At 39.8% G+C, this 72,089-nt stretch overlaps 2 protein-coding genes across 4 annotated transcripts; both read right to left on the bottom strand.

The window, feature by feature from the left end:
• Nucleotides 1-15,506: 15,506 nt before the first annotated feature.
• BACH1 (BTB domain and CNC homolog 1) lies at nt 15,507-56,773 on the bottom strand. 3 transcript variants are annotated; one of them, XM_046002981.1, is made up of 6 exons: nt 56,122-56,209; nt 35,401-35,501; nt 32,392-32,685; nt 29,502-30,848; nt 27,678-27,884; nt 15,507-16,446 (listed from the first exon to the last, which is right to left on the bottom strand). In XM_046002981.1, the coding sequence occupies exons 3-6, from the start codon at nt 32,623-32,625 to the stop codon at nt 15,988-15,990; spliced, it is 2,247 nt and encodes a 748-aa protein (XP_045858937.1). In that variant the 5' UTR covers nt 32,626-32,685; nt 35,401-35,501; nt 56,122-56,209; the 3' UTR covers nt 15,507-15,987. The 3 variants fall into 3 exon arrangements, with proteins under 3 accessions (XP_045858937.1, XP_045858939.1, XP_045858940.1); XM_046002983.1 differs by lacking the exons at nt 35,401-35,501; nt 56,122-56,209 and adding an exon at nt 56,676-56,773; XM_046002984.1 differs by lacking the exons at nt 35,401-35,501; nt 56,122-56,209 and adding an exon at nt 45,057-45,148.
• On the bottom strand, nt 51,297-62,712 carry LOC123940801 (collagen alpha-2(I) chain-like). The gene is made up of 5 exons (XM_046003700.1): nt 62,594-62,712; nt 61,210-61,344; nt 56,966-57,241; nt 55,985-56,701; nt 51,297-51,380 (listed from the first exon to the last, which is right to left on the bottom strand). The coding sequence occupies exons 1-4, from the start codon at nt 62,710-62,712 to the stop codon at nt 55,987-55,989; spliced, it is 1,245 nt and encodes a 414-aa protein (XP_045859656.1). The 3' UTR covers nt 51,297-51,380; nt 55,985-55,986.
• Between the last annotated feature and the right edge of the window lie 9,377 nt (nt 62,713-72,089).

Here is a 72,089-nt window from a genome sequence, read left to right as displayed (position 1 = left end):
AAATGCATGAAAAGCACTGAACATAGTGCCTTAATAAATCTTAGTTTTCAGTCTATGTATAGGGATTTGCTTTTTTCTATTTCTAAAGGAAATTTCAAGTATTTACTAGACTAAATAATACTACAATGAACATCTTGATACATAAAGGAATTTTTAGGATTATACCTCAAAAATGGATTGCTAGGAGTAACATTACTGGGTCAAAGATTATGGCTAATTAAAAGTGTTTTAAATAATAATTGCTTTCCCAAAGCATGAAATGTATTTTATTTACTTTTATTTAAATTTTTTATATGGCTATAGTTGACGCATATTATTACATTCGTTTCAGGTGTACAACATTATAATTCAACTTCTTTATACCCTACGCTGTGTTCCCAAGTGTAGCTCCCATCTATCACCACACTACGACAATATCATTGTCGGTATTCCCTATGCTGTGTTTTTTATTCCCATGACTTCCTTATTCCATCACTGGAAGCCCATATTTCCCTCTCCCCCTTCACCTATTTTACTCACCCCCCACCCCCCTCCCCTCTGACAACCATCAGATTGTTCTCTGTATTTATAGGTCTGACTTGCTTGTTTATTCAAATTTTTTTTATTTTTAGATTCCACATGTGAGTGAAATCATATGGTATTTGTCTTCCTCAGTGTGGCTTGTTTCACTTAATATAATGCCCTCTAGGTCCACCCGTGTTGTTACAAATGGCAAGGTCTCATCTTTTTATGGCTGTGTACTATTGCATTGTGAGTCTTATGTGTGTGTGTGTGTGTGTGTGTGTGTGTGTATCCCTGCATACATATTCTCATGAAATCTATTTTAAATCCTACCCCTGTGTGAGAGTGCGAATTTTACTACCCCTCATTGTTCCTGTTTTTTCTATTTAATAGAAAATTTCAATCCATTGTTTTTCTACTTAGCATTTTTAACATTTCAAATGAGATAATCATCATCATCATCTATATCATTTAAATAGCGTATATCCTAGGAATAGTTTAAGAGCTTTACATTTATAAAATCATTTGGTACCTGAAACAACCATGTTAGGTAGTTGTTATTATTAATATTTTATTATTTGTACCATCATCACCCCCATTTTACAGATGAGGAAATTGAGAAATAAAAAGATTAACTGGGGCACCTGGGTGGCTCAGTGGGATAAGCCTCTGCCTTCGGCTCAGGTCATGATCCCATGGTCCTGGGATCAAGCCCCGCATCAGGCTCTCTGCTCAGCAGGGAGCCTGCTTTCCCCCTCTCTCTGCCTGCCTCTCTGCCTACTTGTGATCTCTCTCTCTCTCGCTCTCTGTCAAATAAATAAATAAATAAATATTAAAAAAAAAAAAAAAGATTAACTAACTTGCCCAAAGACACACAGGTAACAAGAGGAGGCGGAGGAATATTAACCCATGCTGTCTGGCCCCAAAGTCCTTGAATGGATTCTTGCTGGGTATTCCTGTTTTCTTTGGTACCTTGCTTGTTCATGTTTATTACCTGTCCATCCTTCAAATTTTGGTGTTCTTTTTACTGAATCTTACCATGTTTATATAGGAAGGATAGTAGCCCTTTGGGAGACTGCTTTAAACTTGCTACCAAAATAGTTTTCATTTTTATGCTTAATTGCCATCACCCCACAGCTCCCTTTGTGCCCCTATCCATGAAGAAAAGCACAGAAAAAGTGACATGATCGTAGTGGTTAGAGTCCACCCTCTTCCCTGGTCCAGGATAGAGGATCTGCTCATCTCTCAGGACCAGTCATTCCAGCAGGAAAGCATAAGAAAAGAACCGAGGTGAGGGGGCAGAGTTCAAAGAGCTCGAGGAGACAGTGGCAGTGAGATGATGGAACAGGAAAAACTTGTAGCAACATCAACAGATGTCATAGGAGAAAACAGACCTGGCCTTTGTGAGGTGGGCTCATACCCCACCCAGGTCCTGATCTTCCTAGCCTGACACTCCACAGTGTAGGTAAGACACGGTGGTCCTCAAAACAGTTTGGCAAGAGAAATAATATATGTGATCGTGCTGTTTAAAGAGCAGATTACACACACATGCATACACACACACACTCTCACGCAGCCACCATTGTACATATATGCACACACACACATACACACACATGCCCTTGAATCCATTTTTTTTTACATAATCAGGAAGAGAGTCAGTAACCACACGGCATCCAGCCAATGCAAAGGGACTGCCCTCACTATCAATTAAAATGTTTCTTCACTGGGGCACCTGGGTGGCTCAGTGGGTTAAGTCCTCTGCCTTCAGCTCAGGCCATGATCCCAGGGTCCTGGGATCGAGCCCCGCATCAGGCTCTCTGCTCAGTGGGGAGCTTGCTTCCTCCTCTCTCTACCTGCCTCTCTGCCTACTTGTGATCTCTGTCTGTCAAATGAATAAATAAAATCTTTAAAAAAAAAAATGTTTCTTCACATGCCGCCATGACATCGTTCATTCAGGCAACAAATGTTTTTGATTGTTTTTTATTTCTCCTTTTTAAACACATAGAATTTTTTACTTTTATCTACTAAAATGTATCTTCCATATACTTTTACTGCCATTACTTCTGAGTTTACAAAGTACTGGCATTGTCAAAGGTTGGATGAAGATTCACTTGCATTTAATCTTTCTATGATTTGGTTTATTGTTTAAGTATTATATATCTGGAATTTGTCTTGAGTACGATGTGAAGTAAGGAATTTTTCCTCAGTTGCCATTTTTTCCTCAGATGCCACACACACACACACACACACAAATATAAACTTCTTTCCTGAAGATTCATGTGTATATTTTATACTATATAAACACTGAAATATATATTTCATGTGTACAATATATGTTTGTATATAAGTTTATAAATATATAATACATACTTTATATATTATATTGTATTACATATAAATATTACATACAACATATAATTAATACACATTATATATAATATAATAATATATAACATATAAATATATTTATACATCTTTAAAAGTGGATATTCAGGGATAGCTATTCTGTTCTACTGAGATGCTAGCCTTAGCCCATTTCCACATTTTTAATTTACGAAACTGTATAATATTTTCAGTACATAGTGTGAATAATCTTCCCAACCTTGACCTACCCTCATTTATCTTCTTTATTCATTTGTGTTGAAGTATTCATCTTTTCAGTTAAAGGGAAGAGTAATTTTTTTTTGAAGTTCTACAACTCTGCCAACACACAAAAATGTTTTCAGTATTTTAATTGGAAATTCATGGATTTGGCCAGAGCCAACATCTGCACATTTTCCTTCTGCTTGGACTGAACTGTGGCCCCTCAAAATTCATATGTTGAAACCTTAAACCCAGTGGTACTGTGTTTGGACATAGGGCCTTTAGGGAGGTAATTAAGGTTAAATGAGTTCCTAAGAGTGGGGTTCTAATCCCGTAGCACTGCTGTTGCCGTCATATAAGGAGAAAAGACATGAGAAATCTCTCTCTGTGAGCATACAGAGGGAAATCCATGTGAAGGCACAGCTAGAAGATGGATGTCTATAAGCCAAGGAGAGAGGCTTCTCCAAAAACCAATCCTGTTGGCACCTTGGCCCAGGCCCTAGAACTTCGAGAAAATAAATTTCTGTTGTTTAAGCTAAGTTGTTTAAGTCTGTGGTGTTTTGTTATGGAAGCCCAAGCTGACTAATACACACTTCTCCCCACTCAGAAATGCAGTATCACTCTCCATTTATTTAAATTTTCCATGACATCTCTCAAAAATAGCTTTTCAACTTATTTGAAGTAAGTTTAGCAATTTCTCACCAAAATTACTTCTAGAAAAGGCTATTTTGTTTTTATCATTATATAAGGTAAACCTTTTATCTGGATATTTTCTAGCTATTATTGCTGATAAATAGAAAAGCTGTTCATTTCATATATCTTATATCTATCGACTTTATTGGACTATTATATAAGATAAATTCACATATAAGCTATAGATGAATTGAAAAATAAATAATTTAACAGAAATCATGTTAAAAAACACATTGCTTCTATAAAGTTCTATATAGTCAGAAGTGGGTTTCAAATTTTCTCTGTCTTCCAAACAAAAAAAAAGAAGCACAGGAAGAGACACAATTGGTTCTAAGTTACTATAACTAGATATCATTCACTTTTCCTACTTCTAAATTCTTCCTTACTACTGAAAAGCATGTTTATCATAAAGCCTCATAAAAAAGCACACAGCTTTCTCATAAAAGAAATTACTGTGTTTTTTAACAGGCTATGCTTTAAACAGGTTAACCTCTCAAAAGAAAGGACTGCAGTATTTTTGAAATTTCTACTTATCTTGGACTTCCAGGCAAAAATCTAGATTCAGAATCGTATTTCAAAAGGAAGTCACGGTTTTTGCACACACAACCCGGTTTTTCTGCAATAACTGGTTTTTCTGTGACTTGGGCTCACAAATATTCAACTTCCTCAGCTCCTACATGGGGAAGCTTCTAGAAGTTTTAGCTAATTACTAAACCAGACCAAATAGTTCATTTTTCAGTTCTTTCTCCAGAGATGATGCAATTGGTAGACATTCCATCAATTCCCCAAAACCACACCCAAGCTCCCTCAATCCCCCAAAATGGAAAGTCCAATCCTATGTACATCATGGTCATTGCCTGGAACCATTCAGCTGTATTCTTCCTTCCAATGTCATGATCTCATGATGAGGAGGTGTTTCCATGGAGATGGAGAAGCCCATCAGTGCAAGAAGTGTAGGAAAACCAGCAGTCTTCCTATAGAAACTTCTCTAGGTTTTCCTCAGTGGTAGTGCCTAAAAGTAGACATTAATGTCGCTCTTGAAAGTATGTAGGAGTTAATAGATGAGAACACATAGTCATACAAAGGTCAATGGAAAGACATGCATAACTTTTTCTCCTTATTTTAACTCAGTAACTCACCTTGCGTAGTCATTAAATTTAATATGTATTATATTATAAAATATATATAGTATACACATTTAATATATATTCATTTAATTGCATTCATTTGTATCTCACATTCCCCTTCCTAAAACAAATTAATTTTTATTTTATGCATAATTCCATATTAAAGACACACAAATGTGTTTGCTTGTTCTCTTTACTCATAATGGTTAATACAATACTCCATAATTTTTAAAGTAATTAATACTAGAACAACCATTGCTTTAAAACATCATTGAGAATATAGCTATTGATATTGTAATAGCCACATAATAGGACATATGGTAGCTATACTGTGGTGAATACAGCATAATGTATAAACTTGTCAAATTGCTGAGCTGTACACCTAAAACTAATGTAACACTGTGGGTCAGCTATACTCAAAACAAACAAAAAATATTGAAACAGATGAATGGATAAACAAAATGTAGCATATAGATACAGTAGAATATTAATTGGTCTTGAAAAGGAAGTTTTGAGACATGCTACAATGTGACACGGTAGTTCTGAGACGCGGTACAATGTGGATGTACCGTAAAAACATTATGCTAAGTGAAATAAACTTACACACAAACGGATAAATCTTACATGATACCACTTATATGAGAGGTTAAATCATAAAGACAAAAAGTAAAATAGTGGTTATGGTGGCTGGGCAGAGGGGAGAATTATTGTTACTCTTTAGTGGAGGAAAGTTTCAGTTTGGATAATGAAAATTTCTGGAAATAGACACTGGTGATTGTTGCATAAACATTTGAAATGCACTTAATGCCACTGAATTATACGCGTGAAAATGGTTAAAATTATAAATTTTATGTTATATTTATTTTACTACAATAAAAAAATAAATTGAGAAAAACAAACCCATTATAATATACAGGGAGTCCCCTACCCTAAGCCTTTGGCACCCTACCATTCTGTTCTAGCCACATTTCTCCAACTAAACCATAAAATCTGGAACAATCTTGTGAATAAATCTTTAGATGTTGTCAAACTGCCATTAGTTAGTTTGCACCAATTTACCTCTCAAAGGATAGTACTCATTCTTCACATACTTGTTGGCATTAAGTTCGGATCATCTTTAAATCTTTGACTGTAAAATCTTAGTTTTATTTCAGCTTCTTGATATTGTACTTGAAGATCTTTTCATGCATTTGTTGGTTACAGCAAAGCAAGTATTTCCTATAGATGCTGTTTTTGCTTTTCTGCCTCCCAATTATCAAGTTCCCCAGTCCCCCTAGACTTGCTCATGGTCAAGCTCAGCCTGAACACTCCATCACCAGTGGAAATGCCCTGAAGGAAAACGAAACCTGGCAGTGAGAGCCGTCACCACCGCGTGAAATGGGCCCAACTCTGAAGACACACGATTCAGTAACAGTTTGATTTTTTTCCTCCACCACTTCTGATACCCTGTCCATGTCTCTTCCCTACCTCCTGGTGGTGGCTGGCACACATCTCAGAATGTTATCATTGTTGTGGAGCATAAGAACAGTTTTGTTTTCAGGTATCCCAAAACCCGGGACAGAATCTGTTTGCAGTGTGGCTTCTTCTGTCCCCACAGATCTGGGAACCCTCAGCCTGTGGGGCCGCAAACGTCAGGAGCCCAGGAGCAATGCCCGCCATGGCAAAGGTGCGCACCCTGGGTCGGCTGCTCTGGCTCTGGGCGCTGGCTGACCCCCGCTCTGGGCCCCACCCCCGGGGGAAGGCACATAGCCTCTTCCTTCACCGCCAGCCTCTTCATTCCCCTCCTCAGCTGCTCCTGTTGACGCTTCCTGCTTGTCTGTTGCCCCTTTTGTCAAGGCAGGTAACCAATCGGGGGACCCAGCTGGCGCCTCCTCAGAGATCCTCCCCAGGGACATGGGTGAGGCTGCGTCAGACTGACAGATGACAACCACGGCTCCACCCAGACACTTGCCCCTCACTGCATATGGACTTCGTCCCTTGTCATAAAGTCTGTCCCTTATATGGTCGTAGCCTCCCAACCCCCTATGACACACATCTGGCCCCATTGCAGGCTCCGGTGTGGTGGCCACAGGTGACAGTGCAGGCTATTCCCCAGCTGCTGTCTCTCACCCCCTTCCCCTCTCAGATTCCTAAGAACTCACCTCAAATTCACCCAAGAACCCTCTCTTCACTTGCCTCTGAGAGCGGCAGAGAGGGAACCTACAAGTTTCTGCAGACTAGATGCACCCACCCAGGAGTGAGACGTCAGCCTCCCCTTCCGGCAGACAATCCCATCTCTAGGTGAGGCGTTCTTGGTGCCCCTCCTCTTGACTTGAGGAATAGAAGCTTCCCGTCTGCTCCCCCAGCACTCTCTACTGTCGTGAATTCACCTGAAAGAATCTTATCTCTCAATGAATCATAAACTTTCTCTTATCTAAGCTGGAAGCCAGAGGTGGTCTGGTTAAAGGGCAAATGGGGTGACCTTTAGTAAGTCCTGCGTGATGTGTCCATGCTGACGTCTCTCTAGTCTGTGGTCCTATTTGTCTCCTATTGTCCTGAGTCTAGAGGCTTGAGCCGAAATTCTAGGACAACAAAGTCCCATTACGGTCCTGTTATCTTTTCTTTGATTTATCAATGTCAGACCTTCTATTTAACACTATCCAAGAGAACTTTCTATAAGGATGGAAATGTTCTATGTCTGCACTGTGCAAAATGGCAGCCAGTAGCCACATGTGGCTATCGAGAACTCGAAATGTGGCTAGTGAGACAAAGAATTTTTAATATTATTTTATGTAATTTAAAAATAGCCTCCTGTGGCTAGGAGACACTTTATTGAATGGTACCGTTCTATATAAGAAGAAACCTAAAACTCACTACACGCTAGCTGTGTACTAACTGGTCTTCCAATAGCAACTTTTCCATACATGGTCTCATTTGATCCTACAACCATACAAGATTGGTACTTTTTCTCTTTCTGCTTACAACTTAAGCCAGGAATAATTCATAACTTGCTTCACCTCCTTTAGTTTTAACTCGTGTCCTTTTCCTCAGATGGCTTTCCCCTGTCACCCTAGTTAACACTTCCATCCCCTATCCTCCCATGCTTGTTTTTCTTGTGCCTTCTTTCATCATCAAATATACTAGATGCTTTGTAATTTTGTTTATTGCCCATTCACCCTAACTAGAATATAAGCTCAGTGAGGGCATAGCGAGGAGGTGAGGAGGTCCCTCTCCTTCCTTAATGGATCCCGGGAACCAGAACAGTGTTTAGTGGTTCCTCCTGGGGCTTAGTTTTGTTGAATGAATGGCTGGGCAGCCTTCTGGACAAACCAGGTCCTTCTCCATGAATGCCCTCTGTTCTGCTGAGCCCTTGCATGGGTTTGTAAGTGAAGATGGTAGAAAGCCATCCTCAGAGACCGAGGCTGGGGTCAACTGACCTGCTCCACAAGTTCAAGAGAGAAGAATGTGTGTCTCTCAGACAACCAAGGAGCAGAAGGGAAGAGAGGAGCCAGTGGGATGGCATGAGGCTGAGACATGACATGAGTTTGGGCAGTCTATGAAAATTTTCCAGTGGAGGGGAAGGTGTTAAAACAAGATATAGTGTTTTCTTTGCAGTCATTTGCATTACTGCTACATAAATACAATATTTCCCAAATTTTAATTAAATCCAACTCTATTCATAAAAGTCTAGAGCTGTAGGTATATTAATTAATTGACTTTGGTGGAACTAAAGGAAGTCATTGAGTTTAATGGCTCTATCAACAAGGTATCAAACCTAGCACACAAACGATAGTTTGAACTAATTTGATGGAAGTAGGCATCTCAGACTGTGTTTCTATGAAACTGACTCTAAGCCAGTCCTACCACTAATCCCCACACTCACACTCCAGAAATCCAGCTCCCTCTCCAATTTAAGGACAGCATTTAATAAATGTGTGTTGGAGAGGTGATTTGGATTCTCACAGAGGGTTAATGGAAGTTTGGGTCAATCTTACTTTGATCACAAGGGCCAGAAGACCCAATATGGAAGACTATACAGATAAGAAACTATGTCTAGAAGAAATCAATTTCCCATGGTTCTATGGTGATTAAGTGTCAAAGCCAGGCTTCAAAACTAGGTCTCTCTTAACTCCAGGTCTGTGCTCTATCTGTCCCCACAGCACTTTGTGAAAGGGCCTGGATTTGTGCCCTGAGTCATCGCCTACATTTGTGCAATTCCTTCAGTCCTTAAGTGCATACTTCATCTTTCCCCTATTCAAAGTATGTTTGCAGCTGTCTGCTCTCCCAGACCCTAGTGAACAGAAGAAGGTCAATTCTATTAAGTGCTGATATGAGCCAAATTCTCCCATCTTATCTTAGCAACTTGTTCTCCTTAATTCATATGTGCTCCACTCCTCATTCTTACAAATTCCACACCCCATCCTTGATTCCACCATAAGTTCCCTTCCCAGATGCTATCTTATCTGTCCAGCTGAAACAGAGCTGTCGGAACAGATACCCAAAGTTCTGGGATTAGTCTGGAAGACTTTCGGGAAGATCAGATTTTCCACAACAGACCCCTCAAATGTCAGATGCAGAGTGCTGTAGGTGAGGTCTTCTAAAAATGAGATATGGGTCTTCTAAAAATGAGATATGAAGCTCAAATGAGGTCCAAACAGGGCATTTAAAAATATTTTCTTCAGAAAAAAAATTTATTTTAAAGGTGCTCGTAGTGGTCCTGTTCATTAAGGATATCATTTAAATCAAAGCAAGCAAACATAAGTATAGTTATTTTACAAAGGACAATTCTTGGTGATTAACAGTCCAAAGCAAAAAGACAGTAAGTTTCCAAAGTGGACCAAAGAGGTGTTACTTTAGAAAGATTACGTTACAGTGGATATTTCCGTATTTACTAGTGCTCTGGGTATTAACGGGATCTCCTTGCAAGAGATTAATATCACATCAGAAATCTGCGTATCAAGATGGTATCTGGAAAATCATTTGGGTGCCGCCTCCTGAAAGAAGGAAATTGGCTCTTGGGGAAACAGCTGGCCTTCAGGGCAGTGATGAAGTGTGAACCCAGAAGGGAGGAGGAGGACCATGTCTGCTGAAAAGACAGCTATGTTTAAAGGAGAAAGGAATGTGCTGTGCTCAATTTTTTTAAATCTTTTCCATTGTCTTTTCATTTATACTTCAAGAGCAGGATAGAAAACACAGGTGAGGAGGGAGGAAAAAGAGGTATTTGGGGTTAAGCACCAGGTCACATTTTGTTTGTAAACCTGAACCTAGGTCCCCACAGAGGCCGAACGGGAGGGCAGGAAGACAGACGGCGGGTCCTGGATGTCCGGTGGGGCTGGTTTCTCTGTCCGGGTGTCTTGCCGCTTCTCTGTTTGTAAATTTTTCAAAATCCCCAGCCTCGCTGCTTCCACATGATTCCCCCCCCCCCCGCCCCACCCCCATGGTTCCCTTAACCTCTGATTTCTGGGAGGAGATCGACCCTTAACCTCTTTAGGCATCCCTCCCTGGAGAGGTGGTGACCTAGCTCAATGATAATTTTGGGAAGAATAACTGCTTGCTCTTGGCTCGGCATGGTCCTTCTTCTCAAAACCTCAGTGATTGCCATCCCCCCACCCCCCACCACACACACACACACACACACACACACACACACACACGGATGCTGATGAGTGAGGAGGTCTGTGGGTGGTGCGCTTGCTAACAACAGGAGACCAACTGACCTGGCAAACTGGCCCCATCCCGGACTACTCTCTAGGCCCTCTAAGCTTTTCCTTCAGCTATTCTTGAGCAGTACCCCGAGGTTTTATTTTGGATTTCCATCCACCGTGCCTTCATCTTATTTCTCTCATTGTTCATAATTCAGGAGGAGAATAAGAAATGCTCCTCTGGAGGCCTGTGGGCAGCAGCGTTAGAGACGTGGAGCCATCAACATCAGAATAGGATTATGTGATCCGGAATCATGCGGACGCGTGCTGTAGCGTGGAGGCCAGGGAATTTTAAATTTGGTGACAGGTGGAGTCTCATATCGGCCAGGTGGGTGTTCACGGTAGACCAGGTGGCCTGGCTGAGAGGTTTTAGACCAGCCTGTCAGCATTTTAGATCTGGAGGGTCCTGGAGCTTCTGGTGTTTTACTCACCAAATGGGACTTTCTGTGGAGTCCCAACGGTCTTCCTTGGGCCTTTGAAAAGGCTGAGTAAGCCTTTAAGCAACAGGCATGAAGACCTCAGTAGAGGAGTGGGTCACCCATCATACAAAGTGTCATTCCTTCAGGGACTCAGAAGTTCACTGGCCCAATGCCGAGAGTCTAAAGTGACTCAGAGTTAATGAGACACACAAGATCACCACAGCATTTGCACCACCTGTTTTGAAAGTCAGCCAATCTCCAGCCATTAGAGCAGTTATCCCAGGCAAAGTTCTACTCCCAGAACAGTGCGTAGCATGCCCAAAAGCCACGGTCCACACTCAGAGGTTTCTGAGATACGGAAAGCAGATGGAGAGATTCCTTGTATCAGTTTCCCCCCATGCCGGTCTGTCAATGTCCACTTCATAAATCTACTACCTGCGAACTTAAATTCAACTGGAAGGACTATCTTCAATAAGGCCCCCTTTGGTGGACTGCAGGGGCCTTAGAAAGTGAGTGCAATGTGGCATCAGTTAAATCAAGCTGCAAGCAGCAGGCCTGTGGATGTCCGAATACCAACAGCAAGCCCTCAGCCCAGCAGGCAACCGCCAAGCACCACTGCTGCGGTTTCCAAGGCAGAAAGCACTGTATGGAGGGCTTTTGGACAAACCTGGGAAGAGCTTCTTCCAGCTCTTAATGTGCTGCTTCCAGCTGTTTTCAAGGCAGCTAGATTCCAATGCAGCAGAGTGCTAGCGAGGTTCTAGCTCTTGACCAGTCGTGCCAGGCCAGGGTCACCAGCACGACACCCACGGCCCCAAGTGACATTTTGTGTTCGGGCCCAAGGAGGGAATGGTGGAGGGACTAGTGTTGGGTGCATGTGGCTTGTCTACAGTTGGCACTGCAGAGCTTAAATCCACATAAAGGAGAAACTATCCCTCGGAGGCAGCTTTCTCAGGCCTCAACACTGTTAAGTCTGCCTAATTCCAGAGTTTGCTTTTAGCAAATTCACTGGGCATAGTGGCTATAAAGCTGTCTTACAACCCGGCCTCCACCAGCAATGTGGACTTCACCTACCATCTTTTTATTTCTCAAATGGTCCAGACCATGCTCTAGACTGCCAATAGCTCTGAGCAGCTGCTCAAAGCTTGATTACAAGGCCGGATCAGAAGTTGAATGGAACCTAGCAGAGGTGCCTCAGCAGATAAATCTTTAAAAATTAAGAGGATCAGGCTCCTGGGTGCCTCGGTTGATTAAGCAAATGACTTTTGGTCTCAGCTCAGGTCTTGAGCTCAGGGTCATGAGTTCAAGCCCCACATTGGGATCCATGCTGGGCATGAAGCCTACTTAATAGGTGAGAGATAGATGGATGGATGATAGATAAAATTAAGGACTAATATAGTACCCCCTTAAAAGCCCTAACAACCCTTAAAAAAAAAAAAAAACCCTACAACTCTATCTGAAGATGGAGATTAAGGAAATCAGTAATCAGGCTAAAATCTGTGTTTTCTTAACTATCAGAGTGCTGGGAATATTTTTTTTTCAAGCATAATAAACAATGAAAGGTTATCTCATACAAATTCTGTAAGTCATACTGATTTGGACCAAAAGCGTAAAATTAGTAAATTCACACAAAAGGTGAGAAAATGGAAATGGAATGTACAACTGTATTCAATTAGAGGCAATTTTAGATAATTTTATTATCTGTCAATTTATCAACCAGTATCTAACATTTATGGTTTTGCTACATTTGGATAAGCACATTGAAGAAGAATGTAAATTAAATACTATAAAAGTTGCCTTTTAATGAATCATGACCTTAACAGGATATGGATATATAAATTCCATGGTTTTTATTGCATTATTAGAAAATTATATTGTGAAAGATACAAAAACAATAGATGTTATTATTTCCGTTTATTTCACCATCAGAACGCCAACTTTTACCATTATGGCTTTAAATTTTCAAACTGCCCAACAGATCTCAAAGAATAGTTTATTACATGCCTAATAAAACACTTAAAATATTTACAGATTCAAAATGTTTCAAAACTGAAAAAAGTTCACCTGAGAATTCATTATAGCATTGCCATTTGTTTGATTTGTTTTCCCCAAGTTGTTAATGTGGCTTAGTGTCCACATGCAACCTGTATCGTCTACTGCATCAAATATATTTAACTCCTTATTTAAAACTGGTTAAGCATTAAGCTACAGTAAATTATGTTATTAAATTTACAGATGAAGAACCAAGATTTAATTTATAACCGTATTTGATCTGGATGTAACAATTTAACAGATTATTTGCTATAGCTGTAGAATTCCAACAATGAAAGCAATTTTAAGGTAATGTTACTTTACTGAGTCAGAAATAACTGTCTTGAAAATCATCAAGCACTGAGAAGGCCAATTAATAAAATAAGGAACAATGATCACGCAAATATGCCATGTACAAACTGAAAACAACCTTTCCAAAATTCTGCATGAAGGAAAAGATATACACTGTATATACATAATCCTGTCATTTGTCCTCTTCGGCAGCCTTAAAAAAAAAAAAATCAAAACAAACTTTCTTAGAAAAAACTTCTTTAGAAGTTAATGTTAAAATAGGCATAAATGTATAATGCTATGCAATATATAGAAAACTTCCCCACCTTATGGCCGAAAAACAAAGATAAAATCTTTTTCTCTCTCTGTCCCTCTGTATTACAATTTGAAAATCATGTAGGTATGAGGTAGTGTAGTTACTTGTATTACATGCTAGCTATTAAAAGTAATGCTATGTTTTACAAAATATTACACTTGGCCAATAACCAGAATATCATTAAAATAAACCCCTAATGCTGAACTGTTTATATGCAGAGAGAAATTTAAACCGAGTGTCTTAAAAATCGTATTTAAATTCTGGAGACAACTGGGTTGTATCATAAAATACTAAGTAACCTTTCGAAGCAGTTATTTACAGCAGCAGTTAAAGCAAAAGGTTATGTGACTTTTGCACATACACAAACCGACGTGACGAACAGCTGAGTGTACACTGAGGTAGGAAATCAAGGAGTCCACTGGTTTGTATAAGATTTTACATTTTGTAAACCAGAAAAGTTTTTACATTATTTTATATTTTGAAGTTAAATTTAAAATTACAAGTATCAAAGAAATAGCTACCTGGGGATATTATATAGATCGGGTATACACGCACAAGTCTTTGTAGCATGGGATGCCTTATCATAGAATTACTCTCCCTGACAAGTTCTTAAGGGTAATTATAAAAGCCTCTAGAAAATAAGCAGGCCCAACTAGTTTTCTCTTACAACTAAGTCAGTAACAGAGATAACATACAACCACTGAAAATAAACTAGCAGTATCTCCCCCAACCACCCACCTCCCCACTGAAAAGGATAAACATTTGACAAAATTACTCGGAAGTATTAAGTCTGGTCCCCATAAGCTGTCAGGACAAAGGTCTACTTGCTTCAGACTCCCTCCCACGGGATGGACACTCATCTCCCAGGTCAGCTACCCAGGTCCTTCACTAGACTCAGGATGCAAGCGGTTAAAGCCTCTCGGGTATCTGATCTCGGTGAAATTCCGAACTTTCCAGTCCAACAGTCAATTATTCCTGTGTATCCTTTATAACTCGGCTCTGCAAATGCTTCTGCCTACGTGAATATATGCAATTTTTAGAAATAATTGTTGAGAAGGTTCATAATCTATAGGTCTATTTGACTCTCAAACAAGCCTGTAACATCAGAATGGCCAAGAACCACTGCAAAATGTTACGGGGTACGTGCTGAGATTATAAAAACTTTATTTTCAAACAGGACTGAATGAACACAAGGACCGATTACAAAATGCCCAAGTCAAAATGATTGGTGTGCCCTTATATACCAGATTTGGGGAAGAAAGATTAAATCTGGTTCCCAAATTCAACCCCACAATGGAACAAGATTGAGTTTCATCCTATTTCACAAACCTTTATGTTTGCAGATACATTTTTATCTACAATACTGCTTTATACAAGCAAACCATAGGACTTCAAAAATAGGAGGGAAAACAAACTGCTACTCCTGATCAACGTCAGCAGCTGTCTCTCCCCGTGGTGGAAAGACGCGCGGGTGACCTGTGCTGGGAAGACCAACAGCCTTGGATTCTGGAAAGCTCTCTGGGAGTCTAGGGAGGCTACGACAATGCTGTCAACGCATCCCTCACGCCACTGGATCCCAAGTCCCATTTCTTCCAAAAGGAGAACGTCAGGATGTTCGTCATGGACCTAGATGTGGTAGAGACTGCAGAGAAGCAGAAAGGAGGGAGCACAACACTTCTCCTGTTGACACAGTCAGAATGTCTGAAGCTGACACCGAGGAAGAGCAGGAGCCTCTGCCGCAGGCCACCTGCATGCTGCTGCCTCCTACCTACTCCCAGCGGAAGTTAGGAGTCGCGGTGTAGGCCAACCAATCCCTGGCTTCGGTGGGAGAAGAGCAGAGCTCCAGGATTCAGGCAAGACAGTGTCTTTCTCAGTTAGTTGACTTCGAGGCAGAACGGAGCTCCACCAGCATGACCCGGGAGGCATCTTCTGTTAAACCCAGTGTAGTGCAGAAAGGTCAGATTACAACACTTTTGTGGGCTCCTTCTTCAGTAGGAGCCCTGCAGACGTTTCAGGCTGTAAGACGGTTGTTTGATACGCTGCTTTCATTCTGAAATTTATTTTGCGTACTGGGAAGTTACTACTCACAGTTACTATTCTTAATAACGTGAGCTTTTAAAGCCTTACTGCTTTTTCACAGGTGGTTTTTCGGGATCCAGGAGGCATGTAATTTCTGCATCTCATGGAAATCAGAGAAAAATCAGGATTAACTGCAGAGGAATTCCCTTAACAGCAAACTACCAGGGGCAAAAAACAATATTGTTAAGAGACAGAAGCTGTATTATGCATTTAAGACATCGAAACTGCGGTAGAAAATGAGTGGTGTGAAGGACGTGAATGCAAGTTTACTCATCAGTAGTACATTTATCCGTCATCTGCTGGCAGAAATCAGAGATGCCTCCCCCCGGCTGGGACGGTTCTCCGAGCCCAGCCTGCTCAGGCGCAGTGCTGGCAGTGGCCCGGGCCTCCTGGGCGGGCGCGCAGCTCGCCGACCCGCCGCTCTGTGCACTGGGATGGCAAGTGCTTGGTTCGCAGGCGGGTGGCCCTGCTGGGGGCCCCTCGGGTAAACTCAAAAGGGACGGTAACACACGTTCACCATCAGGAGTACTTTTTTCTTTTTCGGAAATTAAAAGTGAGAGCGGGCAATCTGAAGCTGAGTACTTGGCAAGTATCTGGATCTGTTCTTGACTTAGCGCTGCTTCTTTACAGACTTGCTGGCACAGTCCAGTGAGGTTCTGCTTCGTCTCGCCCAGCGTGGACAAAATGTGATCTCTCTCTTTCAACAAGCTCTCCTTTTCGTTTTGCTGGGAGGGGGAAGGAGAAGACAATGACTCGGGTTTAGTAGCTCAATCAACATTTCTAAGGTAACCAAACATTTCGTATCTACTGTTGTCTTCTCATTAAATAAGATCACATAGAATTTTTACTTTCAACTCAATCCAAAAATCTCCTAAGTACCTCAGAGGCCCAGGATCCCTCATCCAAAACTCTGAGGCCTAGATGTATCACGGGATTCAGAATATTTCAGATTTTAGGAAGACAACGTGGATGCACACATAATCCCTCTAAGCAGGGTCTGGGGCAGTACCCCCACTGTCAAACATCTTCACATTTCTAAATAAAACACAGTGAAATATAAAATTATGCACAAAGTGGGAGAAAGAAGGACACAGCCCGGTGTCAGCCTACATCAGTTTTCTGATCAAATACTTTATGACAAACTTGCCAGGTCTTCAGAGCTTTCTGGATGTGCAGATTGTAAACAAATGTGGGCCTGACATTTGAGATGGAATACAACCAAAAGTACAAGTACAGTCATCATAACTACTGCAACTCAAATCATGGAGCATTTAGTTCATGCCAGATATTGTGCTAAATGCTTTCAGATATGCAATCTCAACTGTCATTCATGCAATGACTGTGTTGATTTAAGTACTAATGAACCCATTTCACAGATGGGACACCGAGTTTAATGTGCCCAGAGTCAGAAAGCTAGTGAGTGCATTACTCAAATGTGAGGAGTTTGGGGAGGAATTTTATGCTCTTTAATTATTATTTTGGTGCTGTTGTTATTACTACTTATTTTTTTTTTATCCCTATAGGAAAGATTCAACCACAGAATGTTTCAAGTTTTCCTGGTTCCTGCCTTCCTGTCCACCATCACTTGCTAATGCTACGTCTCTTTCCATCAAGGTCCCACCTTGTCCTTCCTATTCCACCAACCACTGCATTGCTTCTTACCTAGTATGAGTTAGGAAACCAAATAATCAAGTTATTTATAAATTAAGAGTAAATAAATGTTGATAGGTAAAAGGTTTCTCCTATACAACTTAATGACACTCTCTTGGCTTTCTGCTCACTGGCAGGCTCTGGAGAGCAGAGGTTGGAAGCTAACATCAGACCATTTATTTCAGAGTAATAATCAACAATGACCATCCTTTAAATAGATTCTATTCTGGAACAAAAACAGCCAAAAGGGTAAAAAGAAATTTACTTTATATAAAAGTACTGCTACGGTTTTACATTAAAGTTTTTCTTAAAAAATTATACATGAATCTAATTATTGATGGTTTTTAAATATTCCAAGGCCATCTAATGTTTTGAGAAAATGTACAGTGGATATAAAGTACTAAATTGTATTTTTAAAATTTATTTTATTTACTTAATAGAGAGAGAGCACAAGTGGAGGCATAGGGAGAGAGACAAGCCGACTCCCCACTAAGCAGAGAGCCTGATAGGGGGCTGGATCCCAAGACCCTGTTATCACGACCTGAGCCAAAGTGAGGTGCTTAACCAACTGAGCCACCCACCACCCCCAAAGTACTCAATTTTATATCATCAAGTATTCTCCAGTTTGTTCATATTTTTATAGAATTGTTCTGTTTTGAAGATAGGTACAGGTCAAGAATATATACATATTTTAAATATAAATGAATAAATAAATAAAACCAAAATCAGTGTTTGACAGTCTATTTTTGGTTACATAAAGTTTGTCAGTTGTAGGCTTCTGATAAAATGAATCCACAGGTACCGAGAGGGCAAGAACAGAGCCTACCACTACCTGCCCAAGAAGGAATGCATTTCATACAATCAGTACCCACTTCTTTTTATGGCCTCCTAAAAGCTAAACCAAATGAGGATGGAAACAAAGCTTCTTGAAGAAAATAAGACGCATTTTTCCTGAGTCACAATACTCAGCCATGGACTCCTCTATCAAAGTTGATGAGTCTCCGTTCTAAACAGAAACAGATGGAATGTTTCTTGTTTGTTGTTTTTTTAAAGATTTTATTTATTGGACAGAGAGAGAGTACAAGCAGGGAGAGTGGCAGGCAGAGAGAGAGGGAGAACCAGACCCCCACCAAGTAGGGAGCCTGATGTGGGGCTCAATCCCAGGACCCTGGGATCACAATCTGAGCTGAAGGCAGATGTTTAACTGATTGAGCCACCCAAGCGCCCCCAAAAGATGAAGTGTTAACTGCTGACTGGTCTTTTAAATTAAACATGGCTAAGCAAAATCATGAGTTCTAAGCTTTCTCCCAGAAATCAGAATGGCTACTTTAAACCTACAGATACTAGAAAGATGACAAATACTTTATAACTGCTATTATCTTTAGATAAACACTGATATGACCTTAAATATTCTCCCTGCTCCTACCCCATTAAATAAAAGGTGACATGATGACACTCTTGGTGTGTCCCATATGGAATGGCTTGCTTACAACTCAAACCAACAGGTACAACCCTGGAACTCTACCACGATTAAATGCTCTCAGATTTTCCCCTGCACTTAAACTCCCACACAGGTAAGTTTCCAGGCAGTTAGCTGATTTTTCCATTTCATGCTAATTCTAAAACACAAATTTACTTTGGTAATATTCATTAAATGAAAATAATTCAACTTAATTGCATCGTGGTATCTTATTAAAGCTACCTCCCAAACATACTCTACCAGCATCTATATTTTTTACCTATTCTACCTATTTCTACAATATATTTTAATTCTCCTATGTACACCTGTTATATTTCTATTTGTACAATACACCTATTTCTACAATATATTTTACCTATTTATACGATATATTTTAATTTTTCTACCTACTTCCACTATATATGTTTATTTTTCGACCTATTTATATATTTTAATTTTCCTGTAATCCAGTCATATAAAGCACAAGTCTGAGGTAGTGTGGCTTTAAACACAGATCTATAAGAAAAATAAAACCGGCATCCTGGTGCCATTCTGCATTTTATCACAACAAATTTACATTCAAATCCACATTTTCAATAGCTAGTATGCAATATTCACTCAAACATAGGAAGTTTAAAAAATATATTTTAAATATAACTCATCCAATAAAGATAAGGGACGAAAGACTTTGGCACCAAAAGGACTAGGTGACAGTGACAATATTTTAGGTTGAAGAGTACTCACTACTAGGAAATGGTGATTAATGGTTCCTTATGATGTGAAGCCTCTACATAAACAGGAGAAATATACAAGTGGCCCTTAAAAGTATAAATACAAATGCTCAATTTCACTTATAAGAGAACAAAAATAAAAGCCACCATGAGATACCAATTGTCACAATCAGATGAAAAAAACAAAGCTGATATGACAAACTCCTCGCTGAGGCTGTGGGCAGACAGATACACAGATACAGCTAGCTGGTGGGAAGGCAAAATGCTACAACCTCTACTGAGCAGAATTTATTCATATCTAACAAAATTACAGATGTATTTACCCTTGATCCAACAATCCTACTTCTAGGAATCTATCCCTAAGGACACATCTCCTTAAACACACACACACACACAAATGTACAAAGTTATTCATTGCAGTGTCCCAAATGTCCACCAATAAGAAACTGGTAAGGACACTGTGCTACAGTCACAGCTGAATATATGGAGCTGTAAAAGGAATGACAACCTCGGGGCACCTGGGGGCTCAGTCAGTTGGGTGTGTGACCCTTGACTTCAGGTCAGGTCATGGGATCGAGCCCGACAGTTGGCTCTAAGCTCAGTACAGAGTCTGCTTGAGATTCTCTCTCTCTCTCTCTCCCCCCCTTTGCCCCCTCCCCATTACACACTAAAGGGATAAACAAGTAAATAAATATATAAAATCTTTTAAAAAATGACCTTTTTGAACTAAAAAAAAATATTTCCTGTAAACCACTTCTTAAGTGAAAACAGTGAAATACAGAAAAGTACACATAGAATGTTTAGTAGCAGAAAGGGTACTAAGAATAAACATAAAATACTTACCTGTTTTTAGAAAAAAAACACAAGGAAAAAATTCAGAGACTAATAAAAAGTTACCCATAGGAAATAGCTATGAAGAGGGTATAGGGAGAGCATGGGATCAAGACTTTGGAGTACAGCCTTTTTTAAACATAGTTTTAACTTCTGAAACATATCAATGCCTTATATATTTGAAAATTACACAAAAACTGTGAAGAGCAAATCATAGTAATAAATACAAACAGAAACAAATTAATTTTATCATATATCAAATTGCTAGCACAGACAAAAAATTACTTCAAATAACTTTTAAATTTTAAATTTCAATAGTATGGAATATATTTAAGGACAAAAAAGGGCAAACAAATCTTAAATTTTACTCCATCTGCTTATTGTTAATAGTAATACTGATGCTGTAATTTTGTGACTATTACATATAATATGTAATTATATATTTTAACATAATTATAATATAGTTATGATACATTTACTATTTCCTTTATACTAACACATATAATTATATTACTATTACTTTAACAAAATATTTCCTGTTTGCTTTATACTTATATATATGTAGTCATTATATTATAAATATATTTGCATAAAGTAAAGAGAAAATATACTAATATAACCAGGAGCCACGATTTTCCCCGTAATGGAAAGAGATAAAAGACAAACATAGAAGCAAAGAGAAAAGCTCTATACTGCGAAATTTTTACTGAAAATATCTACATGAACTTGTGATTTCTTTTATATTTTTGACTTTTATTTATCAAAGCATGATAAACATACTGAACGTACACATGATTTTTTTTTAAAGATTCTATTTATTTATTTGACAGACAGAGATCACAAGCAGGCAGAGAGGCAGGCAGAGAGAGAGAGGAGGAAGCAGGCGCCCCGCTGAGCAGAGAGCCCGATGTGGAGCTCGATCCCAGAACCCTGGGATCATGACCTGAGTCGAAGGCAGAGGCTTTAACCCACTGAGCCACCTAGGAGCCCCTGTACACATGATTTTACACACAAGCACACACACACACACACACACATTTCCCAGATCAACACACTCCAGCAATAAGCATGCTTTCTTAAGTATAATACCTGCTAAAAGGAATCAGGGAATTTTGGAGAAATGATTCCAAATCTTGAGACACAGGAGATCCAAGGTGAGCCTGTGACATACTACTCCAGGGGGCAGAGAACCACTAAAGGGGTCATGTCAAAAGGACATAGCAGCTGGCTTCAGGGGGGGCTCTCTTTGGCCAAGTTTGAGAAAATATCAACATCAAAAAGGCTAATGACCACTATGGATTGTAAGAAATTAAATTAGGAAAAAATTAATCCCTGAGTCCTTAGTGATCCTAAAAGAGTGTGGTAGGAGGGAGGGAAAACAGGAGGAAAGAAAAGTTATTTTTAAAAGAAGAATACCAGAATGCCTGGGTGGCTCAGTCAGTTAAGCATCTACCTTTGGCTCCGGTCCTGATCGAGTCTCCACATCAGACTCTCTGCTCAGCAGGGAGCCTGCTTCTCCCTCTCACTCTCCCTCTGTGCTCTATCTCTCTAAAAGAAATGAGTAAAAATCCTTTCAAAAAATTAAAAATAAAAATAAATAAGAGGGATACCAAAATAAATAAATAAATGAAAAGAAAAGAGGAGTATCAATTAAGCATGAGTGTAAGTGGAACAAAGGACAGAACTGGAAAAGCCACTATTTTGCAACATCCATGGTAAAGGTCACCAACATATACTAGAAAACAAAAAATGTAGGAGTAGTGGGGAACAGGATGCTCCTAAACGGCCTAAGTAATACTTCACAGATTACTGAACAACTACAGAGGAAAAAACATAACCTGGAAAATCCCCACCTAGGCAGGTGGGCCACCCTGCCAGCGCGTGCCCCACCACACAATACAACAGAAAGGACACAACATCAATTCACATTTCACTTCGCTTCAACAACGTAAACTTTCGCAATTTATGTGGAAATGGAAGAATGAGTTAAAACTAATTGTTAAAAACAATCAATTATTAAAAGTGGGACATTTTAGAGAAATTTGGCCTGGACTCCTCAAAAAGTTATTGTGATTTTAAAAGGGGGATGAGGAGCGCTCTAGATTGAGAGACTAAAAGGCATAACCAAATGTGTTCTGTGATGACCGGACCCTAGTTTGGGGGGAAAAAGTGTGTATATGAAATATATCTGGGGAACAATGAGCGTAATCTGAATAGGGAGTAAATATAATATTGAGGATTTATTTTTTCTCAGGTGGGATAAAAATACTGGTAAAGATATGTAAGAATCTCTATTTTTTAGGAGATACATGTGTTAGCATTTAGGGGTGAAATGTCATAATGTGGTGGCTTTTAAATGATTCAGAAAAAGAAGAGCAACAGAGACCAAGAGAGAAAAGACAGTGAGACCAAGATCAACAAACTGTGCTTATTAGAAAGAGACCAAAACGGACTGACAGGGAGAGACACAGACAGACAGACAGACCAACCTAACCAGAGCAGGGACACACATCTGCCCAGAAAGACCAACAGAGAAGCAAATGTGACAAAATGTCAATAATTGTTGAATTGACATGAGGTTGTCTATTACACTATTCATTTCACTTTCCTGAAAGCTTGAAATTTACAGAAGGCAGGGGAGGAAGACAAAATCTAAAGAAGACAAGAGAACACATAAACCTGGCTCCCTCTGAGAATATACGCATTTTATTGGCAAGGACTACCTCTCATTTATCTTTGATTTCCTGGTACCCAGCACAACATTTAATACGCTTGGCAGATGCTCAGAGAAAGAAGAGAGAACTACTTTTATTTAAAAATACTACAAGATTTGTTGAGCCCTGGCCATGTGCTGAGTAATACAAAAAGCTTCCCAACCCTAATGGCATGTGATCTTTGCACGGATCCTGAGGGAGATGCTATCCTTATCCTCATATCACCAATGAGGGAATGTTGGTATTAGAGGTAAAATAATTTCCCCAAGCCATAAAGCTACCAAAGTAGTCAGACAAAATTTCCAGCTGTTTGACTCCATAGCCTCCATCTGAACTCTGTGTCCCAGTGCAACAGGCTCTCAAATTTTAATGGGCATAAAGATTTTCCCTGGAAACACTTATAAAATGCATACTTCTGGGCCCCTCTCACAGCTCTGGGGTGGGATTAAGGAACACGCATTTTATTTTCCTATTGATCATTTTTTTAGGAAAGTGCATTTTTGAAAGGGCATCCCCAGGTAAGTCTGATGCCAATGATTCACAAACCACATTTCAAGGTGTGCTGCTCAAACGTATCACAGAATGGCAATGGGCAAATCCAGAAGGGCCCAGTGGGTGTGTCTGGAGATGGCAGTGTGCATGTGGGTAGAGCAGCCAGTAGCATATGGTTTATTACTAACCTGTGCTAAAACAGGTTTATTTTTAATAAAATAATGTAATCTTCTCCATAAGACGCAAACATTAAGGACAGATGAGGTCTCTCTACTCCTATACCATCACAATGGACAATGGCAGTGAAACAAAATGATGTCTTAATTCAAGTGCTTTTGTGAAGATTCTGATTCTGCTATCAATCAATGTTTGATGCCATCTAAGAGAAACACACTTTGGTAATTTTCTTCTTTAAAAGCTAAGTTCCTTGGGGTGCCTAGGTGGCTCAGTGGGTTAAGCCTCTGCCTCCGGCTCAGGTCAAGATCTCAGGGTCCTGGGATGAGTCCCGCATCGGGCTCTTTGCTCAGCAGGGAGCCTGCTTCCCCCTCTCTCTGCCTGCCTCTCTGCCTACTTGTTATCTCTCTCTCTGTATGTCAAATAAATAAATAAAATCTTTAAAAGCTGAGTTCCTTTGATTTCAGGGTTACCTTTTCATTGAGGCCAAAATGGTATAGAAACATATTTGCTAACTTTGGAATTAATGTTCCAGAAAAAAAAAAGAAACATGGACCTTGTAAAGAATCCTATAAAGATAAGAGCTTTGTAAGCCAAATATATAAACAGAAGTTGAATGATTCTTGAACTCGGTATATTGGTTTAAAAAAAAAAAAAAAAAGCCATGTTATTGGTTGGTTTGTAGATTATACATATTCAAAATCCTTATTGTGAATGCAATGCTAAATCAACACCTAACCTCTAATACACTATCAAATTTTAAATAAATGTTAGAATTACCATCAATTTAAATAAATACACATCTTTCTTTTTCTTCAAAGGTTCCAGTTAGATTCTGACAGGACTTCTTGTTGAGAAATACAGCTTATTAATTTCCTGAATTCGAACTAACATCACCCTTTCGCTTTCCCAGCACACTCAGACTATTAAAGTCTGAGTTATTATTAAACTCTATTAAAGTGTTTTTTTACATCATCATTATTCCACGGACCCATCTTGAGGACTTTTTAGAATCACTATTCTTACTGTAATCAAAACACTTCTTTCATGTGTTGATCCATCCAGTCTATTATGCTATTACTCTTAGGACAAACCACAAAAAGTTTATAGCCAACAGCCGAAGACTGAAGCTTACTGAAATATGGGACCCTTCACAAGAATATTACCAGACAAGTTACTCTGCATTTATTTATATGTTAACCTAATCAGTTAGTGGCTACAGTAACATGGCTGTTTAGTTATTAAACAAGTATTTTCCCTTAAATAGGTTTGCTAAAATACCGCCCAGACTATAAATACTGGGAAATACTGCTTGTCTACTGGCCACGTTTCCAAAGAGTGTCATCTAAAAACAACAAACAGATCTGTCACAGTCCCCCACATTCTCAGCTCTCCATACTACTAAACACAACCTTGTGGTAGAAGTGTGGCTGTTAACTACTATAGGTCCTGCTCTCTTTACCAAAAAAACAAAACCCATAACATCACCCAATAACCAGGGTCTAAATTCCAAGTAAACTTCTTAATGTAATAAAATGCCTTAAGGCTCAAATTATTTTACTTCTAGGAAAAGGGTCAGCTTTCTTAGTCCTATAAGCTAATAAGCAGCACACTCTCTGCTTATTTTCACCAGAGAGAGATATCTGTGGCAAGACTGAACTTTACAAGTGCCCCTTACCCTTTGCAACCGGAGTGTGCCTGTATAAATTACTAGAACTGTGAGCAGTATGAAGGACTGGGCAGAGTTCAAGGAAGCTAAAGCACAAGGCAAGTCACTCTGCTCAAAAAAAAAAAAAGAAAAAGAAAAAGCTAGCATATCTTCTCTGGTGATACTGGGGAGAAGAACGAAACTGGGCTGAGCTCGGACCGGTGCACACCTGGGTGAGCAGATCCCTGGCAGACTATCTACTCTGCCTGCCCAAGGGGGGCTCTCAGCAGCCACGTTGCCGCTATCTGTTCCTGCTCTCTCATCACAGAAGAGGATACCTGAGCTGAAATAAGCCAATTAGATGCTCACCTCCTTGGGAATTTAGAACTAAAACTGTCATCTCCATCTGCACTAGAACCTGGAGAGAGTGAAACTATACAGAAGTCATGCGCACTTAGTAGCACAGAGAGCCACCCATGGAGTGCCACGTGAGCAGGTGCAGAGAGATGAGCTGAGAGAGAAGACTGTCTGGGTTCCTGGCACTTTTCCACTTCCTCGTTCTATGCTACTTACAAGGACTGCTCCATTCTTTGGTCTCTATATGAGACACACCTCTATCCTTACAACAAAGACATTCATTAAGTCATTCATTCATGCTTCAGATGGTTTGTTTCTTACAGCCAGTATCCAAATTAATGTAACAGATAAACAGGGTACTGACCACAATGTATGAGTAAGTTTTTATTTTTCCTCTCTTCTGAAGGTATATAAAGGCACAGACTGTTTTTTTTTTTAATTTTTTTTTATTTTGTTTTGTGTTGTTTTCTGTATTGAGGGCAAAGATGAATTCAGTGGAGGAAATCACAACATTATCATAATAATCAGATACAGCATAAAATAAGGATGCATCTCCTGGAGAGGCTGTTTCTTATTACTAAAATGTTGCTGCACTATTGTTATTCATAGCTAGAATGTTTGTGCTTGAACACTTGCTACAATCACAATTTTAAACTTTCACCAATAATTAACAAAGACTCAAAACCAAATATTCAAAGAATGTTTTTACTACTTCTAGGGGCTGGTTTCCCTGCTTTCTCCACCACAGTTATTTTCTTTCATACAATGCTCCCTTCTACCAACCATTAGAAGAACAGAGAAACTTGGGTGCAAATGAATCCATTTTTCAATTAATTTATTTTGATAGTGGAGTAAATAACAAGATTCAATAAAGTAAGCATTCTTCTACTTAGAGTCTCATTAGATCTTAAAATTTCTATCCATACCAGCATATGAGTTTTTTCCCTTAGATGAAAGATCCAAGTTGTTTTATTTTTCTGGTAGCAACCAAAACAGGTTATTCAAGTTTACAGTTCATTTAAATGAACAACAACTAGAACATTAGCTTTTATAGACACCAAACACCGCACAAAGAGATTAAAGTGTTTCATCATTTCTTTAATCTTTACTCAACCACTAAAAATTAGGTAGGCAGTGGGGCACCTGGGTGGCTCAGCTGGTTAATCATCTGCCTTCAGCTCAGGTCACAATCTGAGGGTTCTGGGATCAAGCAACACATCACTGAGCTTCTTGCTCTATGGGGAGCCTTCTTTTCCCTCTGCCTCTGTGGGCAGTCCCCCTCATGTTATCTTGTGCTCATGCATGCACTGTCTCTCAAATAAATAAACAAAATATTTTTAAAAAGAATTAAGCAGTCAGTAAAATTACCCTTCATTTGTATATCATTAAAAATCCACCCAGGGGCGCCTGGGTGGCTCAGTGGATTAAGCCGCTGCCTTCGGCTCAGGTCATGATCTCAGGGTCCTGGGATCGAGCCCCGCATCGGGCTCTCTGCTCCGCGGGGAGCCTGCTTCCTCCTCTCTCTCTGCCTGCCTCTCTGCCTACTTGTGATCTCTCTCTCTCTGTCAAATAAATAAATAAAAATCTTTAAAAAAAAAAAAAAAAAAAAAAATCCACCCAGAAATAGATCTCAATTTATATATTATAGCATAACACCCTAAAAATGCAGAATACTCACATAAGTAAAACAGTCTATGAAAACTCTCATTTTCTCATTTCTTAAACTTTCTGAAAATGTCATATAATTTATTTTCTTAAAACGGTAATTGGTAAATTTTGAAATTAATATATAACTGAGCATTATAGCTGACTTGGGAATTGAAACAGCGATTTCCTCTATAAAAAAGAAAGAATGAATAAATTTGGTAGAATTTAAGCAGCAAGAAACTTGTATCCTTACCAGCTTCTCAATTTCTGATTCAAGATTCTGTATGCAGTCAAGTTTCCTCTTGCGACAGCGCTGTGCAGCAATTCTGTTTTTACTTCTTCTTCGAATATCATGGATACATTCCAGTTGTTCTGGAGTCAGCTTGTGCATTTTCAACAAGGATTGAAAATCATTTCGAGAGAGTGAAATTATTCGTTGTGCATTAAATGGCAGTTTTACCTAGAATGTAAAATAAACATGAGTAATTGCTGCCATACTGTGGAGTTACACTTAAATCTAGGAAGAGGAAGATATACATCTATATTTTCCAGGGAATTTTATTTAAACTTAAAAAAAAATAGACCTCATTTCCAATTTCTATATAATCCCCTTATAAAAAATGACTGATAATTTGATATTTCTAGATTATTTAAGAGTATTCAGAAAAGAAAATTGAGAAGCATATTTTTTTAGCAAATAAAAATATTAACACAAATATTCATGTATTTAAAATAAAAAGGGTATTACTAGGGTATTTTAATAACACAAAAATATCTTTAAACTTCTTTTTAAAGCATTTTTAATGTGTTTAACCAAACAAAAAAAAATCTATTTTATACTTTGACTTATATTAACGGGTAGCACTGATTGAACACTGGTATAATTACACTAGTAATTTCTAAGGCATTTCAGAAAATTAAGTTTTCTGTCAAGAGAATAGTAGTTTCATATAACTCAATTTAAAAATCTACACATTTCACTTTCCAGTATAGAAATGGTTAGAAAAGCCTTATGAATATTTTAAAGTCATTTCAACATACTTAAATTTGGAAAAAGGAGAAAATTTTTTTAAATAAACTGTGTGACAATTTAATGATATTATCAAAAATGCTTACAAAACACTGATAAGTTTCTCTGGAAACCTACTTAATTTGTCTTTCAAACTTACAGAAACTAGTTATACAAAATGTTTTAGATTTCTTAAATGTTTTAATATTATTTTCATAGTTCCAAACACTGGGTTTATAAATGCCATAAATAGATCTACAGAAATACTTCATGCGTACATATTATTTCTTAAATTAAATCACCTATAACCTCCCTTCAAAGCCAAGCCAGCAGTGGGTGGAGGGGGAGAACATCTGTCCCTCTTTTAAACCCATGTCATCTAACAGCTAGAAACTAAAGAAAATGATAAAGAACCAACAAGCATTTGTTATCACTGGAATTATGGTACTGTTTTAAAAAAAAGCACCTATCAAATACAAAAATTTGTACACAAACTACACAGATCATGCTTGTTAAGGTCAATACCATATCAGCTACATGTAACTCGTGCCAAATTATTAAGACATTAAATTAATGGCTGAAATGGCTAAGGAAAATAAGAAAAAAATTAATGGCTCTGAAAAACTAAGGCAAAGAAAACTCAGCATTAGAAGCCACATTCCTACACCTCGTTAGTACTAAGTCACTGCTAAGTGACTAGTCCAGGGATCCTGTGGCAATGAATAAGATAGGAATATATGTTGCATTTTTCCCGGAGTTACCATGTAACAGTCACAGTATCTTTTTTTTCCCCCTCTTGGGACACGGTATTTGATTTAAACAATTGCACAGCCAATGTGTGAATCCACTCCAAGGCAAACATAAATACACCTGCTTGAAATACATGAACAGAGAAGTCCTTCAAACTTGGTCACACTCTTTTGGTACTGATCACATGGTCTCTGGATTTCCAGCCCCCTCCCTGAGCCTGCTCATATTTCCCTAGTGGCACAACAGGAGCTGACACAGAGTGAATCGGATTACCACTGGTAAAACAAGGACTTAACAACACACACGTTTTCCCCTCACCTCACATTCTTGTTCTCTGGCTGAACAGGGTTCGCTGTCGCCTTCAGTATCGGTCTCAGAGTCGTCTCCCAAGCTAATCACACAAGCATATGGGTAAGGCTCCTGCTGGGGTTCTGAAACATACTCAACATTTCCAATTTCCAAATTGCTTGAACAGCCTTCGGTACTCAGAGTACTTATAAAAGGGCAGTTGACAGAACTCAACGTTGTAAAAGTCCTCTGACCCGGCTCTGGGCTCTCACTAATCCTGATACCTAACCAGGGACACTCAGACCGTTTCTGTGAGTAGATCTGTTCTGAGCCATCTTTGGCCACAGCAGGTGATAACTGCATTTGGCAAGAAGAGTCTGTGCTGCAAATGTCACTCCAGAAGCCTTTTGCTAGGTGTTCTGCCACTTCTCGTTCCACGCTACTCCGATCACTAGAGGCAAGGCTACTGTCTTCCCTGGGGCCAGAGTCAGATTTCAAATGTAAATCCTGACTTTCACCAAATGTTTTCTCCTCTTTAACCTCTGTACCTGACAAAGGCTTTTCTGTTAACACTGCTGTGTTTTGCATTCCAGCAAAATTCAAGTCACCATATTGGTCGTATGTGTGTAAAAGAGACAGAGAATAGAGCCCATGAGGGTCTGCAGAAGAATTGTGGGGGAAAGGAGTCACTTCCGATTTTTCTGATGGGCAATGAGAAGCAGGATCTTCCTTCTTGGTTTCTTCATGTTCTGTTGCTAATTTACTTTCTTCACATTTTAAAATCACCTGCAGATCTGGACAGTCCTGGATTCTTCCCAGACACTCATTTTCAGGTGTCTCATTCGGCTGAACAGAAGAAGCATGAACGTCCTTGACACTGGATTCCACAGTACGGACTCGGTCAGTGCCGAAAGCTTTTTGGAATTTTCTGTATTTGGGGCATAAAGATGGCAAAGCCAGAGCAGCATCTTTTTCTAAGCACATGGATTCACAGGTTTGACTGGCACTGTCTTGTAGAGGAGATGATACTTTTGCATTTGCTTGATACCTATGCAGTTTCCACTGAGAAGTCTGGACATTTTTATTTTCCAAAAATTCCTCCACTTCGTCAATTTCTAAATCCCTCTGGTCCAAAAGTGAAAATTTAAGGTCTGCTTTTGGACAGGGTGATGGGATGCATTTTTTTCTTAGGCATTCTTGCTGGTCAGCAGTGGAGTCCAAAAATTTAAATTTGAGAAACTGAAAGCAGGACTCCTCAATGTCACGTACACCTAAAAATTCCACACACTTGCACACTTCCTCCACATTGTCCTTATTTAAAATCAGTTTGGCAGTGTAGGCAAACTGAATCAAAGGTTCAAATCCTTTAACTGTCACCTGTTAATATACAAAATAAAAACAAATACATCACCTGAAAGCAGTCTAGTAGATAAAGGAAAGTAGAAGAGAAATAGAGAGATGAATAACTTACTTGGATCATTATAAAACAGGTCTTTTAATTTGTAAGTAAAAATATTCTTCTAGAAAATATAAAGCTAATTAGGAGTCTGGAAAAGCATGCTTAACATACCCCATTCACCGGAACCATACCCTCCACTTTATAGCTTACACTCTTAAAGACACATGAATTACAGTTTTACTCATCTAAGGTAAAGACAATAAACACAGCCATTATGATATGTGTTGCTCCTTTCTAAAAACAAAGGCTAACCTATAGTTGGCCTTTATCATTTTCTTGGTATTGCCTTATTCACTGACCTCTGCCACAGAAGTGACAATCTGTTGAGTCCCCAAAAGGTAACGACAATTTCATGGAAGCATGGGTGACCAGCGTAAGCTAACCTGTATATAGGCTTAGTATCCATCAGAGAATTGCCCACACAGACCTGTCATAAACAAAAAAGTTCTATATACTTTCTCCAAACTCCTCTTAACAGCTGCTATTTTGTGTCCCAATGTCACAAGACTCAACATTCTTCTAGCTGCATTCAGTCACTAAATAAAAGCAAGCTATTCTATTCTAGTAAGAGTAAGTGTAACCAGCACTTCGCAGACCTGTGAGAGGTCTTTTGGAGACAGGACATAGCAAGGACAGAAACATTTACATGCTTGAGCTCCACAACAGGCTGCTGGACATGTGTAAAAGACATGTGTAAAACCAAGCTCTATAATTACGACACAAAATCACCTTTTGTTTACCAATGCATAGAAACAATTTCGAGAAAGAAGAAGGGAGGCAGTAGAACACTTATGGAGTACCTACTTTCCATGAGGCCATGTCAAAAATGATTTCTAGAACCCTAAACCCACTCAGTTTCCCATTACAGGAAAAGATCAAAGGGAGAGCATGTGAGACAGTGGGGTCCATGACTCTAAGCATGACCTCTCCCAATGTCTACAATCCACTGGCTGTGCCCTGCTTTGGTCACTATATCAGAAAATAACATAGGGCCACCTGGGTGGCTCAGTCAGTTAAGCAACCAACTCTTGATTTTGGCTCAGCTCATGATTTTAGGATTGTGAGATCAATCCCTGCCTCAGGCTCCACACTGTGCATGAAGCCTGCTTTAGATTCTCTTTCTTCTTCTCCTTTGCTCCACACTTACACATATGCTCTCTCTCTCTCTCTCTCTCAAAAAAAAAAAAAAAAAAAGGAATATAACAGTAGGTCAAATTATTCAACTGCTCAATAAATATTGTTAACTAATATCCAAAACTAACAATTCTACATGTAAAAATGTTGTAATTTCCATGAAAAAGTTAAAGAGATGAGTTGTTGCAGAACCTGGAAACTGTTCCTCAGCCTCATGACAAGAAGGACACTGTTTTATTTTTTAACTTTATAAACCGTAAAGAGATTTAATTAGGTTCAGTTAAAGTAAAATCAGGTAGCTTCCAGAACCAAGGACCTCTCTCCCACCTCTTCTGGTAGAGTAATGTTAAGCTCTGCATCCGCCTGTCCTACGATTCTCGAGTGGAGGTAACTGCTGCATGCCGCCAACACAGATCGGTGGGCACGGAACCGCTGGCCCTCCACAAGGACAGTGACATCACACAGCACATCCTTCTTCCGCTGGTCATTGAGGCTGAGCAAGACATTGGTGCTGTGCACCGAAGATTCATAGGCAAAAACCGCAATCTCACTCAGAGACATTCTGCGTAACAAATGGTGTCGGGAAGTTCAGTGAAAGCATGCTTCTAGTCGTCATCAAACCTGCAAAAACACATGCAAGATTTCACTTGAATAAAGTCTTATTAGAAGTATTTTTAAAAATGACAGTGTCAAGTATAAATTAAAATACTCATCACAAAAACAAAAATGAAAACAAAATCCCCTAGAGAACCTAGACATATTTATTATTTTATTTCATTTAAAATAGGTTCTTCACCACCATTTTTAGTTAGTTTTTCTAATTTTAGGGAAAAGGATCTCAGGATGAAGGAGGGAAGAACTTTTTGAACCAAGGATTTCACAGTTCTCTGAAAGTAAGTCATTTCACCCTGAGAAAATACCTCCAATGAGCAAACAGACTCATTGGTCCGGAAAGTTTCTGGGTGGTATCCCAAACCTGTTGCTTTATGACATAAATGGGCGTGTGTGCCTAGTTCCCCAGAGGTCACCCTTGGGATGGGACTGGCAGTAGAACAGGCATATGGCATTCCACTGTTCTCCATGCACCCTTCTCCAACATTTGACAGCTGGTAGGAAGCTTTGGTGCTTTGTAACAAGAGACACACTCTACATAAGGTAAAGTTCCTCCAACATAAGGAAGAAATGACTTGAGAAAAAGACTCAAATCTGTCAAGCCAGAGTCTTTTTATAGAACAAGTCATACTTTACACTACAAAATAGAGGAAACGAGTACAACTATTTCATCATTAAGAACATGATTTACCATACACAGAAACTCTTAGTTTTCTGAAAATGTTCAAAGATAAGTTATCAAAAATGTGTATTTTAAAATATACCATATTTTAAATATTATGACATATGATAACCACCATTTTTATCACATTCAAACTACTAGCAAAAAAGATAGCCACAATATATGTATGTCTACATAGTTCAATCATGTACTATTCTTATATATTATCTATTATATAACAGCGACTGAAAGTAAGAAATTAAAAGAGAGATTCTAGTATCTTCCTCCAGAGCCCAACGGCCAGTGGTGAGTACGCCCAAGGAGAGTACGCATACCTCTCTATGGCATGACTAGACTGAGAAACTCTTCACAGGTATCACCTGTCATTCACTTTTGTTCTTCTCAACTACTGCACTGCCTAAAAGAAGGTCCTCAAAAGTTCAGTGACTGAATAAACGTTATTGTTTCCAGATTCGTTATACTCCAAGCAAAACTGAGAGGAGACAAGAGGACTACTAAAGTTCAGGCACACCAGGTCCAGATCACGGGTGACTTCTGCCTCAAACACAGGCTGTTTTAGTCACAAACACGTGAAATGCATCTATAAATTCTACCCTACTTACGTGTTTATCTTTGAAGTACTCATTATAGCTAAAACATTAAGTTCTTCGGAAGTAGTCAATGAAAACAAAATGTCTCCTTATGTGGCTAAACTCTATCCTAGGTTAAGGCTTACAACCGCTCACTCACTGATTCAGCACACCACATAAAATCATGGCAACTTCAAAACAGGTATGAGAACTAACTTAACTTTTGGATTGTGCCAATTCAAAAGAGTAGTAAATTCCCTTTTGCAACTGGTCTTAATATTTCACTTACCAACACAAAGAATTAGAGTTAGGAATCGTAAGGAAGAACTATCAAAGAGATCACGTGCCCTGTGCGTGTGGTACCACACGGACCACTGCCCTCTACTTTCTCTAAGACTATGTATACCTTCCACAGCCAAGCCAGACTCCACAGCTTGCCTTTCTCTGTCCCTGCACCCAAGTCCCCAGCCTCTTTATTCTTTTCTGGCATCTGCCTTGCAAACCCTTGTAACTAGACTAATCTTACTTTTACATCTTGTCATTCTGCCAACCGCTGCACGGCCAGGCAAAACCATAAAAACACATAGGCTGGTGTCACTATAAATTCATGGTCTCAGCACTGTTATCAATTCTTTCATGTGCCCTGATATCCCGTTCTCCACAACAGCCTTCCAAGTAGACACTTTTGTCTTCAGTAAGTGTCTTTCCCAGTAGACAACCATAACTAGGATCCAACCTCAGAGATTATTATCCCCCACCACCACCTCTACAGGCCCCCTCTCCTACTGAAAACAGTCCTCAGTGTCCGCTCTTGACCTCAAAGCACTCTTGCTTCTTGAAGCCAGTACCTTCCCCTAACATTCTCTTCTCACGTATGTCCAAACTCTCTCTCTATGCCAGCTTTTTCCCATTAGACTTCGCTCATAAGTATGCGTAAGTCTCTCAAGAAACTATCCTAAAAACACTAACAGCAAATACTCATCGAGCTATCATTCTGTACCGGCACAGGTGTGAGGCTGACACAGCTTACCTTACCTACACTTCAACATAGCCCTATGACACCGATGCTCTCACAGCATCCCAACCTTACAGATAAGGAAACTGAAGCTCAGTGAGAAGCATCTTGGCTGTGGTCAAAAAACCAGTAAGACGAAGAATGAGGATTCATACCAAGCACCTGACTACTCCATATTTGTCTCCCCTTAGTAGCTGCTGAACATACAGTATAGAAAGTCACTGCAGTACTGGCTCCCCACAGTATTACTATAAGTTTGTAAATGAAAATAGGGAAATGGGCCTCCCAGAACACCAGGAGCAAACGAACTGGACCTGAATTTCAAAAAAGAGGACTCTGGACTCTTCAACACCGCAACCTAAAGGCACGCTGGTTCTCAAGGAAACCACAGCAAAAAGAGTTCCCACACCTTCACTTTAAAGCTGCTGTCAGCACACATATGTGCCCTCACTACTCACCCTCAAATCCCAGAAAGAATTTATTCTTGGCTCAGCCCTCCTGTTTAGGCAGTTTGGGGTGACAGATCACTTCAGAAGTTCTCAGCCAACTTAGAGATTCGCTGTGAGATACAGATTTGGGAGATAAGCCAAGGAGAGAGGAGCCAGAGACCCCAGTAGTACAACAAATAGCCTCTCAAAAGAACCCAAAGTGTCTCACTTAAAGTGGACTAAGCATATGCATGCCATGACTGATCTTGCTCCCCCCAGAACCCTGGGACTCATCCTGACACCTCCTTCAGCCCTGGTAGGCAATCTCTTATTGAGACCTGCTACCTCTGCTTCTAGACACTGAGACCCACTTCTCTCCATCTGCACTGCCACAATTCTAGTCCAAGCCATCACTGGCTCTAGTCTAGACAGCTTCTGCCTAGCCTTTTGTAATGGCTCACACATGTACAAATACATTAAATAAAAAGTGAAACTAAGTTTCACATATTAATATTTTATCCTTAGTAGTGCAAGGTATTCTAATTTCTACTCTGTTCTATTAAAAAAAAAAAAATAAATTCCAGTTGTGATCCACTCAATTTCAACAACCACCAAGGGACCACCATGGAAAACACAGTCCAGTGGCTAACTTCGCACACTAGGTTCAAATTCCAGCTCTGCTATTACCTAGCTGCATGACCTTTGGGCAAGCTACTTTAACCTTGCCAGGTCTTGGTTTCCTCACCTGTAAAATAAGGATAACAAGAGCACCTCACTGGATTGTCATGAGGTTTATATGGACAATAAGGGTAAATGGTTTAACATAGTGCCTGGCCTATAGCAAACAAATACGAAATATCAGCTGCTCTTAATGATATTAATAATAACAAAAGCTTCATCCCCCCTCAATCCCGTCTAGATCCCCTCCAATGTACTCTCCCACATCAAAGTGATTTCTCCCTTGCCAATACCAACGTTGTCTTCCAAATTTCTTATGATCAATTCTAAATCCTTAGCCTATCCTCCAGACCTGCAATCATCCAGCCTTATCTCAAGTTTTGTCTTTCTTGCTATTCTCTTGCCTCACCATCCCTTCTTCTTGCCCCAGCGAACCAAGCTCCTCTCGACCTCAGGGCCTTTGAACATACTGTGCCTGCAATCTGCACTTCTCCTACTCCTCAGCTGGCTAACTCCTCACCTTTTAGGTCTCAGTTAAATGTCAAAATCTTGTCTGACTTGTTTTCTGCCATAACTCAAGCACATAACATAACTGTACCTGATTCCATGAAGGAATTTGCTTCTGAATGAGTGATTTCACATATTTACTACAAATCCAAAATGCAGAGCATCTACATTTTCTTCCAAACACACTGCAATCAGCTATTCTGGTCTATATAGGAACAACGCCACTAAGCCAAGCACTCAAAGAAAAGTCCTTGGATACCAGCTTTCTCAGAGTCAGGAGCAGCAAAAGAGAACCCACCTCCGGGAGACAGAAACATATCTGCAAGCCAACTGGACAAAGAAGAACAAAACTTGGCAACTATAGACAAAGCCAGTACAGCTGACTTGCATGAACAAAGACACCAGGACCCTGGCCTCATCAATATGGGGTACTACAGAAAGTTAATCTGAAAATCAATTTTCCTAATTCTGAAAACCACCTAAGTGGTCAGTAATCTATCTTTTTACCCAATAACATGATGACTAAAGACTGGCACACATCCTTCTAGAATCTGTCAGTGTGACCTTGTAACATTTCTCAAACCTAAAAGGTAAAATATACCACCACCCAAGGAACCTTCCAGATTTATAATTCTGTTATTTATTAACACCAAATTTAGATTCCTACATTACACATGAATTTTTCTATATTCTTGGAAATTTATGCTGTTATAATTCAAAATAAAGGTTTGTTGACCTTTGTAGCTTGCTGATTCATTCAGTAATGCTGATAAAGGATGAACAAGCATTTTAAAGCTTCCTCTACTTCGATTTAGAAATAACTTCTGTTCTCTGCTCAACATATACAATTCGAGTTTTAAAAGTTACCAGTTGATGTTTTTGCTTTCAAAATGATAAACAAGATGCTATGATTTCATCCCATTTTCATAATTTAAAGGATTTAAAAAAAAAAAACTTTTAAAAAGCCTAAGGTGGTTATCTGATCATGGACCAAGTACAATGCTTCACAACAAAAATTCAGAAAGTAACTGTATGAGGATGAAGTCCCACACATAAAAGAGCTGGAATTTTGTTTCCCTCAAGTATCACAGAACTTTGGTTTCTTTTTGTTTTTTTTTTTTTTAAATTATCAGTGTGGAAGAGCACACAAAATAACACCAAGGAATCACTTAAAAGAAAAAAAAAACAAACAGAAAACTATCATCCAAACATCCTTTACCTTCACTGAACAATGATGAATGTCCTTTCTACAAATGTATACCGGAGCTACCCAACAGATTTAGTGCCATGAAAACAAAAGTAAAAGACAGACTCTACATTCAAGAACATAACCTACAGATGTTCAAAATAAAAATGATGCCTTGGGGCAAAAGCAATGACAATGATCATTATAATCAATTTACACAGGAATGTGAACATTCCGAAAGGTATTTATTTGCAATAACTCTTCAAACAAAAACTACTTCCTAGTCAATTCTCATTTACCCATAATATTCAATTAATGAGAATGATGATTTCCAAAACAGCTGTTAGCAGAGGGTGTGGGGGGGGGGTGTGGTTGGGCATCAGTTGGACATCCCATACAGCAAAATGGGTAACTGAGTTGGCCTTTATATAAAAACAATATTCTTCATCTGCATACATCTTCATCTAAGGAAGAATTCCTTAGAACTGCCTTCCCCTTCTCTCTAATGGCCATTTGTAATTTCTACCTCTTTCTCCTTATTGCTTCTGCCCACCACCAACTCCATCACACTCTGTCAATGACCTTTGCCTCACTCAGTTTCAGGTCAGGGTCTCCAAAGGCTCAGAAGACGGGAAAATTCCTCTTAGCACACCATCCTTCTCAGCTCCCTCCTAAGCTTCAAGCTCCCCTAAGCCAGTTTCTGTTACAACCTAGCGTTTGAGTGTTCTTCTGAAGTTAGGTGCACCTTGCCTTCTACTGTTCAAGTAGATGGCAAAGACCCAACAATATTGTGTGTGTACACCTTTAATTCTTTGTCTTTCCTTTTGAAGCCTTTACATATTTATGTATTAATGCATAAATAAATACATAAATAAGTTTGTTTTTAATGTAAGGTAGACATGCCAACAGAAAAGTGTCTTTAAAAAGAAGGGCTTTTTTCATTAATATTTCCAATCTTGAAAGAAGCTTAACATCATAAAGTCTGTGGGAAGACCTATACCCCTGGGGCAAAGAATGCATTATATGTTAATAAAAAAAAAAAAAAAAAAGTCTGTGGGAATTTAAATCTGAGAGAATAATTTAAGTCCACATTCTTTCCTATATTCTCAGAGCTGAGTCATCTGCCAAGAAGAGCCAGGAAGAGTAACTCAGTTTCCAAGATTTGCTATTTTCTTTGTTTTTGCAGATCTTAAATATCATACTTGCTTAAACATATCTGATAACCACATTTTCTAAATCCATTCCTCTTATGAAAAAATTCTAAGTATGACTAGATGAGATATATAAATGTGTAGATCAAAAAAAGCTGAGTGAAAATAGAAAAAAAAAATTTTTTTTTGAATAAGTAGCAGAAGACCTTATAAAAGCTCCAAAACAAGGATGTTGTTTTTAGAGGACTTTTACAATAACATATGGGAAAATGACCTGGAAATCGATGTTCACTATGTGACTAAAGATGCCACAGCTTTTTTAACCCACTGAGCTACCCAGGCACCCCTGCCACAGCTTTTTTAAAATGAGATGTGGAGAATGGAGAACGTGAGCAAATCACTACAATTTTTGCAGCTCATGGTTCAATCCCTGCTTCCCCAAAGGGAAAGTTGGACTTTTCTCCACTTACTCTTCCTTGTATTAAAAATTGTGTATTTAATCATGGATCTTTTATTGTATTTACTTGGTCTAATTCCACATCTGAAATGATAGAGCTAAAGTTAAACATAGAGGGGAGATGTCTGAACGGTTAGAGAAGTGTGAAGACCTTATTTACAGACTCACCAACTAAGAGGTCAGAAACAAAAGGTTTTTTACCTCCCAAGTCAACAAATTCAACTTTGATAATTCTGGATAGTACATTTAAAATAGCTTGGAAAGGAATAAAGGAAGAAAAAAAAAAAGAATTAAAATAGGAAACCTGAGCTCGAGAACCAAAACAAGAATAACAGATTCCACGATTATACCTTTTTAACTGAAAAGAACTTAAGAAAACAAAGCAGTCTTTTATTTGCTTAACATATTTGGTGGCTACTTGATCCTTAATAAGACTGTTATATCTCAAGTGAAATAGATCATCTTATGAAAATATGAACTAGCAATTAGAACTGGCCCACACCAATAAAGCTAATTCACTGAAAATACTCTTTATCATGTACTTGTCAGTCTCTACTTTCTGTACCAACATTGAGGTATGATTTACATAGAACTGCACTATTTAAAGTGTACGGTTCAGTGAGTTTTGACACGTGCATATGTGCATGGAACCACCACCAATAAAGATACAGAAATTTTAAAAAAAGATAAATTTCATCACTCCAAATTCCACATGCCCCATTTTGCTCTCTCCTTCCCTGTCCTCCTAGCTCCAGGTAACAAAAGATTTGATGTCACTGTAGATTAGCATGCATTTTCTATGATTTTTATATAAACAGAATCACACATTATGTCCTCTGCTTCAGGCTTCTTTCATTCAGCTTAATGACATTCATACTGCATACATCAGATGTTTCTCTATTGCTGAATAATATTCCATTGTATGACTGTATCACTCTTTGTGTATCTAGTTAACTACTGAGGGACTAGTCTAACAAAAATGGACATAACTACACTGCTTCCAGTTTGGGACTACTGTAATAAAGCTTCTGTGAACATCCAGATGGACATATACTTCATTTCTCTTGGGTAAATAAATACCTCAGGAGTAGAAGAGCTGAGTGATATAGTAGGTTTATGTTTAACTTTTCAGAAACTGCTGAGCAGTTTTCCAAAGCAACTGTATCATTTTGGACTGCTCCCAGCAGTGCACAAGTCCAGCCGCTCCACATTCTCAGCAAAGCCTTGGTATTCAGTCTTTTCCATCTTAGCTACCCTAAGTATCTCAGTGTGGTTTGAATTTGCCTTTCCTGATGGCCACCAATGTTGAGAATCTTTTTATGTGCTTATTGGCCATTTGTATATCTTCTTTTGTGAAAATCTGTTCAATTTATCTGCTCATGTTTAGTGGGCTGTTTTCTTACTGAACTGTTAAAGCCAGCAGAATTTTTATTAGGATTGCAGTGACTCTATATACCAATATGGGGAGAACCAAAATCTAAATTGAGTCTTCTCATGCACAAACCTGGTAAATCTCCCCATTTACTTAGATCTTCTTTCAGCATTATTCCAGTGTTTTTAGTAAAGAGGTCTTGCATATCTTTTGCTAAATTTATTCCTAACTAGTTTACGGGGCTTTTTTGTAATTGCCATAAATGAATTTGTTTATTAAACTTCATTTTCTGGTTTTCTGCTGCTACACTGTAAACATAAAATCAATTTTTTAAATATTAACGTTGAATTCTGCAATCCTACTTAATTCACTTATTAGGTCTTATAGTTGCTCTGACAATTCCTTACGAGTCTCTATGTACCATAATCACGTCATCTGCAAAGAGAGAGTTTTACTTCTTTCTCATCTTTATGGTTATTTTTCTTCCCTTATTGCAATGACTAAAGAGTGACAGCGCTGAGAGCTGGCATTCTTGCCTTATTCCCTCATAAGGTAAGTTTTTGATAATTCACCATTAAATATTATGTTAACTGTAGGTTTTCTAAGATGAGCAACTGATGGGCAGAAAAGGAGGTGTGGTAGTTACTATCCCAGTTAACTTCCGGCTCATATAAGAAACTCAAGGGGGAAAAAAAGTAAAGAGAAAAAATTCCCCAAAATTCCCCAGAAGAGTGAAATTCGCAAACTCACTCAGCCTCCTCCAAGGGCACCCTTCATTCCTACACCACTTTCTAAGTATTCACCCAAGACATCCAAGGATCCCAAAATCAGGGGCTGTAGATAAGAAAGGCACAGAGTGGTTATCAGAGGGCACACCCAAGACTGAAAGACTCTGTAGGAACCACACAAACATAGTGCCTTTCCGCTCTAGAGATCACTAGGGTGGATAGCATAGAAGAGCTTTCTGTAATTCGATGACAAACCCTGGCAGCTGGGCAAGGTACTTTACATCTCCTGTCCTGTACGTTTATAGCATTTCCTTTATTTTTAGGTAAAGTAGGGACAAGAATATTACTTTCTGTTGGAAAGATCAAATAAAATACACATAATGTTTTTAGAACAGTGCCTGGCACATAATGACTGCTCAATAATTAAATGTTAGCTATTATTTGAATTTGATGCTAGAAAGGTTTTTGAGTGGCATAAGGAGACACTGAAACTCTAGTTAAAGAAGTGTAATAGCATACTACTTAGCTTTCCAGGGCCCCTGCATGAGAATATGGACACTTAACTGGTTTCAACGTTCAGAATGACAAATAATGGAAGATTTAATTATGGTTATAAAATGGGATATAGACATTGTTAATCTCGACAAAATGAAAGTAAAATGAAAGGGCTGGGAGATGGAATCAGTGAGAACTGAAAGGAAAACTAGTATTTCTATATGACTTATAATGTTGAGTCAAAAGATACTTCAAAAAAAAAAAAAGGTACTTCCTTAGATGAGTGAGACCAAATTAAAAAATAAAACAAATTCTGGGGTTGTAGAGGTGACCAAGAACAGAAATGAAATAATAGATTATAAATACAGGTGGGGTGATGGTGGAAGCAACAAAATTAATATCCATAGTAAAAGGAAGTCAACAGATAATATATTAGGTTCATAAATAAACTGAAGTCTAAACATCTTGGAGACACACAGGTAACTACCAAAAATTGCATAGTGGAAATGGGTAAAGATGAATATTATCCACAAAGCAGAATTAGGGGTGGGATGGGGTATAACAGTTGGGGTTGCTTCATGATAAATCTTTCTGTATTTTTTAAACCAAAAACATGTATTACTTTGACTAAGAACATAAACTTAAAAGATATTTAAATAGTAAACAAAAATATTAAAACATAGTTAAGTCTAAATTGTTGATAACTTGGTTGTGAGCCTTAAATTTTTTGAAGATTTTCCAAACAGAAAAGAAATTTGACAAAGAGGAAAATCAACCTTTCATTAACATTTTGTATTATTTTGACTAAACTAGGAGGTGGGAGGGTAAAGAAATACAGTAAGATTTCTTACTTGGAACAATGTTATACATATGGTTTAATATTTTATACTGATAGCAATACCAATTGAAACAGATTCTTTAAAAATCTTCTAAAGAAATGAACTGTTGAACTACCAAACCACTAGAGCCTTAAAAATCTGATGAAACTTATTTCCACCAAGAAAACTACTCACATATTAAAATTTTGCATTTGCTTTTAGTTGAACTGATAAATGAAATCAAGAGCTGATGCTTTGAGAAGACAAGTAAAATTGACAAGTTTCTGCAGTCCCACCAAGGAAAAAAGATGAATACACACAATTCCCATTATCACACAGAGCATACTATCATGGTTCTTCTCCCAATGCCCTTCCATCTACAATAAAATTCTCTACTCCCCTTCATAGTAGTCCTCAAAAGAACCATTTACATCCTCACTATTTTCACTTCCCTCTCTTCCCAATTTCACTTGAGCCCATTAAAACCAGGCCTTTCCCCCTCCGTTCCATGGAAACCACTGCTAAATGGCAAATTTTCCATCTTCTTAGACAGCATCTCAGCAACATTCAACAGGTCGATCATCCTCTCCCTGAATTCCTTTCTTCTCTTGGCTTCCAGGATACACAATCCTGATTTCCCACCATGCTGGCAGCCACCTGTCAATTTTCACTGATGGATTATCCTCCTCTTCCCAATCTCTAAACACTGGAAAGCCCAGGGCTTAGTTCTCAGGTCTCTCCTCTTCTTTGCACACATTTCCTAGGTGAACTCATTCAGACCCAAAGTAAGGACAGGATCACTCATCGACTTACAGTATACTCTCATAATTATATTTGGTCTAATCTCAACAACTCTCTTGAACTTCACACTCGTGTACCTAACTGCATATTCAAATTACTACCTGTACATCTAACAGGCATTGCACATTTAACAGGTCCAGAAATCTTGGTTCCCCCACCTCTAGTTAGAATGTATGTCAAGATATTTACAATGGTTACATCTAGGTAATTTTTGTTTCTGCATTCAAATTCTTAACTATAAAGACATAATACTTTATAACCAGAAAAATGAATGGATAAAGAAGATGTGGTTCATATTTACAATGGAATATTACTCAGTCTTCAGAAAAGATGAATATCTACCATTTACATTGACAAGGATGGAATGGAGGGTATTATGCTAAGTGAAATAAGTCAATCAGAGAAAGAGAGTTATCATATGGTTTCACTCATATGTGGAACACAAGGAATAGTGCAGAGGACAATGGAAGGGAGGGAAGACTGAAGGAGAAGGAATAAGAGACGGAGACAAACCATATGAGACTCTTGACTCAGGCAACAAACTGAGGGCTGTGGAGGTAGGTGGGGAGGATAGGGTAACCTGGTGATGGGCAACAAGGAGGGAACAGGATGTGATAAGCACTGGGTATTACACGCAAGTAATGAATCATTGAATATTATATCAAAAACTAATGATGTACTGTATGCTGGTTAATTGAATTTAAATTAAAAAAAGAAAAATACTAAAATAAACTATAAACAAAACAATGTACTTTCATTAAAAAATGCAGTTGAGGGGCTCCTGGGTGGCTCAGTGAGTTAAAGCCTCTGCCTTCAGCTCAGGTCATGGTCCCAGGTCCTGGGATGAAGCCCCGCATCAGGCTCTCTGCTGGGCAGGGAGCCTGCTTCCCTCTCTCTCTCTGAATGCCTCTCTGCCTACTTGTGATCTCTCTCTGTCAAATAAATAAATAAAATCTTAAAAAAAAAAAAAATGCAGTTGACATTTATTTCATTCGCCTTGAAGGCTCCCAAAGAGGCAATTCCAAAGAATGCCAAATACTTTTTCCTCCTTTGTAATGGATATTTCCTCCAGTCATCAGTGGTACTGGTTTGTATTATGTGTGAAATTCATGGGCAACTCTACAACACAGGAGCCTCCGCTGGTATCTTCATAGTAATTATGAAAGAATAAAGGAAACTATATAGGCCTCTAAAATAAAGGATGATTTAATGTAGAAAAAGAGAACTCTGTACAGAAAATAAGGAGGAAGGATGCATCAAGTCAGGTGTAGCTATTTAAAGGGCAAATATGCATCCATTAGACTTAAGTAGGTAGCTCCTAACCTATTTTGTCTCACAAAGGCCTTTAAAAGGGATAAAGAGCTAAACAAACACACAGAATTATGAAACGCAGAAGTAAAGCCAGTTTAGGTTATTTTAACACTGCCAGCAGAGTAACACTGGAAAGAACAGCAGTACTAGAATACAATTAGAGCTTTGCCAGTATTACCTACCAGGTGTGTGATCTTCTGTGAGCCACCTGATTTCATGCTTCAGGTTTCCCATAAGAAAAACACTTACTGGGGCGCCTGGGTGGCTCAGTAGGTTAAGCCTCTGCCTTCAGCTCAGGTCATGATCTCAGGGTCCTGGGATCAAGCCCCGCATGGGGCTCTCTGCTCAGTGGGGAGCCCGCTTCCCCTTCTCTCTCTGCCTGCCTCTCTGCCCACTTGTGATCTCTCTCTCTGTCAAATAAATAAATAAAATCTTAAAAAAAAAAAAGAAAAACACTCTAAGGATCGGACGTTTGGTGCATTTAATAGCACAGTGTTTGGCACAAGATCATTATTATTTTTTTATTATTACTGCCATCATTATGCAAGTGATCAATAGAAAACTGTATTTTAAAAGATTCTGCAAACCCAAGAATTAAGTTACAAAAGGCAGAGACCTGTATCCTGGAAGAATAAAAATTTAGTAAACTTAAGATCTCAATAAGGTAAAAAGAAATCTTTAAAACTGGAAAGTTTGCTCAAGATAATTGTCAGTTGCACAGAACTAAAGCATTTGCAATTAAAAGAACACATTCATCCAGTATGACCTGCTTCCCCACTTCTGTTACAGATGCAGAAACTGAAACCCTGAGGGGGTCAGTAACTTAAAGGCTGTAGAGGTCTTCTATCCCCACATCCAAATAGTACATTCCAATTCACATGCATGACCTAAGTGGCACATGTGTGCAGGTTTTCTTTGGGGGGGGGGGACAGGGTGGGTGAAAGTGAAAAGGGATGGAAGAATAAGGAATAGAGGGAAATGCCTCAAGTATCCTGTGTGTGATGAGAACAGTGTTAGACTAAAAGGGCATTCAAGAAATAGCAAATTTCCCTTTATTATTCAATACTGATTAATTAATTTCTGATTAACACTTCTTAGGGGGCACCAAGGTGGCTCAGTCGGTTAAGCATCTGCCTTTGCCTCAGGTCATAATCCCTGGGTCTTGGATCTAGCCTCAAGTCAGGCTCCCTGCTCAGCGGGGAGTCTGCTTCTCCCTCTCCCTCTCCTTCTGTGCTCTCTCTAATAATTAAATAAAATCTTTAAAAAAAAAAAACACTTCTTGGATTACATAAACAATCTCATATATCATTAACAGGAATCTGACATTAAACTATGCTGAACTAAAGACAAAAGTCTATAGTTATAGTCAACTATGTATGGAAAATTCAAGGACAGAATGCTATGAGGTATTTCACTAAAAGTTACGTTTCATACAGAGTATTAAGTGTTTATGTCCTACAGTCAAATGAAATACTATAAATTCTTCATATGTTGTTTTCAAACTATAAAAAGCATAACCATGATCCAAATTATTTATTTCTGATTGCGTAGAGGAAGTCAAAGTCCCAAAGCTAGATCAAGGTCAGAATGACTCTGTAGATCTAACAGTTAACACATATAGTACGCAAAGTAACGGGGTGGGGGGAGACAACAACAGAAAAAAGTGCCTTCAAATTCCCAACCCTTCCTTAAACATCATCTTTCTCCAACTCATAATAAATGTGAGTTAAATAAAAAAAAAGGGGGGGTTAAAAAGTTATCAATTTTAATTAAATAAGGCAGCAATTATAGGGGAACAATTAGAATATTACATGAATCACAGATCTGAAATTTTTTTTAAATTAAGTAAGGGTATGAAATTGAAATGCTTTATTTAAAAATAACCTGATCCACTAATCCCTGACAGTCACCACAGTGCTACAGTATCTCAATATATTAACTTGGAAGTCAAAATTACCATTTCTAAACGGGGATATCCAAGCTGTAGACTTTCTACATAAACCCTCATAGCCACTTTCCCAAATATAATTATTATAAGATTTTGTCAAATAAGTAAACATGAGGCTTATAAAAAAAAGCTGAAATATTTCTCAGTGCAAATATTATTTAAGGAACACTAAGTAGATAAATATTATTGCTTTTTACCTAAGACAATTACTTTGGTAGTATATATAGTCTTTCTAAATTCTCTCTAAAGAATTAATACCATTTCAAAACACTAACCATCTATATCACAGCCTCTTAGTTACTATTAAATAGGAAAAACTATTAGCAATTAACTTCTACTTGGTGAATTTACAATGCTATTTGTGTATTTATTTATTTGCCTTTCACATACCACAAAGAATACTATATAAACCTAAAGTGGCCCTATTCTTGAAGTCCCAAAGAATAACTAATAAACTGACCACAGGATCACTTTCCCCCCTACTAGGGGAATGTGTGTGTAGAGGGGACAAGATGCTCCTGGTTGTAATTCAAGAGTTTGGGTTCCAAAGAATCCTGCCCATCCAAGTGGACATTCTTTTGAATCAACCATTCTATTCAAGCCACTCTAGCCTCACCACTCAGGAGAGCCACAGATATCACAGGAGAACATGCCTTGCAGATTAAGAGAGAGAGTGATTCTCTTGGTATAGATAAAATCAGAAACTACAAAATTTAATTGTATATTTTCCTTTCCCCCTTAAGAAATGACAGAGAACTTTAGAACTGTTGGAGTACTGAAAGAAATAGTTTTAGATTACTTCCATGAGTTTTTTTTCTCTTTTTTTCTCGTAAAATGGGCATTTTGTTTTCAATTTTTAAATATTTTTAAATAAAATTTATTTAATCTGACTGTAAAGGTTAAGACTTGACCATGGTAGGAAATATAAGATGATAAAGGGAGGGGGGAGTCACCTAAAATTCCAAATCCAGAGACAACCACATTTTCTTTTTTCTATTCAGAAGTATGTGTCTAAAACCATAAGAGACTCTTAATCTCACAAAACAAACTGAGGGTTGGGGGGGGGGTGGGAGAGTAGGGAGAGGGTGGTGGGGTTATGGACATTGGGGAGGGTATGTGCTATGGTGAGTGCTGTGAAGTGTGTAAACCTAGAGATTCACAGACCTGTACCCCTGGGGCTAATAATACACTATATGTTTATTAAAAAATAAAAATAAATAAAAAAGAAATATATAATATCCAAAATATATAAGTAATTTATACCACTCAATAGCAAAAATAAAATAAAATTAAAAATTAAAAATTAAAAAAAAAAAAAGAAGTGTCTGTTTGTAGTGATGGGTTAAGTAGCAGGCAAGGATGGTACCGCTGATCACCCAATACCATTCATCACCTCATTTTCTAACCAAACACTGATTATGTTCACAAATCTACTTTCTCCCTGAGGCTATGTGTTTCTGGGGAAGCAGGTCCCAGTACCAACTAAGACAAATGATGACCAATTTAAGCTAATCGTATGGTCTCATTTCCCGGGATATTGACTCATTTAGGTATGGGCTTATGTAAAACGCTGGCCCACGAACAGAGAGGTCAGGATGGCATCTATTATAAGGCTTTTGGGACAGGTTTTACTTAGGAGACATCCCATGGGGGAAAAAAAATAGTCCTCTCCCAAGGAACTTAGTCACTGACTTACGACACTTCAATTTGTAGCAGCCACCTTGCAACCATAATAGGAACTAACCAAGAACAAAACAAAGATACACCCTGCATCTTCAACCTTTTCCTACTGACATTTTTTTTTAAATTCATACATCATACACAAACACACACCCTTCCTGACCCAACTTCCCCCTACTAAAATCCCTCTTCTCTACTCTTCTTCAATGCTATACTTCTCAAAAGAGATGTCAAAACAAACTGTTTCCTCTGTTCAACTATGCATTCATCACTGACATTCCTAAAGCTTTCCTGATTTCTTAAAACTTAGGTCTCTTACACTCTATGGCTCCCAGGCACATTCTACATGTTGCTACTACAGAAAGTAATACATGCTACAGTAATGGTTTGTCTATTAGACAGTAACTTGTAAGAAGTTCTATACTATCAATATCTATAGAAGTTCCTGGCATAAAAAGGCATAAATATTTGTTTCATTAATCAAACATAAACCCAATATCTAATACAAAGGCATACCACAAATGCTGAAACGAATTTACCAACCCTACTACTTATACACAACAAAAGCTGATTATGTGTTTGTGTTTAAGTTTGGGGAGAGGAGCACCACGCACAGAAAGATAAGAGACCAAAGTGCCTTGAAACTTAAAAACACAATTATTCTTTACTCTCCAGAGATAAGAAAGCCGCGCAAAGTTAACAGAGTACAGGAACAGGGCAAGGGCCCGAGAAGCAAATGCAGGAAAGCAAATCTCTGAGTTCCCCTGCCATGGGTGTACACTGCTGCCCTTTTCGAGAGAGGAAAAGGTGTCCCAGCCCTCCGGGGTCTGGAACAGACAACAAACCAGGCCAATGACAACAGACATGCCAGGAGGGGCAAAACACATTTTTTAAAAACCCAAGGAACTATATCTAGAGTTTGAACAGGACTTGTGACAATCCTTTACCACAAAGAGACCATTAAATAGGCCAGGTTGAGTAGCTACAGATTCATCCCTATCATTTCATTTGATTTCTCTAGATAAAGGCTGGGAATGAAAGTATGTAACCCCATCAGGCTACGCAAAATGCTTTTCTACTTTAAAAGTCTTCCACTAATGTGGAAAAAATGATTTAAAAAGTCTGTGAATATTTTCATTCTCCTTCTAATTAAGTGATAAATCTATCTGTAGGAGAACCCTGAACCATGCTGGGAATACTCCTCAGAAAAACTGAATAAATAAGGAAATGTTAGGTTCTTTGAAAATGAAAAGTGTCTTGGGCCAAGATTTGATAACCACTTTACATTTCTGAAAAATAATATTTAAGTGAAAAATACACACTAATGAAATCACTGATCTTACTGAAAACCACTTACTCTAAAATGACAACCTAATAATTATAACCTCATAAATTTATTCAAAGACTAATAAATCTTTTATAGACATATTTTATAACAAACTCTCTGATGGATAATTTCTTTCACTGATACAGCTGACTTCCAAAAGATGGTGGCACACTTTAAAGGAGGAATAAGGCATTAGGCATAGGAAGATACCAGTAAACAGGAAGCTGAGTGGGTACATATCCCCATTTCTTCAACAGGACCCTAAAAGTTCACCTCTGAGGCCAAAACCCACTTCCCCCTTGGACTCCTGGAGGCAGACAAGTCAATAAAAAGATCAGTGCAAAAAAAAGGCAGGAGAGAGGGGCAAAACATTTCCCTCACCACACCATTCAGTCTGTTACCATGCAGGTGGGATATTGTCAATGTCAACTGTCAACTCCATTATATGAAATACTTTTTAGTATAATTCCATGTTAATGGGAAATGGGGAAATGGATTATAACTGTCCTCTGTAACTCTGATCCAATCTAAGAAGTAACCAAAAAAAGTGAAAATAACTTCATCAGATAGAAGCTGGGAATAATAACTTTATTATAAAAATATTCTTTTGAATATTTCCTAAGTTTCCACAGCATTAAATTATTTAAATTAGTTTTAAAAGAACATGATTTACACATAGGTTCAACTGCATTTTAAGGTAACATTTTCTAAACTGTGCCAGTACTGAGAAAGGAACCAGCAGCCTGCCAACTTCACAGCATGCCCACTGTGCTCCTACAACAGTCATTAACAACCAAGATCCTGGCAACTCCTATTTCTTCCTTATGTTTGCTTTGGGGCAATTTTTATTACCCTATTAATATTCTCTAAACTGTCCCTGATCCTAAATACAACAAAGAATCTGTTCTAAAGGAGTGAGGATATGACGGAAAAGTATTAGATACATAAGAGGTCTAACATCTGGACAATCCAAATTACATTTTGCTCAATTCAATTCTAAGTCAATTACAAAGTAAAAAAGAAGTCACAAGAGAAATTTTCTTTCTGTCCCAGGAGATGAACCAAAAGAATGACTTAAATTCAGCTGCTTCCTCTATACTCCTATCAATAATGAAAACAGAAAGCAGAATTTTAAATGATCAAAAGTTTCAACTTAGACATTTAACATAACTTAAGAGGTACAGCACATGTTCTCACCTTCACTCTTTCAAAAAATTCCCAAGTTTGAAAACCACAGGACTAAAAGGAATCCATACCATACCACCACTGCAGCAACCAACCAAAAGTCTGCAACACACAGAGCCAAGGCACATTCAATGTTCCATGGGAGATAAAACAGAAGATAGGTATCTTCAGCATCAAGAAACTCACACTCTGGGGCACCTGGCTGGCTCGGGTGAAAGAGCACGTGACTTCTGATTTCATGTTGTGAGTTCAAACCCCACGTTGGGTGTTGAGATTATATACATACATAAATACATAAATAAATTAAAAGAAACTCACACTCTAACCTAAAGGATGGTCAGAATGCTTGACACCTTTCTGAATGACCTGGAAGTGCAAGAAGCCATATGATAAACATACCCACTGTTTATTATGGCTAATTTTTCTATCTTGGCATAGGCATGTCATTTCAGGAAAATACAATACTTAGAAGTAACTGGCGGGTATATTTACATTCCAAATGTTCCCCAAAAACTGGTCGGGAGTAAGAATTAAGAAATGAGTCTGCCCTGATATTAATAAGCAAGGAAGGAGTGAACAGGTTACTAAACCTGCCAGACCAGAGTCCTCAACTATTACATACAGAATAGACCAGATGCAGAATGGAAAGTGTTTTTATTTCTTCAAAAGCCAATTCCAACTAACTGGTAATGACCACCTCCAGGCCTTTGCTGAGATGGTTAGATCCTTTTAGAAAAAAGCCACATCCTGTGTTCCCTGCCCTCAGAAGTTGGGTGTTTGAGTTCCTGCTACTGACTTAACATCAGAATGTTCACTGGAGCTGTTTTTCCAGTAGCAGCAACGTGTTGCACATGCTCTCTTCAGTCTTCCTGATGATCAATGGTTGTGATTCAGTTCAAAGAGACTACAGGGGCGCCTGGGTGGCTCAGTGGGTTAAGCCACTGCCTTCAGTGGGTTAAGCCATGACCTTCAGGTCATGATCTCAGGGTCCTGGGATCGAGTCCCACATCGGGCTCTCTGCTCGGCAGGGAGCCTGCCTCCCTCTCTCTCTCTCTCTCTCTGCCTGCCTCTCTGCCTACTTGTGATCTCTCTCTCTCTCTCGCTGTCAAATAAATAAATTTAAAAAAAAAAAATCTTTAGAAGAGACTACAAAATGTGGCTGTGAAACTGAGCACTTCCCTGATTGTGAACAGATAGTAACACCTCACATGTATTAAGATGGAGCCAACACCTAACACATATTAATGCATTTATTGTCCAAATAGTCTCTAGGACATACGTTCTATCACCATTATCATCCCCATTTTGCAGATGAGAAAGGGAGGCACAACTAGGTGAAGCAGCTTGCCCAAGGCTTCAAAGCAGGTAAGTATGAGAGCCAGAACTTGATCCGAGGCAGTCTGGCTCCAGATCTCCCACTTTGAACCACTTTGCTTACTGCTTCTCTGTCAACTGCACGCTGACTGAACCTACAACTTCAGTTTTGTTAATGCTATCCATGAGTAAGCCAGAAGTCTCGGTTTCACCGTGGCGTAAGTCTGTATTTTATCTGCAGTTCTGAAATGTTTAATCTCTTCAAGGGGCCTGGATTCTGGCAGAGTGCTCAGTTTACCCATACCTTCGGTTTTGGTAGATTATTGGGCATAATTTTTTTTTTTTTAAATCGAAAGTGTCATAAGTCATCTATTCCACCACATAAAACAAACCCTCCGGGACACCTGGGTGGCTCAGTCAGTTAAGTGTCTGCCTTCAGTTCAGGTCATGATCCCAGGTCCTGAAATCAAGTCCCATATGCCCGGGGCTTCTTGCTCAGCCAGGAGCCTGCTTCACCCTCTGCCTGTTCTGCCTGCAGCTCTCCGTCCTTCTGCTCTCTGACAAATACATAAATAAAATATTTAAAGTAAATAAGTAAACAGATACATAAACAAATACAACCCTCAGGAAATGAGAGTTTTCAGATTAAAGCAATGTTCCCATTAACAGAATATTAGAAAATTGTTAGTAGCTGATTCGTAAAACCTAAGTCTTGGAGAGATCTATACAGTGAAGAGAATTTCTGACAACTGGTCATTTTAAAGAACTCTGCAATTGTTATTCTAAATATTATTTCTCACAATACAGGAGTGTAGAAGGCACATGACTTACAAGATTTAACTGAATCTTAGCATACTGAGAAGTTGATTTTCTAAATACACACATTCTCCTAAGGGGGGAAATTCCACTTCCCAAATGATTTACTGAATATGTAGTCTTTTTTTTTTTTTAAGATTTTGTTTATTTATTTGACAGAGAGAGAGAGAACACAAGCAGGCGGAATGGGAGAAGGAGAGACAGGCTTCCCAATGAGCAGGGAGCCTGATATGGGGTTTAACCCCAGGACCCTGGATCAAGACCTGAGCCTAAGACAGATGCTTAACAACTGAGCCATCCAGGCACCCCTGAATATGTAGTCTTATTAATCCTTACTAAAACAGATGTAAACTTGGCCCCCAAAAATGACTACAAGGAGTAACAGAACAAAATAACTTTTTATACAAAAAAGAATTTGTATATCCAAGTCATAATCCAATGTGTAAATTATCTTCAGGTGCTCCCACTGCACCCTTTTCCACATCACTACTACACTTCAGATCACATATATTTAACAAACCAACCAGCTGGCTTGTTTCCAATTCAAAATACATGGTATCATATGTAAAGAGCAACTCTGAATTTTTTTATTTCCATTCCTGATATCAACAATGTAATAAATTTACATTCAAGCTTCAAATCTTTAAAGTACAGCATAAAAAGAACTACATATGCAATAAAAATTAAATGAATATTAAGAGTATTCTGAAAGAATGGTAGCTCTTAAGAGAAAATCAGAAGTTTGAAAAAATACTCCAGTTGCTGAAAGAATGATATTGGTCACGGTTAATAAATTCTTTATGTTCCCCCAATAGTAAAAGAGGAGCACGTACCCACATTTTATAACATGTATGTACTCCTATTTATCTGTATCTTGAAGCTTTCTTATTTTACATAAAATTAAAATTTTAAAAATCAAAGTTTTATTATTTTCTTCCAAATGAATCATCTGGCACTTCACCTTGGAGATCCTAATACTTATTTAAAAAATTCATGATTTCTAATCTCCTATAGTCTCAAACTTAGAGCAACAAAATTAACCACTTTTCCATTCACAAAATGTTGTAAGTGAATTACCATCAGTAAGAATTAGTCATTATTTTGACCACAGGTAAGGGCCGGTCCCTGCCCTCCCCCCACCCAATTCCACATTTTCCATTCGTAAACTTTGTTAATAAGGGGGCTGTCTGATGAGCTTGGGTCATTTTTTTTTTTTAAATATTTTATTTATTTATTTGACAGAGAGAGAGGTCACAAGTAGGCAGAGAGGCAGGCAGTGAGAAAGGGAGAAACACGCTCCCCACTGAGCAGAGAGCCCGATGCGGGGCTCGATCCCAGGACCCTGAGATCATGACCTGAGCCGAAGGCAGAGGCTTAAACCACTGAGCCACCCAGGCGCCCCGAGCTTGGGTCATTTTTGTAAAGCAAGAAGTAATGAACTAAGATGTAAATACACTCTAGAACCATAATCAAGAGAATGAAACTTGTATATGTATGGTTTACTTTTCATTAGACAGCTCCTTCTAGACTTGACCCAATGCAACCTGCCAATTCCATTCATACTCTCCCTTACCCTTGTCTCTCCACCAGAAACTACTACTGTATGCATGAAAAGCCAAGGGTCATGAAAACCAAGAGGAAGTCTCCTGTGTTCTCATAAAGAAGTTTTTATGAAGAACAAATTAAGTTCACTTTTTGAAATGTACAAACCACATAACAACAAAACCACAAGAGGGAAACAAAAAACTAAGTACAGTAATGGTAGTAAATATTTTTATGACAATCCTGTTATTAGGTTACCCCTAGCTGTAAATTTCTCGCTCAGTTTTAGCTCTCTCCAGCACAAATTCATTCTCAGGCAGTAGGTCATGAGGCTGCTCTGTGTTTAAACACAACCTCAGCACCACTTGGCCACTTCCTAAGACTGCTGTTGCTCTTCACCCACTCATTACCTGTATCAAAACAGACAACCCTGGCTGGGTCCCCTTCAGCCCTCTGAAGCAACCCCTCTTGAGCGCTCCTTGGCCTTTTATGGTGGAGGCATGTGATGAGCATATCTGCACCAGCTGTTCTTAATTACCTCTCGGGCTGGGGTGAATGACTCAGCAACCCAACTTTTTTAAGGAGTCATCATCCTACCTTGTTATCCAACCAACATACTGAACAATGGTAAACCACCAGACCCAGCCATATTAAACAACAATAACACACCATGCAATGCAGTCACTAAACCAAAGCCATCCCACTCCAAGCTGACTCACCAAGAGTCCTTTTCTCCCCAGGCTTCTTTAGCCAAAGACAGAAGTGGCAAGTGCCTTCAAGCCCAACCCAGCCCAGCCCTTGCACCACTACCCAAGACCAGGAAGAAGCCAGCTTGCCCACTTCTTTCCAGTTCTCTGCTTGACCATGTGAAGCACCCAAGTGCTCTGTCACCAACACGTCCGGTGTGTCCCCCCCTTATCTTTCTGGACTGCTCTAAATGCAAAGCCTCCAGATATAAGGGGCGTTAGAGTATATGAACAAAGATCCAGCAGTGGCATCCACCATGGGTAACAGTCCCAACACTGATACAGCTCTCCAAATAGACAAGCATCCCTACAAAACAGCCTTTGTTCCTTCAAGCACCGCACGGTAGCTTGGTTTTCCCCCACACGTCTTTCACAATTACTACTACACTATACCTCAATCAGCCCAAGTTTCACGCAGAAGGCTCGCTGCACAAAGGCATTCCGCACAACACTACTCAGTGACATAAACCCGCCGCGCAAGAATGAGAAAGCAGGGGCACTCGTGTTCCCTCAGACAAGCACGAAGCTGGTGCCTCGGCAATCAGCACCCACCCTCACCACACTGTGGGAGTCTTAATTACAACGTGTGGGCAAAACTCCAACAAAGGGAGCTCTGCGATCTCCGGTCCTCCAAACCAATCTTGGCTCAACCCAGCCCCGCAAGGTGGCATTTCTGCTCCAGCCACGACCTCGGCCATTCTTAACGTGACTCCACGCGCCGCAGACACCCAGGCCAGGCAGACCGGACGCAGGCAGCTCGCGGGACGCGTCGGCTGCTGAGCGTGGTGGGAGGGGGCGGGAGGACAACACGGAGCCGGGGCCGGCCGCGCGGGCGGTGCTGATGTGTCACACGGTCCCGGAGGGCCGGGCTCGGACCCGGGCGACGGAGAGGGGGCGGGGGCACTGGGCGCCCCGCGGCCCCGGCCGCTCCCCCGCCCCACCGCGCCCACCGCGCTCGCCCGAGGGGAAAGTGCAGCGCGGGCCGGTAAACAACAGCGCTGGCCGCGGGCTCGCAGCACCGGGCGCAGGCAGGTCGCCCCTTCCGGCCGCCGAGGACACTTCCAGGAAGAGGGGCCGCCGCCGCCCCCCGCCCAGAAGGCCGCCGCCCGCCTCCCACTCCCCGCCTCCCCGCCTCGCCGGCCCGGCCCGGCCCGCGGGCGGCCCCTCACAGGCGGGCAGCCCGGACCGCGCGCCGCCGCGCGGACCCTCCCGGGAAGGACGCGAGGAACGCCGAGCCACTCACCAGAGCCGAGGCGCCGCGCGGCCCGACTGACGGCGGCGAGCGAGCCCAGCGGGCGGCGCGGGCAGCGGTCAGGTGACTCCCTCCCTCCCAGCGGCCGGCCGCCCCCTTCCCTCCCCGGCCCTCCCTTCCCTTCCCCTCCCCTCCCCTCCCCTCCCTCTCCCTCCCTTCCCCTCCCTCTTTTCCCCTCCCCTCCGCCGCCGCGGCGGCCGCCACCACCTCCCGGTGCCTAAACCCCGCCTGCCGGAGGCCCCGCCCCGTAGGTCCGCCTCGCGAGGCCCCGCCCCGCCCACCCCGCGGCGCTAGCCCCGCCCCCACCGGAGACCCCGCCCTCACTCAAGGCCTCAGTCGGCGGGCTGGGGACCCGCGGGATTCCCGCGGCTGCAGCGATTGCAGCGGCTGCACCTTCCCGAGGCGGACCGGAGAGGTCGTGGGCAGGGACTGCGCGGGCCTGGAGCAGACCCGCAAAGGGCGGCGGCGGCGGCAGCGGCGGGGCCGGCGCTCGGCTCCCCTTTGCGAGCACAACCGGCCGCCTGTACGGAAAAGCAACCGAGGACCACCTCCTCCTCCTTCCCAAGGGTGCACAGAAAGGAGAAGGCTAATGGCCTTCTGGACCCAAGCATTGCCAGGACGCTCAGAATTGAACGAAGCTGCCAAGAGCCCAGACAGAGTCCCACGGACAACAGGAGGTCCCTCCTCTGCCATCCCTTACGGGTGGCTGGGCGCCCGGGTTCACAAGGTGGTATTTGAGCTTGCTGGTAGGACGTATGAAATGCGTTTAGGATTTTGTAGAAAGCATCTGGCAGCCCTACTTCTGCTGTCTGACAAAGAAAATAAGGGCGTCCGCCTAACAGGTGTTCCCTTTTAGGCCGTGGCTGCCAGGAAACTTGGAGCCAGGTCCAGCGCCCAGTGGTGTCAGCCAGGTCAGCTAGAGCCCTGGTCAGGCTTTCCTCCTCCGATGCTTATTCTGGTGTTTATCCAATTGTCAGTTTTAAAACTATGTCCCAAGCCATTTAGCACCTCTGGAGTGCAAAGCACTGTCTCTGCAAAAAGATACACACGAGGCAAAGCCCAAGCTTATCAATCTGGAGAGAGAACTGAGACTGTGCCAGCCAACCTGATTGGAGTTAGGATGGTCTGTGCAAAGGGATTTTGCTGTTGGCTTTGAGTTCGAGCGGAGAGAGAGAGGAAATGGAGAGAAATTGGGGGCTGAACAGCCACAGCACCAGGGTGTGGGGACTCATTCTTGAACACAGGAGGACAGCCCTGGAGCTCCCAGGACAAAAAAAGTTACCGAGATAATAAAGTCAGGTATTATCACTAACGTGACTGAATGTGTACTTACAGGTTAGGGACAGCGGAGTTTCATCCAGAATACATGAGAAAGTGACAAGTGCAAGGAGTCAAGTGATTTACTATGACTTCAAATCAGGGCAGGGGACGACATTGCACTGGACCTTAACTGGGAAGAATGGGGCTCTGCAGTGTGCAACATGCTCTTGGTCCAGAGGTAGGAGGCAGATGGCATTCCAGACTGCCAGAGTTCACAGTGGGGTACAAAGAAATGCTGAGAAATGGGGAAAGAACACAGACCATAAAAGGATTTGGGTTCTTTCACATGTGAGAGTTTTTAAGTCTTCACTCTCCTTCCACCCTAAGCCAATGAAATTATGTTCTTCTTTCCTCCCACACTTGTACAGTTTTTTCCTAGATGAAGAACAGATCCTCCCCTTTGGGAGGAACTCTTCCTCCTTTGAATGACGGTGGTGATATTTTCTAGCACAGCCTCTGATTTGCTTCATTATTTGAAAAGTTTTACAAATGTGGTGAGGAGACCAAGACAGCTAAGAATGACTCTCCAGTTTTAGGGTGAGAATCTCTGGAGTGCTTGTTAAAATACAAATGCCTGGGTCCTGCCCCAAAGATTCTGATTTCATGGGTCTAAATATTATCCAAGGATCTGCATGTTTAATAGTGACACAGGTGGTCTTCAAATGACTCTTGAGAAGTACTGAGTTAGAGCTTATAGTGTGTAGTAAGGACAGGGTAAAAATTAAATTAGAGAGTGAAATAAAACCAGGTGGTTTTATTTTATATTTTTATATTTTGTATATTTTATATTTATATTTATATATTTTATATTTATATTTAAATATTTATATTTATATTTTATTTTATTTTATAAAATGGGCATCATACACTGTTCTTAGAGTTTGGCCTTTGTTCCATGGGCTGACGGGAGTGCGTAGAGTTCTCTAAGTCGTATGATTCTTTCTAAAACTTTTTTTTTTTATTATTTGACAGACAGAGATCACAAGTAGGCAGAGAAGCAGGCAGAGAGAGAAGGGGAAGCAGGCTCCCCGCCGAGCAGAGAGCCCGATGTGGGGCTCCATCCCAGGACCCTGGGATCATGACCTGAGCAGAAAGCAGAGGCTTTAACCCAGTGAGCCACCCAGGTGCCCCAAGTCATATGATTCTTTTTAGAAGCTAATTCTAGAGAACTTCATTCACTCTATTTCTGTCGCTTTAGCTCCTTTTGTCTTTATGTGCTTTATGTGCTATCCAGGCAACAACATTTAGGGGAGGGGATCAAAAAATGGGCTTTAAACTGTGGATGATTACCAAGATAAATAAATATTGGTGTCACCAACTTGGAAAACAGCCAGTTGACATTTCTTCCCTCCAAAGGGATTGTGATTGAAACCATACCTCTCCTGTCCCTGACTGGGAGATTTTCATGGAAAATGAACATATTTTATTAGAAAACAAGGAGGATATCCTGGAGCAGCATGGACAAACATGCCCTCGTGTTCACCTGACATCTGAAACAAAGGGGAAAGGGATGTAACCTCTGGCTAGAGATGTGCACAAAGTCTAAGACCAAAAAGGCAGATGAAGGAGAAAAAAGAAGACCGTATTGGAGAAGAGCTAAGTGGGACAAGACCCAAACTGGTGGAAGTGGTGCTGCCCAGACACCAGATTTAATGACAACCAAAGTGGTTCAATGAAGAATCCCAGCATGGAAAAATTCTTGTGCCTCCAAAAACCAGTTGGAGGCCAGAGTGGACTAACAGTGGCTGTGAAATTTGTGTCACCCTCCTCACCAAAAAAGGGAGTTTCTTTTTCATTCCCTAATTTGTAAAAAGAATAGCAACCCAATGATCAGGGCTTAGAAGGAAGTTCAGCTCAATAAGGGAAAATACATAGAAAAGACTTTCGTCTTAAGCCTGTTTCAATCTCCCTGACCTGACACTTAAAATTTCCCACAATTACAGACTGATAGTGCCCCAAATTTCCCTCACTCCGTGGCATATATTTATATAATGAAGTAGAGAAAATGTTCTTCTCTCAGAAGGTCATGCTGGACAGTGTACTTATTATATAATGAATGAATGAATGAATGAGATTACTGAAGTTACTAAATGTTTGATGCAAATGCTTTCCTGTGGAGCCAGTGACGTTTGTGCATGTTGCTAAGTCAGAAACAGCACATAGAGAGCCTTCAGCCAAGGTCACATGCCTGCAAAGAACAGAGAAAAATCCAGCCCGATAGCTTTGTTATATGTATTTGTTGATGTTCACATCAAGGATTATAAAACCTGTGGCTCTTGATCTTTTATCTTTGAAATTCATGCAAGTATTAAATCCCACTCCATAATAACAAAAATTTCCTCAAAATTAAGGATATATAATATATATAAGTGTGTGTGTGTATATATATGTATATATATATAAATGTATGTGTGTGTATATATATATAAATGTGTGTGTGTATATAGATATATACATAAATGTGTGTGTGTATATATATGTATAAATGTGTGTGTGTATATATATATGTATATAAATGTGTGTGTATATATATGTATATGTATATAAATGTGTGTGTGTATATATATATAAATGTGTGTGTATATATATATAAAAATGTGTGTGTGTATATATATAAATGTGTGTGTATATATATGTATAAATGTGTGTGTATATATATGTATATAAATGTGTGTGTATATATATATAAATGTGTGTGTATATATATATACATAAATGTGTGTGTATATATGTGTATATATATATAAATGTGTGTGTATTTATATGTATATAAATGTGTGTGTATATATATGTATATATATATAAATGTGTGTGTGTATATATAAATGTGTGTATATATATGTATATAAATGTGTGTGTATATATATGTGTATATATGTATAAATGTGTGTGTATATATATATAAATGTGTGTGTATATATATATGTATATAAATGTGTGTGTATATATGTGTATATATATATAAATGTGTGTGTGTATATATATATAAATGTGTGTGTGTATATATATGTATATAAATGTGTGTGTGTATATATATATAAAAATGTGTGTGTATATATATATATAAATGTGTGTGTGTATATATATATAAATGTGTGTATATATATATAAATGTGTGTGTATATATAAATGTGTGTGTGTGTGTGTGTATGTATATATTTGGTAAAAGTGACACAGTCGGTAGAGGGGCTGTATTTTAACTCACCTCTGGCCTGTATCATTGTATTCACCTAGAGCAGTGTTCTCAACAGAGGCCACCCAGGAAATATTAGTGGTGATAAGGAAAGGAGGGGTGCTACTGATATCTAGGGGATAGAGGCCAGAGATGCTGTTAAACACCCTACAATGTACAAGACAGTCCCCATGGATAAAAAAAACTTAGTGAATAAGCGCACTTTATTCCCCATTCACAACAAAGAATCCTCGGTCCCCAAGTGTCAGTAATGCCAAGGTTGAGAAGCCCTGAGCTAGATGTACTCATGCCCCAATGGGAGAAATGTGTATATATCTTTGATAAAGATAAGCTACTGAATTTTCTCTAGCTTCCTAACAACCAGGTTAAAAAGGAAACCTGATCGGTCAGGGCTGAGCTAAATGGGGGTTGGACTGAAGTGACCACAGTGAGAGAAAAATGTACTGAAAGCCTAGGGAAGAGAAAATGAGCACAGCCGTGAGGACCCCACGCACCCCACCCCCTACACCACCCCATCACCCCCCTCACACCAACTAGTTCCCCAGGCTGGGCTGCTTTAGGTAGGAAGCACTTTGGAAATGGAGTAGAATGATGGCTGACCTCTAGGATCTAAGAGCCATAAAAGGAGACCTATTGGATCAGAGGACAGATAAATATAGTGCCACAAAATCGCTGGATTTTCACTATTGGTCACTCCAGATTCCCTCTCTAGCCTTCTCCACCCTACTCTGTGTTGCAGGACAAAGGTCTCTAGGCACAGAATCCATGAGTTCCCCTGCTGCCTCGCTTCTGGTTGCGTTTGGATAGTGGGAGGTATCAATAGGAACATAGTTGTTTCTCTGCCAGGCAGTAGGTTGTCTGTAGCCATAGTCCCCTATCAAGTCCTCAGTTCTTTCCAGGCAAACTTCTCCTAGAGCTGTAGCAAAAGCAGCATCATTCTAGGAGTGAGCGCTGTGCCTCCCCACCTTGGTAAGCCCCAGGGTGCACCATTATCCCACTATCCCTTAGTGGGTTACATGTCTTCCCCTTTATAAGTGGTCCCATATGTTTCTTGCCAGTTCCCTGGCTGATTCACCAGGCCAAGACTTGCAGGTAGCCAGAGTGAATATATGAACACATATCAGGAGAGTGAAAAAAGGGGAGTTCCTCAAAATCTGAAGCCAAGAAAAGGGAGAACTAGAGGCATAAATAGAGGCACACATCTCTCATGCTGCCCAGAGGGGCGGGTGCACTGGCCAAGGTTACAGTATCTTCTTCCCGAGTACTATTTATTCCTGAGTACATCGTGAGGAGAGAAGCCACAGGCTACTGTGGTTTGGTTCCACTAGATTAGCCATTCAGGTCACCCCACTCGCATCCCTCTTTGGTTTCTTTCTAATGATTTGGCTTCACATACATTTGCCTCAGATTGGTTGGTGAACATTTGGTGCGCTTGCTGGCAATATTCTCACGGTGAACTAATAAATGATCTCGGCGGTTTTCTTCCTGTCTCTGCAGCTTTGGGTGAGCGTGCATCACTGATGCATCAGCCGCTCAGCTTCCTGCATCAGCCAGTTCAGAATGTGGGACGTTTCACAAGGCAAAGCCCAACATGGCTTGGTCCAGGTGCTAGCTACTTCACAGAAACACTCTGTATATTCATTACTGGTGACTTCAGGACTGACCTTTAGACCAGGGACACTTTATTCCCACTCACTTCCCTTTTCCTAAATCCCTTTTTGGCAGACATTGCTAGGTGTCTACCCAATCCCCCTTCTTCCTTCTTCCTTTCTAACAGAATTCTAATTGTGCTCAAAAACACTTAAAAACACCACCCCAGACTCCATTAACCATGTGACCTAGCTCTGTTCAACCAGATATAAGTAAACATGCACTTTATTGAACGTCCAGGAAAGCTTTTACTTTCGTGATAGCAGAAGAGCAGATCAGCTGGTATGCACTTTTACCCTCTGCTCTCCCCATCAAAAGACTGGAGGTGTAGCTCTTTTCTTTCAACCTTGAGGATGAAAACCACAGGCTAAGGATAGAAGAACAGGAAACTAAAAGGAAGCTCAGGTCCTTGATGGCTACCCTGAGCAGCTGACCAGCCCTGGTTGTGGGGTTTACTTTCTAATCGTCCCAGAGAAAGAAAACCCTATTTGGTTAAGCTTCAGGAGTTCAGTTTCTATTACATGAAGCCAAAGGCAGTCTCAAACGACACCCCTTCTGCATCTCAAGGCTTTGACTGGTCCCCCCATATCATTGTGTTTAAATGCATTCGCTAAGGACCCCTACAGGCATGCATCCTAGGTTATGTGGGAATAAATGGATTGTTATGAACATACACAACTGAACACGTGACCTGGAAGCTGGCAAATGAATGGCAGTCAGTAGCAGCATAATCGTGTTGAGAGAGGAAGGGCAAAAAAATAGATCTTATTTATGAAATTTGAAGAATAGTATTATTGACTTCAGGATTGCCTTCTCAGGTATAACTAGGTCACAAATAAGAAAACAGAGATGCAGAGAAGCTAGTAAAAATACTTTGATAAAATTCCAGGAAATGGCTCTCTGAAACATTGGACAGCTGCCAAAGGGGGGGGAAGGAAGTTAAAATCTTTCAAAACAATTTCATGGATTTAAGCTCTGCAAAAACACAAGGAGGGCATAAGAAATTGCATGGAATTATTCTGATCATTTAAATTCTTCCTCTATTATTGTGCATTTTATATCACATTTTATATCAGAAATCTGCATCATAATGAATAGATTACATGAACTAAAAGAGGCAGATTCACTTAAAGCAGCCAAAATAAAGAAATATATGTTAAATCCACATCTATCCCAACCAACCCACGTTGGGCTTAGGTGAAGCACTAGGAATGAAGAGATGTTGAATTCCAGTTAGTAAAAAAAAAAAAAAAAAAATCTTTGTACTAATAATTTGAAAATTTTACCTAAATAAACGGCGGCTTTAGAATTAATATTAAGCTTAGAGTTCTAAAAGCATCAACTTAAATTGATTAGAACACTAGAAAATTGCCTCCTGGCTGTATAAGATTTCCAGAAGAAATACCACTGGGAATGTTTTTTTTTTTATATCCCTCAGGATAAACAAGAAAAGGAAACCGAGGGCATATCTCTAATTAGCTACATGTGCCCCTTGGGTTTCTAAAAACAAGCTCTAACATAATTTGATTCTTTGTCCTCAGCAGTGAGAAGTCAAGCATAAAGCCATTTGCAAGCACCGCATGATGTGCCGTAGAAAGGAGCAAAAACAATCATAGACATTTCCGTCAGTCTGTTTAATAGACAAAAGTCCATGTTTCTGTTATCATATCCAGATAAATCAGGCTTCGCCTTTCTTACTTCTTTACTTGGTGCCTGAAACATCCCTGGGAGATTAATTTTGGGGGATGAAAGTTTTGCATATTCAGAATTTCTCTGTAGAATTAAAGTTCTGTCAAAGGGCAAATACAGTTAGCCACACTCAAGGACAATCACAATCACTCTAGAGAGAATCAGTTTATAAAAATACAGCAGATAGGGTTCAAATACGTCTTCATGGGAAAATGGGAGGGGGTATCTAGAATAGGAACCATGAAGTCTTAAGAATTTAAGGGTCTTAAAATGGGGCGGAGGAGGGCAATAGAAAGACAAGAACGGCTAAGCAGTAGGACAGCAATGGAGACTAATCCGGAATTATTGTGAAGGGCTAGTGCAGCTTTTGGAAAGTGTTATCTGTTCATTAAGATTTTTACTATAAATTCATCTCTAAGTATGAGATTGAAAATAAGATCCTCACTGGAATGCCTGGGTGGCTCAGTCCCTTAAGTCTCTGACGGCAGCTCAGGTCATGGTCTCAGGTCCTGGGACCCAGTCCCTCATGCCCCCCCCTGCAGTGGAGCTCCACACTCAGTGGGAGCCTATGCCCGCCCCTCCCCACTCCTACTCACAGATGTGCACTCTCTCTCTTTCTCTCAAATAAATAAAATCTTAACCAAAAAAAAAAAAAAAGGAAAGACCATCCTCAGAAATTATAAATTAATCAGTATTAGTAGAAAAATTAAGGACAGCAAATATAAAAGCACGAGCAGCAGGAAAGCTTCAGATACATCTATCTTAATCATCATCAATATGCTAAAGATATGTGTGCATTTCATACTTGATCATTTACAAGCCATTTTCATAGATTTTGTTTCATTTGATACACTACCCTGTAAGGCAGATAAAACAGAGTATCCGATTTTTAAAATGAGGAAGCTGAATTTGGGGGCCGAAAGCTGGTAAACGTTGCCACACAGTGCTTCAGGCTCCTTAACCAAAAGCCCTTTCCTCTACCTGAAACAGTTTCCCTGAGGATCCCACAAATAAATACAGACAAATAAATCTGAATCCATGGAGCTCAATATTGTCCCATTGCATTGAATTACATGCATGTTCAAACCTTTATATCGCACAATGTGCAGTGATACCCTTTATTTTTTATGAAGTATGATTTGTGATACTTAATCACAAATTTCTACAAAATTTGTCTGTCAACTCTCTCTTGCAGTATGATTTGTAGGGGATTTTTTTAAAATCATTTTACCTATAATGATCAAACATGGCAAAATCTTGGCCTCTCTGGAGGCCTCCTGGGAGGGACTATGGGACAAGCCAGGGATGGCCTAGATTAGAAGCTGCTATCAGAATCACCAGGTCCAGAGACTAAGTGTTTTTATTGTCACTGAATACTTACTAGTCCATTCAAGTTGACAGGGAATCATTGATAAGACAGTACATGGAACACAAATAAACATAGGCTGGTTTGGGAGGGAATTTTGTCCTCTTGGAGAGGCACTTCAGCATAGTGGGGACAAGCATGGGCTCTAGAGCCAGACTGTCTGAATCCCAATTCTACTACTTTACCATTTTGGCTTTTTTTTTCAGTCATAAATGGGGGTTATGCTAATACTCGTTCCTAGCGTCGTTGTAAACATTACATGAGCTAATATGCAGACAGCATTTAGAACAACACATAATATAAGTTATGTAAGTATTAGCTTTATTATTATGGAAGCCAAAAATATTTGAGAAAGGTAGCCACATTAAAAGCAATGGAGGGGCACCTGGGTGGCTCTGTGGGTTAAAGCCTCTGCCTTCGGCTCAGGTCATGATCCAGAGTCCTGGCATCAAGCCCCGCATTGGGCTCTCTGCTCCACAGGGATCCTGCTTCCTCCTCTCTCTCTCTGCCTGCCTCTCTGCCTTCTTGTGATCTCTGTCTGTCAAATAAATAAATAAAATCTTTAAAAAAAAAAAAAAGGCAATGGAAAAGCAGAGATCAGGTCTTGCCCAGCCCCAACTTGCTGATTCTGAGAAGGGATCAGAGAGCCTGAAGAAAAAGACGGGCACCACAGATTTTATGGTTTTGTTCTTACTGTAATGCAAATAACAAATCATTTATCAGTGTGAAACTACACAAGAGCTCTTTACCCTTAGTTAAATTTAAAATTAAAACTTAGTTATTAACTAGCATAATGCTAGGTTTCAGAAGAGAGAAGGTATGTGGGTTTTGAGATGAGCATCTTCTAAAGTAATGGACAATACCTGTGATCCAGTCTGGCCCTCAGACCCCTTTGACATTTTTGTGCCCCTCTCTACCTTTCATGTGCTTTTTTTTTAAAAAGATTTTATTTATTTATTTGACAGGCAGAGATCACAAGTAGGCAGAGAGGGGGAAGCAGGCTCCCCGCCGAGCAGACAGCCTGATGCCGGTCATCATGACTTGATCCTAACTTGATCATGACTTGAGCCTAAGGCAGAGGCTTAACCCATTGAGCCACCCAGGCGCCCCCTTTCATGTGCTTTTGCTCCCCGTGACTAGCACCTGCCGTCCTTCTCTAGATGACTTCATTTGGTCTACTGATCCAGAAATGCCTATGAATTGATCGGCCCCACGGGGTGTTTAGTTGATGGGCCCAGAGGTATAAAAGCCAACTCCCTTGCTTCAAACTCCCCTGTGGGATCAAGTGTAGCCTACTTTCTGTAGGGCCTCGTTTGGCCTCCCCTTCCCTATCCTTCTTCCTCCATTTCCTTCCTGGCTTCCCTAAGGAAGAAATAATAAATAATAAGTAAATCACACTGCACATGAATCCTTGTTTCAAAGTCTGCTTCTGTGGAGCCTGACCTAAGACAGAACTAAAGATAATTTTTGTCTTATTTTATAATTAATGATCTGTAATTAGGGCAGGCTCTGGGGACAGAAGATCTGAGTTCAAATCTTGTCTTGGCACTTAGCTGTGACAACTTCTCTGTGCCTCCTTCTCATCTGTGAATGTTTTTAATTTAATTCTTCTTGACACAACCAAGAGCTACCTTAGGTTCTGTGTCACCTAGGTAGAGGAACAAATCCACGTTTGATGAATGCTGGGCACAGGGCTAGATATCATCAATACTATCTCATGTAATCTTCAACAACCAAAAGGGACATGTATGCTCGCCTCTATTTCACGATGAAGTATTTGTGAGTCAGAGAAGTTATTTGCCCAATATCACACGAAATTAGTCTTTAAATTCACAGAAGCTAATGTAGAATGTATAATTATAAAAAGGATTCCCCCAAAAAGGTAAAAATCTGTTATGCATAATGTCCTTAGTTGTATAAAGATGCCTTCCATTCTAGACTATAAAAGGTATCTACAAGCACATCCTCCATAGTAGGACTGCAATAAATACTGAGACAGTGCAAAGATATGTGAAACAGACCCTACTGAATGATATTGTTGAGAGATGGCAACTCGAGTTTTCCAGGAGAAGAGAGAGAAAAAGGGGCAGATAAAGACTGGTCTACTAAACATCACTGGCAGGAAGGAAATCAGAGAAGGGCATGGGGCAGGAAGGAAATCAGAGCAGGGCATGGGGCTCTCAGTGTTAAAATATGATGGGAAATCAAATGAAGTGAAAAAGGAACCACTGGGGAAATGGAGACATAAACTTCTGAGAACAGTGGTAATCATCATTTCTCCAAGATTGGCGCCAGGAAAAACTCTCTGCAAGTTGTGATTAGCATAATTACCAGGGTAAACCAAATAAGAACTCAAGTGTGTTAGTCCAGGTCCTCCAGAAAGCAGACACCGAGATGAGATTAAACATTTGATTAAGAGCAGTGCCTATATGAAAGGAAGTAGGGAGGGAGCCAAAAAAGACTGGCAGAACCGTAAGACTCCAATACAAATCGACTTCAAGCGAAGGCAAGAGGGGAAGAAGGTTGCATGGAAGCATCCTAGGAATGGGGTACAGGCTAATGAAGGGTCAGCAAAACCATCAGGCAGGCCTTGAGTCTACTCTGACACTAGTAGGAGTCCTGTGGCTGTGTGAATGGGACTGCCTCAGTATCCCCCACTGCACTCCTTCACTGACAGGGAGCAACCCATGTAAGGCATGGATTTGAACAAAGATATCATTGAATTTCAAAGCTTAGCAGCTGTGACCCTCAGTCAATTACAGTTGCACCTTGCAGTAGAAGGTCTGGGAGATGCATTCTCATGGCTGCCTTATCAAGTTCCCCAAAGTGTCTAAATGTTACAAAGCTACATCCCGTTTATTCTCAGTGTTTCCTAGAAAAATCATGCAATTAGTCACCTTTTTTGAGTATGTATGTGCAGCAATCCCTACACTGGATACCTCACATTTTTCTTTTTTCGTAGTCCTCGAAGTAGCCGTGTGAGGGAAATACTCTTACTCCCTTCCAGAGATGAAGAATCCAAGGCTTGGAGAAGTTAAAAACTTACCCATTAATACAAAGATATTTAGGGGTAATGCCAAGATTCCACTCAGGCACTCTGACTTCTGGTGCTAATTGTCATACTATAAATTATAATAATAGTACCAACTTCGGTATTAGATAAGGTTCTTCTGAAAATTTGGTGAGCCAGTACATGTAAAGACCCTTAACACAGGGGCACCTGGGTGGCTCAGTGGGTTAAGCCTCTGCCTTCGGCTCGGGTCATGATCCCAAGGTCCTGGGATTGAGCCCCACATTGGGCTCTCTGCTCATCGGGGAGCCTGCTTCCCCCTCTCTCTCTCTGCCTGCCTCTCTGCCTACTTGTGATCTCTAACTATCAAATAAATAAAATTTTTTAAAAATTAAAAAAAAAAAAGACCCTTAACACAGTGTCTGGTCAGGTAGGAAGAACTCGAGGAATGTTGTTATTTGGTAGTTAAGCCAGGACTCACAAGCAACTCTGATCAATGCTAACATCTGTACTCTTGGTCACGGGTGCTGAACAGTCATCAGTGTAAATTCAGTGTTTCAATCAGATAGCATTAGGAACAGCTGAGGAACAGTATTTAAAAAAAGAAAAAGGAGGGCTATAATGAAACTTTCGTTCAAGAAATAATATCCATCACACAGATAGAATTCAATGATAGGAGATACTAAAAATGTAAGTCATGCTTTCTTCGGTTCCCTAGGGAAGAAAGTCACACAGGTGTGGCCTGTTTACTGCCTATTCATAAATAGAAATAGGTAAGATTTATGAGACTGCCAATGGGAAAAGGTTGAGACAAGTTACTCTCTACATTTTTTTTTTTTAGAAGAAAGCAGAAAGGGAGAAAAAAAATGTTTGCAGGAAAAGATATCTCTACTTCTGCTTATGACCAAGATGGAGTAAGAGGGACAAGATTTACCCTCCTGCCAGAAAGAGCCAAAAAAATCAAAAAACAATGTGAAACAATGGCTTTTAGACATTGGATTCTGACAGCATAGGTCAGGGCTTGCTGAACGAGGGGAAACACAGAAGCTGAGTCCTGTGAGGGACCCCAGGTGGAGCTTGGTAGTCAGCCTGAGTTGAGGAGATGGGAGATAGAGCAGACACTGTTAGTCTAGAGAAACCAAGGTGTCTGGAATTAACAGAACAGAATGCTGAAGAGAGGGAGCTACATAAAGAGAGGACTCTAGCAATCTGCAGAGGCTCCCCCTTGGGTCCTCAGTTTAATAAGTGCACGTCTGTGAGGAAAATGCTGGAGGACAGGGTAGGAACTACCCAAAAGGAGCAGAGGGAGCCAATACTGGAGCTCATGAAGGCTGGGAATAGTTCAGGTTCTACAAGCCAGAATGGGAAAAAAATCTCATCATCCATGGGGTATCAAGTGGAAGACTCAGAAGGTTCCTACTTCAGTAATAGGGCAAAATTGGCCCTAAACAAAAGGCTGCTCCAGTCTCAGTTAACAAAGCTTAAAAGCAAGCCTTGAAACAATCATACTGTTTTCACAGCTGCATCTCAATGGAACTCAAGAATATTTATGAGAATAAAAAATATCCATCACCCAACAGGTAAAACACACAGTGAATGACATCCAATCAAATATTACCAGGTATACAAAGAAGCAGGAAAATATGACAACCCCTAAAGAAAAGAAAAACCAATCAAAAGAAAAATATCCAGAACTGATTGGGATACATATGTAGAATTAAGAGGCAAGGATATTAAAATTGATACTGTAACTATATTCTGTATGTCCAAGAAGATAGAGAAAAAATTAGACAATTTAAGTAGAGATGTGGCTTATTAATATTACCCAAATCCAACTTCTAGGGGGAAAAATCATGATGTCTTAATGAAAATTCCATCAGTGGGATGGGATTAACATCAGTTTGGACATTGTAGAAAAAACAAGTAGTTAATTTGAGGACACAGCAACAGAAGCAATCCAAAATGAAATGGAATAAACAACTGGGAAAGAAATAAACAGAACATCACTTAACTGCGGGACAACCTCAGCAACGGAAGATCCATGTAATTGGAGATCCTAAAGCAAAGGAAGGGAAAGAAAAACCATTAAAGATGTAATGGCTGGAAATTTTTCCAAATTTGATGAAAACCAAAAACATACAGATCCAAGAGAGTCAAAAGAGCTCAAGCACAGGAAAAGGGATTTTAACTGTACAACCCAAACAAATTTAGAATGGATGGATTGCACAACCATAAACGCTGTCAAGATACGGAGACAATACCTACAATCATATTCAAAACAATTAAAAGAGTTTTTACTCAGGAAGTCAGGTAAAGTAAGAAACCTTCACCCAACCATTTCAAAAACATGAGGTTATGTGTAAGGAAGGAGCAATTAGAAATGTGAAAGATAAAGGGTTTTTTTAAATATTTTATTTATTTGTCAGAGAGAGAGCACAAGCAGGAGGAGTGGCAGGGAGAGGGAGAAGCAGGCTCCCTGCTGAGCAAGGAGCTGGATGTTGGATTTGATCCCAGGACCTTAGGATCATGACCTGAGCTAAAGGCAGGGTCTTAACCAACTGAGCCACCCAGGCATCCCCATAAAGTTTAATATATTAACGTGTAGAATACAGTCAAGATTAAATCCATAAAAATGGATGACTTAAATATCTCATATGATAATGGTGAAAATATCTCCATCCCTACACTATTGCTAAGGTTTAGATCTGTACTTTCAATGATCTCTTGGCATATTCATGTTCTCAAAGTTTCTTAACTTGGTACTTACATCTTATTATCATATGACCCACATCACCCCATCTTAGTCCTCACCTCAAATTCCTCTACTGTGGATATTTCAATATCCATTAATCAACTACCTTCTTCTAGAATATTTTGTCCCCATCTGTTTCCTCCAGCTTCCTCAAAACCAATCAGCAAAGCCTGTGGATTTTACCTCTGAAATATCCTTAATATCAAGTAGTTTCTACCCCCCCCCACACACACCCCCATGTCTATTCTCACTGCCTCAGGCCTTTATCAGTCCTTTAATTTTAATCTAAATATAAACCTTTTACTGAAACAAAGCATAGAAACAGAAAAGGCACAAATCATAAGTGAACAACTTAAAAATTTTAACGAAGTGAAAATATACTTGTTTAACCACCATCTAAATCAATGTATAGAATTTTTCCATTC

This window comes from Meles meles, chromosome 4, assembly GCF_922984935.1.
Source record: "Meles meles chromosome 4, mMelMel3.1 paternal haplotype, whole genome shotgun sequence".
Taxonomy (NCBI): domain Eukaryota; kingdom Metazoa; phylum Chordata; class Mammalia; order Carnivora; family Mustelidae; genus Meles; species Meles meles.
The sequence above is the reverse complement of the archived record's forward strand: the minus strand, read 5'-3'. Positions and strand labels throughout refer to the sequence as shown.

What these genes read in the sequence shown, in the direction of transcription:
- BACH1 (XM_046002983.1), bottom strand. Translation starts at nt 32,625, where the DNA reads ATGTCTCTGAGTGAGATTGCGGTTTTTGCCTATGAATCTTCGGTGCAC. An exon ending in ACATTACTCTACCAGAAGAG is followed by an intron (nt 30,849 to 32,391) that starts GTGGGAGAGAGG and finishes GTATATTAACAG; the next exon opens with GTGACAGTTAAAGGATTTGA. An exon ending in AATCAGAAATTGAGAAGCTG is followed by an intron (nt 16,447 to 27,677) that starts GTAAGGATACAA and finishes TCCCCCTCCCAG; the next exon opens with CAAAACGAAAAGGAGAGCTT.
- LOC123940801 (XM_046003700.1), bottom strand. Translation starts at nt 62,712, where the DNA reads ATGCACGCTCACCCAAAGCTGCAGAGACAGGAAGAAAACCGCCGAGAT. An exon ending in CCAACCAATCTGAGGCAAAT is followed by an intron (nt 61,345 to 62,593) that starts GTATGTGAAGCC and finishes TGTACATTGTAG; the next exon opens with GGTGTTTAACAGCATCTCTG. An exon ending in TACAATGATACAGGCCAGAG is followed by an intron (nt 57,242 to 61,209) that starts GTGAGTTAAAAT and finishes ACCCTTGGGAAG; the next exon opens with GAGGAGGAGGTGGTCCTCGG.